Below are 72,089 nucleotides of genomic sequence, written 5' to 3' on the forward strand. Positions count from 1 at the left end.
GGCGCTAGAACGGATGTTAATCTCGTGAACCTACATTTGAACATTTATTACCTGATAGAAGTCTGATGAAGTCTCGCTATTACAGTAAATCAGTCGTCTTCGTGAGGCTTCGAGTAGATTTCAGTGAATTTATTTAAAACGTCTCGAGATCTGGGGGTTTTAAAATCATCTTAAATGTGTCTAACCAATAAACTGGTTGTCTCTTTGCGTAAATTGGCGTCACAATCTAATTCGTTATCGAAATTGGCTTTGGTTCCGTAATGAATTTCCCCATGATCCATATTGGTATAAAATGCTGTCCTGTCGAGATCGGGATACTTTGATAATCGACGCCAGGTGCAGGCGTATATCTCTAACCTACCTTATATGTGTGAAAGAAAATGTCACGGTGCATCGTTCCGGACGATAGGATGTTTGAGGTGTTCTCCAACATTGTGAGAGAAAGATAGTACACACGGGTGGTTCTCGACAAATATGGATAAAAAAGGTACGCAAGGTGAAAAGAAGAATAGAAGAAGAAATAAAAAATTAAGAAACCTACAAGAAGAAACGTAGAAAAATAAGAGAATTCGACCGATTCAACGAAGGCTGCACTTTGGACTGGTATCGCCTATTGGTCAAAGAAAAATATTATCTTAGTGATCTGGTGAACGCGAGTTGTTGATAGAAATTCAAATGTCAGAGGATATAGAATTTCGTACACATAAAAGAAAGTGCAGCGTTGGTTTTTCCCTCGTTTGCTCTGTCCCATTGTCTCATATCTCAGCTTCTGAATTTACCAATAACCTCGTGCTAGTGACGAAAGTCAAACTGGTTCTTGGCTTGAGTTGAGTTACGATATAAGCCTGGATTGTTCAGTGCCTGCGCCTTCTGCGACTCCTTTAATAACGTCGTATCTAAAAACAGTTACGTTTTTCATCGAATTTAAATATGTGCCAAAATACTTGACACATTTATATCCGTTGAAATTTATTCGCTTAAGCTGTTTCGTCGGTGATAAATGTTCTCATCCCTACGAGAAAATCAATTTCAGCTAAAAATCGCTGATTTACGGCCTGTTTAACACTTGCTTGTCACGATATCCTTCCCCACCTGTCATCGTCCTTTAAGCACTTAGATGTACGTCGCCTTTATAATTGTACACAGCATCTCGTTAATAAAAAAAAATAGCACATTTTAAATTCTAATACACTGTCGATAACAATTGTCATAGATTCAAACAATTGTTACCAGTTAAACAAATAATTTCATTGATCACGTATAAAAACTTTTCATGCTAAGTTAACTAATTAATTATTTTTCGAGTTTGTCCGTTTTCGCTGTCAAATAATAATAAAAAAAAACAATTTACGCATTTCTAATTCATCATATTTAAGGTAGGTAGTTAAACTTATGGGTTGATTTGGTGAATCGCAGAGATTTATTCAGTTAAAAGAATACAAGATACCGTCAGCCAATGTCACATTGATTGATTCGTGTATACATATAGAATCAGTATTTATTGCTTAATCATTCATACATAATTATGGAATAGTAGTTCGATTCATGGAGTTACATTTTCGAAGTATCTACACTAATAGTAATAATATTAGTACTAATACTAATCACAATTATAATAATCGTATAAAACAAAGAAAAGGGGATAAAATAAGAAGAAAATTCATTTCAACATATTACTAGTGAAATTGTAATTCTGACAATATATTTATTTATTTATTCATTTTTTTCTATAATAATGTTCAGGCAATTTACTATTTTCCTTGCCACCAAGCATTACTTTGGTAAAGGAGGCGTAATTTATTGCAATCTTTTTCAAGCAATTCTGGAATCAAGGTAGAACCTTGCCTTGTTATATATCTCTCAATCAAGTGACGTGTGAAATAATGAATTCCCAACAGAGCAGTATTTGCAATAGGTTATGTTGTGAAGTTTTTTGACACTGACTTTCAAAATCACTCTCCGAGTGATTCGTGTGTATCTTTCAAACTCTCATTAACGAGAGATTAGTTACAAATCCAAACGAATCTCTCACACGACAATTTTGTCATTACGATTGAATTTAACCTGCAGTCAACGGAGTTCTTATAAAAAAAAGGCATGTTACAGATCGTAAGAAAGAAAAATTTTAAAAATCGTTGATTTTCTTATTTCTTCAAAATTCGTGTACGTTCGACGAAGGAATTGATCGCTGCTGGCAAAGCACGCGTGCACAAGATGACGGCGAAGAGTAGGAGAAAAAGAAGGAAAAAAAAAAAACACCCCCCCCGCTCACCCCCCCCCCCCCCCCGCCGCGCTTAAATAAAATAAAAAAATAAAGCAACACAGGAGAAACGAGAAAGAAAAGAAGAAGCGTAAAAAAGAGGTATAGAGAGAAAAAAAGGATGAGGAGGAAAACCTCTGCACCTCCTCGGTGACTGCTACATGACGTTCTTCGAAAGTCGAAGAGCCAGCGAGCCGCCAAACCGAAGGCACTCAAGATCTTAAATATTCACAGGCGAGTTCTACTCTCCCTCGGTTTTCGGTGCCCTCCACCGCCGTTCGGAGGCACGCAGAGCATCCCAGAGGGTCCAGCTTCTCCCGCCCCCGCCCTCCGACCCGCAGTCGTTTCCTCCCCTCCACCCTTCCTTTTCCCCTCCATCTCTTCCGTTCCTCATTCCGCCACGCGGCCCGCGCCGTCAGCTTCGGTTGCCCTGGCGGGATTCAGTTGGCTCCAGTTTGCCGCGGCGGACGCGCATGCTAACATCGTTCGAGGGGTTGCTCTGCGCTCTAACGCGTTCAAACGTGCCGCACCAAGGGTTGATTGTATTGCAATGAAGAACTCGGTTGGCCGCCAATCGTCGATCGCTACTCGCGTTTATTTATCTTCGAAAAAGACTTGAACTCATCGTCGTGATTTCCGTTTCTTTTACTCGAAGAAATTTACGAATCCGAATTTAGTTTTTTTTTATTTTTCACTGAGGACAAGTTGAGTCTGAATTTATATGGAAGGAAATTCGGGAGGTTCAAAGCGTGCTTTGATTCGGTTTAGCGAATAACGCGAGTGGATGGATATAAATTTGAAGAAGATCGAGGAAGACCGAAGGACTGCAGTCGTCGATTTATGCATTCCCGATGGTGAGGAAAACGACGCGTTGCTTCGGTTATTGAAGTTGAAACGGGAGCTACGGACGAAAAGATCCAAGATGATCCGACAATAAGCGCGTAATTCAAACGACGCGTTGCACTGATGAAATATTGAGGGAACGATAGACAGGAGTAGATGGGAAATCACGTGCTTCAGTGTTCACGCCGAGACGTGAGAAGTGAATATTCTCAGTGAAGTGATACCTATTTGAAACAAGTACGACAAATACACGAGCAAATTAATGGATACTCTATCTGGCGGCTGCTAACAGCTTGTGTAAGTAAATCCCCATTATAAACGCAAATATTCTCACCCCTCTCCGCACGTAATTATGAGGTGAAAGTGAACCGCGCTTATGTATCTCCTTCCCATCCGAAAACTCTCATTCTCTTTCTTTACCGCTGTAAAACAGGACCGGCATCATGTGCACAGCATTAAAATTCAACGAATCTCTCTCTCTAAGGTTTCCTAACAAAATATGTATCTATAATGCCTCGTTTATCGCGGTCGGGGTCACGCAGCTGTCGAAGACGAGAATTACCGGTAAAGTATGCATCTCTGCGTCGGGGTAATTAAACGTACCTATACTTTCTCAACTCCGATAATCATCGCCTGCGTATCAGGAGGTTTTAACTTGGCGTGGAGAATTGAGTTGTTTAAAGACGAGGGATAGAAAAGGCAGAAAGAATAGTAGTCCGTTAGACTTTTAGGTCTCCAGGAAACGTATTATACGCATTAAAGAGGCCCGCTTCAGTCTTTTCCCCTGTCGTTTCAGCAGGGGTTGAAAATAATATAATCGTTACGTGAGCTGCGATTTTCTGCGGGAATATGAAATTAGGCCGGTGTTTGCCGTATGATACAGCGGACGATCCCATATTGGCGTAACAAATGCGTGAAAGCAGTATTGAAAGAGAGAGAGGCGGAGAAAACCGGGTGATAAATCAAAGCCGATAATTCCGCAGGTATGGTCCATCGGCGCGGCTACCGTTTGCAGATTTGGAGGGTGCCTAAGCCTTTGACCGTGTAGCGCTAGTCAAACGCAATAAATCCGGTACAATTTACATAGAATTATACAAATGGGATTTTACACGCGCCACGCCGGAAATCCTCTTTGATTTTTGAACACGGGACGCGCTCGAATTGAACCGAAGTCCGAAGCGAAACCGCACGAAATGTAAATTAGGAAGCTATAGAAGGGGGAATAAGGGAGGGGAGGGAGCGGAAAAAGAAGGATCGAAATATGAAATTGTAATTTTTTCTTTCAATCTTCGATTTTGTTTGTCTCTTTCTTTCGGGACAGAAAGATGAATAGAGAAAAAACAAAAAAAAACAGCACGCCTACGGGGTCCCCTAAGAGCGTGCCAAACAGGAAGTGCTTGGGACGTGATAGGCGTGCAAAGATAGGCGCGGTTAAAAAGACGTAGTTCTTCTCTTAAAGATAGCTCGGAGTAGTTAAAACCCCCCCCAACTCGGGAGACGGTATAGAAAAATAGATAAATAAAGATACACAGATAGATAGATGAAGAGAGAGGGAGAGAGAGAGAGATAGTGAGGGGGGGGGTGGGAGTCGAAAGTACGTTGGATGTGCGTCGCCGAATGAATTTGGAAAAAGGTCACGTATGTAGAATTAGAAAATCGAGTATACGGGGACAGACACGGTTGAAGAGGCAGAAAAGAGTCCTTTTTCACTTTCCTCCTTTTTTCTTCAAGTCCGAAATAACACCCACACGCGGGGTGAAATTTATTGAGCGGCAAACCAGCGCGGGAAAGCCGGCGAGAAGTAGGAGTAGATATACGTACGCTGCGTCGCGGAAGGTTCTCTTTAAATCTCATGGTTGTTACTATTTTATTTCAACTCCCGGTGTTTGATCTTCTTTTATTTGCTTTTCCGTCATGAATCTTGACTGTTGAACCGTTATTCGGTACACATAATACACTTCAAGGGTTCGGTATTTCAAGGCGATGCCGCGGAAGACAAGTTGCGTTGACAATGCATCGGAAATCTGTGAGGTTGAATCACGCAGTATCATCCTTCGGATTTTCACACCCTCGCCTCGGTAGGTTCGAGCCCATGCAAAGTAGCCCTCGTCACTTCCAAAGCGACGATAATTTCAGGCAACGAAATCACATTTTGAAGACTCTAATCCAATTAGAATCTCATTTGGTCCACGCAATCGGGCGACCAGTATAAATGAATGCAAGAATCTTTTAGGATCACCTCAAAGATGAAATGGATTCAATTTAGGGAATTGTAGTATGTTTAAAAATCCCACAGAATCAAATTGGAAATGTGTTACAGAGACGTTAACAGCACCGCTGAAAGAGTTATGTAGTAAAGACCGTTAGGTGACTATTCCATACGAAGATGAAGTTGTTAACGTTACTTTAACGATTCACGTTTCGGGAAAAATCGTTATTTCGCAATTTTAGGAATGTCTGACGATATGGTAAATTATAGTGAGGAAAAATATATTCATATTTAGAAAACTGAACTTCTACAATTACTATAAAATTGCAAAACTGTAGTTTTTTCCCCCTCTCGTTTCATTACGTTAACGTTGCTAACTTCAGTCTCTTCCTTTCATTGCAAAAGAAGATTTCGATCACAGAGATGATTGATTTGCGCTTATCGTGCCTTGATAGAAAACAGAAGAAAGACAGTGCAAGCGAATACCCACACGAGTTCCAGATATCCATTGCGTAGAAGATTGGCATTGGTCAAAACAGTGTTCAATAGATATGAGCTTGTACAAGCTCTGTCTAAAATAAAACGACGTATGTCCACACTTGAAATCGTTCAAGAATCGACCATCGCTTTGAAATACGAGTAATTTCCAAAAATTACTGGGGTTTTCCAGTAAGATTCCTCTTGAGAAGCTTCGATAGGCACTTTTCGATACTCGCGCCCTCCAACACGCGAAGTTCATTGAAATCGAGAACGTCCGTGAGGATGCACCTGGCGCCAGTGACTAGATCGCCACATCTGCTGAGGAGATCAGAATTCGGATATTGGTCGGTGTATTCCGTGAGAACATGGGGCTACCTGCGTACTCGACAAAGGCGAAACGTACGCACCTCGAATGATGGAGGAATTGGCAATTCACACTTGAATGGTTTCCCGTGGTTTTGACAATAAAAGTATCAATGGATAGCAGTCAAGGGCCAGCCCTCTTGTGCAAGTTCCTTTCGCGTTCTTTCCCCTCTTCTTTTTCCGTTTGTCCGACTTGTTTGTCGTCCATGGTGGTTTCTTGCGCTCCCGCTGCTGCCACTGCAGCTCTTCTCCAGCTTCGAGTGGTTCACAAAGAGCGTCGTCTGTCAGAGCATAAAAATTCATACATCGTGAATGATCTCATTGATTGCGTTTCCACAAATTTTTTATTTCCCCCATCTGCAGCGGACATTGGCATGCGCGTCGCCATCTTGGTTTCGTTCATGCGTCTTAAATCGTTGGTCTCATTGATTCGTTCTTCGTTTGTCTTCCTCTCCCCGTTTCGTCGCCGATGTAACGCATATTTCAACAACGTATCACGCGTGCAGGGAAAAAGAATTCTAAGTGGCTTCACACTCTTTTTCAGCTGTCTATTCAAGACTCTACCGAGTCTCTTGATCACGCATGCATACTTGCGACGCCCGGGTAATTTGAGGATCGATTTAAGCCGCGTCTGGGTATGCCGACAATTCGACCTGCGGGGTCAAATCAAATGGAAAGATGAATGGGAAATGAGAATGCGCTTTGTAGATTTTTAGGTTCTTCTCCTAGGTCTGTCCCAGCGGGGTTCCGGCGTGAATGATATATTTTTATTTTCCTCCCCTGAAACCCCGAAACTCCACCCTCAGGATCCGTTTGAATGTTTGTGTGTTTTTCAGACGCATCGCGTCGCGTCGCGACGTCTTGCTGCTTTCAGTTCAGGCTCCGCTGGTTTTGTCGGCGTCGCGGACGAAGAGCCAGAAGCTTTGATCAAACTCACATGCAGCCGTGAAATTATTTATTTGTAGTCTAAACGGTAAAATATGTACATATATACAAATATGTATGTATATACACGTATATAAACGTGAGGAACTATGAGCCCACCGTAAATGCGAGACATATTTACAGCTGGGACAGATAGGAAACCTGTTCGGATGAGTATATTTTTGTTTCTATAAAACCATTTGGACCTAATCAAGCTGGCATTAAAATCTAGGCACAAATCACAAACATCGAGACAACTTTTACGGCTCAATATAGTTTTATACATAAACGTGAACCGAGTTTCTTTTGCAACTACGCGAGGATAACCGATTCGTTCAATTCGGTAGGTTTGAACGATAAACCTTGGACGCACCGTCTCGTCTGACAGTGAAATGTACTGAGAAGTAGAAGAAAAAAGATTCTGCTGACCCGTCGGGCGTTAAATTCGAGATAACTGTATCCTAGGATCTAAGATTTAGACGTAAGTGTGGAAGATTTAAGGACACATCTGGCCACATCTGCTCGTGACAACGTTGAGAAGACGTTATCTGTACGAAATCGGTCGGTGGAGAAGAAACCTCCACGGGACAAATGTATGGTCCATAAAGACGCTGCTAACCCACAGCCCCCATGGTTGACATGTTTATTTCACCCCGTAATCTTCTCGGATTACAAAAATGGAATAAGAAGGAGAAGATGACGAGAAGAAAATATCGACTGTTGAATAGAGTCAGCCGAAAACCGGTAGCCAATTCGTTCCTTTTATCAACCTGATTTTGTATACCTGCAGGTAGGGAGAAAAGGGTTTGATGGTTTGATGGTTTTTATTAAGATCTTTCCCATAGCCATGTTGGGAAACAACTGGGTGTACTGAAAATTCATATACAGAGTAAAGTAACAGTCGGATTTACCTTAACAGTACGGCGATTGTTCTGATACTATAACACAATTCTCTCAACAAGCATGGTACAATATTCTATACAGTATAAGACCGATCCTTGTACTCAGAGAGTAGATCCAACGGTTACAATACAGTATGTGAATTTCAGCACACCCTTTTTTACGCCGGGACTAACAATAAGAGAGACTTTGAAGCACGTGAAATTTGAATTTTGGATCGAGGAACGCCGGAGCGATTCATTCATTGATATAGATTTGGATTTTCTCGAACGAGATTTCGATTCGGCGAACCCTTCGGTGCCTTTATTGTTACGGGGCAAGTGGAAGTACCTATTTGCGTGTTACAATAGCCGAGCAGCGCGGTTTGCATCGGAAGAAAGATATCAGATCCGATCGGTAGATGGAACCAAGCCGCGGCAGCTTTCTGGCCCCGTGGCTGTTGTACCGAGAGTCAGCTGGCCATTCGAGCCAACTGCACTGTGAAATGCCATGTGTCCAATGAAACACAATGGCACTACCGCTGCCGTCGCTGTTCTGGAGTATGTATTTTAAGCTTTTGAGTACGTAATACAACCGCGAACCGTTTATAAATTGAGTTTTAATCCTGGATCAACGGCTTAACCAATGGGGAATCTCTGTTGATGGGATATTTCAGATCTCTCATAGATTACACGTCCTATGAATGCTGTTGCCGTTCATATTCGGGCCCGCCGGACCCAGGGACACACATTATCCACGTATTACGCTCGCCGTTGGAAGTCACAGCTGCATCTAGCCTCGCCTTCTTCTTCTTCTTCTTCACAAACATCAAGATGCTTTGTCGCCACGCGGGCCTTAGCTGCTCCTTGTCCATAAACGGCTATATCTTAGAACCGCTCCAAAATTTTTGGAAGGGCACAGCATGGAACTCGGGGACAATTCGGATTACAGCCAGTTTGAACCTTGCCTCGTAGTTCACGGACTGGTGCAACACCTTTTAGTCATTACTGCCGTAGCTATGTTGAAGAGAAGTTAAGGTAAACTGTTTTCTGTCGCAATATCGAGCTCAGAACAACGTCAGGCTGTGTGACAAAAAAATTTGTCAACTCGCAGCAACGCCCCGGTATCGTGTGAAAGGAACATCAGCTGCTGTTGAACGTCAGCGTGTGTGTAGCCTGCACCCCTTCGTCTCGGTTAATTATTGATCGACAAGAGCCGGTGAGGGTTTTGTCACACGTTCCGATCTTTTGAAACTTCATGAAGGTGAATGCCAACGTCGACGCTCGACGGTTGGCGTTAGATTCATCGCGTCTGGAAATTATCAGCCGAATCAAAGAGCGTATCCACCTGGTCGAATGGCTGAGATGGAGACACTTGATGTTTCGGTTCGACGTATTTTGAGCGTTGACTAGACGACAGCTCATTGATCCGACGCGTGTAAATTGGTATCTCCGGATGCGCAGGTATTGTGACAAGTCGAAGAGACGATGTCGATTGACGATCAGTTTGGTTAGCACGCAGGGATAATCAGTGTCTGGTAGGCATGCGATTAAAGTATCAGTCCTGGCACAACAGTGACGTGACCTGAATTCGATTGGAAAGTCGCGTTTGATTGGGATAGTATAATGAACGAACCCAGGCGATAGATGTAATCTGTACCGTTAATTATCTCGCTCGGTAATTAAAGCTGAGCTTGAGATAAGGCTGAGATAAATTAGTGCCAGTACCTTGTACGTAAAGCTCGCCATCAAACAGGTTTCACTCGCCGCGAACTAAATTGGTACAAGTGCGGGAAATTTTTTGAACTCGTCAAATCCACGCACTGCACCTGGTGGGGACGACTCATATACATAGGCCATTCCGCAGCTCTGGTCTACCACCTGCTCGAGGCTCACACACGCGCTGCGTCAATTAGTTATGTACATAGTCAGCAAATAAGAAAGAAAGAAAAAATGAGAAAACAAGAATTCCAACCGCCTAATTTTAGTTTTCAAGTCAAACGAGGTAATAGTGTGAAGGATCGAGAATTTGTTTGAGATAGGGAAATTCTCTGTAACAACAAGGCAGAAGAAGAACGTTCTAATCAGCTGACTTCAGGTCCCCTTCGAACGCCGGGCCGATTGACACAAGAAATTAACCAGTTTGAAAATAGTTTTTAGACTTAACCGGTTTTATTTTACATGTGTATACAGTAAACGCGTGTCAATTTACCGGCAATAAGTCGCAGGCGTCGAGACGGTGCTCGTGCCACCGTCCCGGCGTACCCACTGGGTCTTATATACCTTTTTACGACGTGAGTATACAATTTCGAAAGTCGTCAAGGCATCGGTGGTGCGATGGAATCGAGGAGGGAATAAGAATCGTGAAATGTCTACTCGAAATAACTTCTACAGGGCAAAACGGTTGTAACACCTATTTTACACGGCAATATCCGGGGAGCTGGAAACTCCAGTTCTCCGCCGAAGCGCCGAACATTAAAGTAATCCCGGTTACCCGGGGCTCCGAATGTGGGGAAGAAGAGCAGAAGTAAAATAATTTAAATAACAGGGGGTGTACCAGCTGCCGTAAGGCATCGCTGCACTGCGCGGACCGCGACTGTATAAATATTCAGACGAGCTAAAATTGTATATGCATGTATACCGTATACACATACAGCGCACTACACTCCGAGACTCGGCGAGCACGGGTAACTCGGGATAACGCGGTTCCTACACATTTCGCATGCATTATCACGGTCAAAGGAGTACTCTTGCTTATAATTCTGTAGAGCGAGACTGTCAAAGCTTCTGCAACTTCAATTTGCGGGGTTTTAACTTACCGTCTAGCAATTTTATCATCAATACGGAATTTTCCGTTCTCTCACCCCTCTCCCCGTTGCCCCTGCTCTGCTGTGCTATCAAAACTTTTATATTAGTTCCAAGCTGAGCGGCCATGGGATGGCTACACAAATAATTCAACCACAGTTCAAGTTTATTTCACATCCGTTAAGCAAATCACTCTGCGTTGTCCGGAAGCTTATACTATCTGCAAAGGGAAAAAATCGTTAAGGATTTTATGGTGATTCGATGAATGCTACATGCATAGTGGTGGCCTTGTTATAGTACGTTTTTAGAATGCGCAACCCAAGATTTTATTGCCAAGACGAGAAAGACAATGTGAAAAAGGGGAATTCAGCAATCAATGAATGGCTTCAGAAGTTACTCCGTGAACGACATGATTTCAATCCCCACCGTCCAAAGCGTGTTCCCTTCCTGCCGAGAAGCTCAATTAACACCCTCAATTAACACGATTCTAATCAATTAACTCTCCCTTGCGGATGAACTTTGACGTAATTGTTAGCCCGTTGGTTATGAAAATAATTACACCACTCACGATGTTTCTTGAAATTTTTTGTTACAGATAGAAATATCCAGGACTGACTTTGCTCTTCCGGTGCAGTTCGACAACGTTGATTCCAAGTCTGTTTCTCGGTGTTGAAGTGAACAAACAAACAACGCGATGTGCAGTGAGCAGTGACACTTGTAGTGGTTGGTAGTGACTGTTCAATCTGCTTCTATAGAATTGAACTGAAAATGAAGAAATGACAACGCTGGCATTCACGATGAAGCCCAGATTGTCCTCTCTCTTCCTGGTGTTCTACCTTCTCCTCGTCCTGCCCGAGGTTCATCCATTCAGCTCAGTCGAAGGTGAGTAGCTACAACAGGGTTTACGGTGACGATTCAATTCACTAGCTCAAGTCTAGTCTCCATTCTTCTTTTTATGCACAAAGCCTCATTCAGCAACCTCACGGACAATCGAGCTTAGGTATAACTCAGTGGCTGTAGGCTTACAATCGGTTGAAGAAATCTGTCACGCCACACTCGTGAGGCGTGAATATTGTGTTCACAATATTTACAGAGTGGCAACGGCGAAGCGAATAACTGTTATAACCGAGCGACAATGTGTGCCAAAATAAAGTCAATGCCGCAATGGTAATCAGAATACTCTCATTTATATGCTTGCCATGGCTTATAAGCCCGTCTTGAAGCCTTGAGTAGAATTTCGCCAGATACAACATCCTGCGCCGCTTTTTCAAGCAGCACGATTTGTCTTCGTTTACTGTCACCCAAACTATACAACCGTCAGACACCTTATCCTTTCATTTCCCAAGTCGATCTATTTTCCAGCCTCTGGAATCATCTCCGGTCCCTCAACTGTGGCTACACTTCAAACGTTTCGACCGAGCCTCAACCTTTTATTTGCGAGCTGTCCATCTCTTTCTAATTTATACCGTCACGGTGATAAATGGGCCCCAGGAGATTTCCCCGCGTTTCACTGTCCGTCAGCTTTTGCACTATGTGTGTATTAACGCACCGCGAGTACGGCGCGCTCATCAGTCGCTCCACTTATCGCATTCACTAGCCACATTCGCACATTCTGATCACTTCTCAACTTAATGCACCCTGCGCAAAGAGAGTTAGTTGAAAGCCTTTCTCCGAACCTCCGAGCGGTTATTATAATACATTCGAAGAAAATTTTTTTTCTCCAATCGCAAGTCGTAGACCTAGACTGATAATGGATCACTCGAGTGAGCTGGTTTGAAAACCGCCTCTGAGAAATGAGAAATAATGAGGGGCCGACTAATTATTGTCGTGAGCGAGTGATGAATGGTTTTACCTTTCTTTGCAAAAGTAAGTCTATCTACAAGGGGATGATTGGTTCGATGAGTACCCACACTGTCATTAAATTTCTTTTTCACTGGGATCCTTGTGGTCCTGGAATTCAGTCTTCACTCTCGTCTCTTATCTCTGCCACTGTTCAAATACGTTAATCTTTAATGCTGTCATGGGCCATACGTAAAGATCAGTGACTGCAACTGTTGAACATGATGCTTGAAATTTTGCAAAATTTTTTTTCTAGCAGAATGAAAATAATTCGTGGATTTTGAAAACTGAGTGCATAAGGTCGAGGCATACGTTTTTCTGTCCATCCTTTCTCTTTCTACGCTTTGCGCCGTCGGTGCTTTAAAATCGAAGAACCAGGGGTGTTTTTTCGGGGTGTAGAAATTCCAACGTCCAAGCAAATTAATGAATACATAACTGCTTGGTGGATAACGCGTGACTGCATGGAAATTGTGAGGCAAGCAATTACGCGGTTGGTTACGGGGCGCAACGATCTCGTCAGGAGACGCAGCGTCTCCTTATCTCCTCCCCGCTTCTCCTCTCGCAGCGTGGTCTCATCAACATTCTGTTGGGAAGAGGAGAAGGTTCTTCGCGAAACGAGACTCTTGCGCTCGCTGCAAAGTCGTGCAGCATCCGATGAAAGGTCGGGTCAGCTTTAATTATCATAAATCAAACGCAAAGCCGGTCGCAAACCGAGGCGAATTATCGCAAAACTTTGTTCGCGTTTGTGGGTGCATATATGCATGCACTAAGCGTGACGTTGAAGGAGGGCAAGAAAAAATAAGGGTTATTCCCTCGTGCTTTGGAAAAAAGAAACCCGTTCAATCTTGATACCTTTCGAAACGCTGCGAAATCTCTACGGATTCATCTTGTCTTATTTATCTTGCTTTCAACGTAATAAGAAAAGAGAAAGAGAAAGACCTTATTTACGGCCACCATACAGTTACAAGCGGTGTGAATGGTATCATCTAAGCTGTATACGTATCTGGGAAAATAGTAAGACAACGGGTAGAGGTGAAAGTGAGTTTGAACGATTTCAAATTGCACGAATAATATTTTATCACACAATAAAGTAAAGCAGCAACTTTATGCATTATTTACGAGTGAATGGCTCAAACGAATTCATAAAAGTCTCGGTAAAAATGAATTAGCGATTTTCAACCGAAGCCGCTGTCGTGACGCAGTAACGCGTTAAGACTCTTGTTCGACGAACGAGACTTAAAACGAAACTTTATACCAGATGCATTAAAGTGGGTGTGTATTATATATATATATATATATATATATATATATATATATATATATATATATATATATATATATATATATAATACACACCCACTTTAATGCATCTGGTATAAAGTTTCGTTATTATATATATATATATATATATATATATATATATAATTCCAATATAAGAAGCGGTGCGATTAGGTATCACAACTCCACAGTAACTACACATGATGTACCTAGTTTATTTCGAGTATGGCTATTTTTTATACTTTGAATTGTGAGAGATGAAATTTTCTATACCATTAAAGCCATCTGTTTTCTTGATATCTGTATAGTTACACTTTATTCTGAATCATACATTTACAAAAAATAATAACGTTCACATACGTATAAATTTCCAGAAAAATATTCTTATGGCTCCTGTCTTCTTTCGGATGCATCCGTAAAGTTTATTTGTCAAGGTAAATTGATAGCAAAGAATATTCATTTTGTCGGATGGTTCAACGAATTGAACCATCGTTCGCACTATATTGTTTGAAAAAGTTTCCGCAACTTTGTGGTACTTCATGACCATCATTTCTACAATCCATTACGGTAAATTCAAACTTGTCGCGCATCAATTGTCACGAGATCTAATGCTATAAAAATGAGGAAATTGCTTGTCTGGAGTTTGGTACATGTTTTCAAATTATACAGTTACTATCATTATCTGCATAAATTTGATTCGACACATTGAATTTCAAGATAGCTCAATCCTCATGCATCTAAACCAAGTTCGTTAATGTTCTGCTAGCAATTAATTGGAAAATGAACAATCTTATGGAAAAAAAAAACTTCCTCGAGTTGTGCAACGGCCAGGATCGATGTTATCGGTCCTTCGATATCAGAGTGAGCCTGGCGCACTCCAGGGGTTAGGCATGACTAGCTTGTATCTGATTCTGTTATTCGGTTAATTACACGGCCTAACGTAGGTACCGTAGCTGTTACGACGCAAACGTTTTGTGCTATCTTCATCGTGTCCTAAGGCTCTCAGCTTACCTTACAAACGTATTATATATCGGGATAATTAATCTCCTGTTCGCAATTGTCCGCAATGTGCCTGATTATCTTGAATGACGATACAACATTGATATGACAATTAAAGAACGCGACTTTTAATTATAGTAATCGGTTCCGTCTCCCCGACTACTAGACCCGCCTGAATTCTCTCAACGGCTCATGAAGAATTAGGCACACCTCTATAGACGATATCCAACACAAGCTCAAGCTTCAACTTCTGCCCTGAACCTAACGTAATATACGCCGACCAAGTTTCAACGGAGTTAAGGTTTATTGCTCTCCTGTTCTCGTGTCGCTCGAAACCTGACCGAGAACAGTCGCATAAATTAAAATTCGAGCTCCGGTGTGCCGGGATACTCAACTGATCTCCCGAGAGAGGCTTGAGTTTCTTTAATTCACTGACTTCAGCGAAGCTGCAATCTGCTCTTTGAGCGCATGAAAAAAATATTTTCATTTACTTCGTCAAGACACTGAAAGACGCTGTAAAAAAATCTTGATGTAGGGAATGCAGTAGTCGGAAAAAATTGACGATTTATTCCACAAAAAATTTATCAATCCCACAAAAGTTGGTGCAAAATACACTTCCAACCCGGTTGGGAGATATTTTTTTCAGTTTTTAGCTGCGATGAATTTTGAAAGGACCGGTACATTCATGCACGTCATCATTAATTTATTGCAGACCGTAAAAGCTTTCCGAATCTGATTCATGCGGTTCAACGCGTCGCATATAAGCCAGATCGACAAAGCGTACCCTACAAATTGGCTCTTATCTACCGCGTCTTCGAGCTCAGCTACTTCGCCTCTGTGTTCCTCGTTTTGTTCGTGTTTTTGTCTCGACCACGCAAGCCAGCTGAGAGAGACGGTGGTAGTTAAAGAGAGGAAGAGACAAAGACTGGAAGGGAATTACTATCAAGTATCAACCATCTGGGACGCCTCTAAGACCCTGGCTGCATCGTTCGAAAGGTTTTTAAAAGAGTATTTCCTGACTTGCTCCGTGATCCTGCTGCCTTAATTAACTCTCCAGGAAATAGCAGTAGGTATCGATATATTTGAATATGCCTTTATTCGCAGTTTGAAGAATATGTATTGAACAAAGTATCGTACGTACCTTTTTATGCTGCGGTTACAGAAATTTTTTTTATATAAAATTGTAGTTTTACAAGATTCACCAAAAGATTTTAACCTCAGAATTAGTTCCGGACCATCTGTTGCAATGTCATATGCGGCATGTATGAAAACTGATTAGCGAAGATTTGACGCAGACACTTGAAGCATCTATTTACTTGAACTTGAATTCAGAACATCCAGTCATATGTATTGATAGTGAATTTGCTAAAATTATAAGGCAATAAAGTAGCAAATAATTCTGTTTTCCCACGGTAAAATGAGTAGACAATTTCTCGACCCCGTTCCTCGGAAAACAGGAGATGTATGTAGGCATTGTACCCCGCTTCAGAAGCTATAACAAAGTTAATCGTCGTTAAATCGCGGAGTTGAAATAAAAAGAAGCCGCAAGTGATCGTTGAGAGGCAAGAAACAATTGCTACCCTTAATAAATGCAAAGTGATTCGGTCATTGAAGTACCATCTAGGACGATCTTCAAACAAACCCCGGTATAGCCGAAAAGAGAACGACGTGAGACTTCAGTGGAAACAAGAAAGGCCTTGTTTCTTGATCTCCCTCTGTCCCCCACAAACCCCCATCCCAAAGGCTCCGTTCCTCCTACAGACTGACTACCTCTTGCGGTAGGACGTACCTTTGTTAATTAAGAGGCGTCGTGTGTGGTCCGCGGTCTACGGCTCTCCGTGCTGTGGCAGAGATACGCTATCCAATGTCAGAATCCCTCCCGCTCCTGGTTTGGTTCTCTCCGAGTACAGCTTTGTCCGCAAGTTCCATCCCATCCACGTGCGCTGTTCGTACCGCAGATCGACTAACTAGACGGATATGTCCATCCAGGCTAACAAGAACTCCGAGCGAACGCGAATGGATCGCATGCAGGGATGGATTTGTAGGAAGCGCGTGATAATGTGCTATTCAATGTCCGTTCTCTCCTGTTCATGGGCTCATGAACGGTGATCGCCACCGTCGACGAGGCGGACAAACAGACGTGCAGGCATGTTATCGAAATTCGATGGAAACCTAATTTCAGTCCAGTTCCGTTTGGACTCCGTTATATATTTTCATGGGCTTTCAACCTAACGTTGCCACTATAAGGCCCCCGGAAATTCTGCCTCTACTCTCTATCCGGGAATATCAAATCACCTACCCGAGTGCCTATCACTGCGGGTAAATTTATATTCCAAAAACCGGTCCATCGTGTGAACCACTGCAGACAGTGCAGATTTCCCTTTGGAGCGCAGTATTCTTTGGAACATATAATTCTAGACTTTGAAAAAACTTGTATGAAAAGTAGCCCGAACCGACAGATCAGACATTTCGGATAGGAACATTTCATTTCAACTACTTCATTCGCGAAAAGTTTTTCAACCAAAGTTTCTTTTTCCTGTTTCAGAAGCAGATCAGGATGGCGTTGAAGACGATGGAGCCTACGGTTTGGAGGAGGATGACATACCCTCGGCAACGATCGCGACCGACACCGAACTGATTTCGGGGGGTAGTGATTCACTACCAGTATTCCTAACTGAGCCCTTGGACTCGTACGTGGTGAAGAGTAAGCCAGCGACGCTGCACTGCAGGGCTGCAAAAGCGTTGGAAATATACTTTCTGTGCAACGGAGAGCGTGCTGTTGGCGCCCGGCCGTCAGACTTTGTAGACCCTCAGACGGGGACAAGGATAGTCGAAGTGGAACTCGACGTGACGAGAAACCAGGTCGAGGAGTACTTCGGTCAGGACAAGTTCAAGTGCGAATGTGTTGCATGGTCGGGATCAGGGCAAATCACGAGTCAACCTGCATCACTGGACGTAGCTTGTAAGTATATTATATTACAGTGAAGTGACCGTTCATAAAATCAGATATCTATAGACAAAAATATAGACAAGAGTGCTTCGATGATATTTGAAGTCACAAAAAGTCAGGTAAGGTCACGTATAGGTCACTTGTGGTCACGTGAAGTTGTGTAGAGTTTCGCATGAAATTTTTTGCAATGTCACGTTAAGTCAATTGAAGTGATGCGGTCGTTTGACGTTGTGAAATCCTGAAGTCTAGTGCCCATCTGACCTCAGGAATGTTCAACCATTTGGTGCACTACGTTATACGACTTATGCAACTTGATGAAATACATGCTGTGTTATCCAGGAGTGGAACAGTCAATCGATTACGAGACTTTGGCTAAAAAACAATATTGTCATTTGACGTGAAAATCTCTTCAAAGAGCATGTGGGTGAGACGAAGAATGGTCAGCAATGGACAAGAGGAGAGAGGTTGATCCCGGCTCCACGCTGCGCTGGGGGCTCCGGTAGCCGTAATTACAATAATTACTTCGTCGAGCCGATTAAATCCAAGCGCTGCTCTTATCTGCGGATGCGACAGAGGAAGAGTAGGAAGAAATATGGCGGGCGTCGCGCTTTGCTCTCGTATCTAATCACAGTCATTATCGTAATATTCGTGATGACGGGTCACCAGTCTGCGCACCGCCGCCTGCACAGTCATTTTGTAATTATTATACGAGAGGTATGCATTAACCTAATGGTTAACGTTCGCCACAGACTGCACAGACTCCCTCGGACCCGAGGTGCGGTCCGCTGAGGAGCCACCGGTCCTCAGATGACGATGCTGAAACGTTAATGCGTCGTTAGACGCTGCAGTAAACGGCCGCCCTTGGTTCCGATAACCATCACGGATTCGAGTTAAGCATCTTAGATTTTTAATGAATGCCAGTTTCGAGCGCTGCTTTACAGACTAAACTGGACCTTAGCAGTCCGTTGAACTGACCTTACTCGATTTCCTTGAAAATGGAATGATTTCCACACGTCAGCTTGACTAATATCTCAGACTGGAACTCCAGCTCTTGATGATTGGAAACCTTTGAACCACTTCTATCGTCTTTACTGAAAATGAACCCCAGATCACACTGTTGACATCTTCATCTTTCTACACCCCGATAATCACCATTGGATAGTGTGAAGTTAATTGGAAAAATCCATTTCCCTCATGTTTCAGACTTGAAAAAGCAATTCGAGTCCCCGCCGTACTCTGTTTCGGTTGAAGTAGGTCAAGGAACGGAGATCCGTTGCGTTCCACCCGCAGGTGTCCCACCGCCAAGAGTGGACTGGCTCCGTAATGGAGTGAAGCTGGATGCGCCGACGGACACCTTGCTTATTTCGAGTGAAGGACACCTTCTTTTGGGTCAGGCAAAGCTCAGTCATCAAGCAAATTACACTTGTGTAGCGGAGAACATCGCTGCGAAGAGACTGAGCGATCCTGCAAGCCTTACTGTCTACGGTAAGCAGTCAAAATTTTCTCATTCCTTTTACTGCGATACGTTAGAGGGCTTCACTTGGCCATTGGAAGCGCTGGCCTCAAATAGCAAATGATTTTTAATTAGATATTTCGTAATTCCTTTCTTACGCTCGTTAGCAATTGCCTTTAATTACGACCGCGTTGTTTTTAGTCACTCTTGTGAGTCATATCGCGGGACTCTGCGCGTGTGAAAGTCACTCGGGTTGAATTCACACCGTTCAGACCACTTAGAAAATCCGAAACTACCTACGGTTTTTACGCCTGTCTATAATGAGCATTTTACGAGAATTTAGCCGTAGAAGAAATCTGACGTACGAGATCCTCGTTTAATTCCAAAAGTCAAATGAACCAAATGAATCGAGAAATTTTTTCTACTCTGTTTCAGTCAACGGCGGATGGTCCTCTTGGTCGGCCTGGTCAGACTGCAACTCGAGATGCGGTAAAGTTGGTCAGAAAAGAACAAGGAAATGCACGAATCCTTCACCGCTAAATGGTGGCGATAACTGTAAGGGTCCAGCGATTCAGACGAACGACTGCAACACTATATGCCCTGGTGAGCGACTATTGTCTGTTTTATTATTAACCACTATCTGCATGTTCTCGACGTCATACGGTTCGCAAAAGAATTTGGGGGTCCAATTTTGAAAGCTTGCAGCGAACGCGTGTGTTCTTGTGAATGCTTATGATCGTCGCATCGGATTTCCATGTCATTAGAGCGACTCATAAGAACTCCGATTCCGGTAAAGGGACCAGAAGTTTGTCAGATGACCGGAGCTTCGGTATAGAACGCGATACAATGTTCATGGTGCATTCAGGTTCCTCTGGCTGATAGCAATTTCCTCTATTCATGTTTTGCAAATGCGGGTGCCGATGGGTCTGAGGGAGATTGCATGAGCGAGGTTTTGTCAAAGACTGCACCACGCGATGATTGCTTTGCGAATACTCGTTGATTTATAGCCAATGCATGTTCACTGAGCCGCTGCAAGAACGGCAGGAATTGCCGTTGGTGCATCTCCTCTGCACTTGTAGTCTGCCGGACCGCAGGACGACTCTCGACTGAACGATGCTTCCTGGAAACCATCCGCACACGAGTGTTTGCGCCAACTAAATTCCTCCAGGCTTGAACCGTCGCCCTCAGACACACCGACCGGCGTTAATAAAATAAGAGGTGCTCTCGCGTACAGGTGTAATTGGACGTTCCAACTTCCAATCGTGTCTGCACATATCATTCCCTCGGCTATCCTCAACCTTCCGCGTCGCACTCTTCGATCGGTCTATCAGGCTGAAAAACGAAGGAAGTTAACCGTTTCGAAAAGGGGGAAACCAATCGAGCTTTTTTCCCTCTTTCATGTGTTTTTCTACTGACCATCAGTAAACAAAGCGTTGTGTGTTAAAGCGAACATGTTCATTCGGTCAGTTGATTTAGCAATTCAGGTTTAGCTACTGCAATCATTTTTGTTTCGTCGTGTTGTAACATGATGTACAGGCCATTGCGGAAATTCTTGATGTATTGGGAATTTCAGAATAGAACTGAAAAATTGAAAATCCAGCGAAGAGATTTTTCATCGGTCGAGAAAGTTCTAATGGCGAAAGGAAAAGCCACCTTTCAACTCGCAAAACATCGAATGGTAGTGATTAAAGTTTGCAGTGGCCAAAATTACAGGAAAAATGACTTTCCCATTATCAGTTTATACACATTATACTCAGTTATAACTTTCAGAATTTTTCGCACTATGGTCGTATAACAACTTCGTCTCTTCTTTTCGAGGAATCGAACTCCTGGTTTGTTACTACTGACATAACTTGATAATTCAATACCCATCCGAATGTTGTCAGAGCAGTACTTTTCTATCTCGGGACTAATTCGACCATAAATAAATAAAGGAAATATGATTCATTTACTTAAAGCAAATAGAATATGTTAGTAAAATTATCCCAATATTTGCTAGACTTGCTTTAAAGAGCATTACTTGATTTAAAAGACTTAGGAATAATTTCAAAGCCTCAATAAATTACGTGATACGTGGTCGAATGAGTCACCAGATTTGCAATATTTTAACCAAGTTCAACAATAATGAATAATATCTACGCGTAACATTGCTTATCTGTCCCACAATGCATTCATTTTACGGAGCAGCCGGAGCGATAGAAGATCAGTTCACTAACACCCTGGGTAAGTGGTTAAGCCAAACGGTAGCCGAGTCCGCGTATTTCGACGAGCAATTGCCAACTGTAACGGTAAGCCGGAGGGCTTGAAACAGCTCCCGGCTTTTTCGGTCGGTTGAACATGAACGAATGAAATCCGAGCTTCGTGACGGAACTGTTCACACGGCAAACGGCCCACCGAGAATCACGTAGCATCATTTCTCAAGGTCTATACCCACACGGGCTTCTGTTCAACTCTGACTGATCGTCGGGTTAGGCAACTCCACTGCTACCGGCGCTGTCGATGATAATGGTTGAGCCAAAGCACGTTGCACGCGGGCCTCGCCCACGCGATACACAATGCCAACGGGAGTCAATTTATTTAAGCCTTTGTACCCCGCGCTCCTTATTACCATCGCGATCCATTCACTCGCGTTAACAATAAACACCTGCAAGTGAGGCTGGATATCCAACCCCGCTCGTTAAGATTTTACCAGTATTTCTCTCCAACGTTTAGGAAAATAAATTTCCGACTCCCTTTGAAGCCGGTTGCCTTGCACCGCTACCGCTACTTGCCGGAAAAATAGAGAACCGGATCGCAAAGGAGTTACATCGGATACATTATACACGAAGACCGCGCACTGAATATACCTTGAACATTTTCCTCGACAGCTGTTGACGGGAGATGGTCCACGTGGTCGAGCTGGTCGGTATGTGGAAGCGACTGCTCATATACCAGAAGGAGATATTGCGACAACCCGCCGCCGAGTCATGGCGGAAGGCCTTGTCAGGGCAGAGACATCAGTGCGGCCAACTGCACGGGCGGAATGTGCAACGGTGAGTTTCTTCTTTGATCTCCGGACTCCCTATTTCAACGGGAGCAGTGAGCGAGGACATTTCGCCCGCGAAATTATACCCCCGTTTTCCATTTAAAACCCCTTTCATCGCTCCTTCGTTCCACGCCCAATGATCTTTGCGCTCGCGTGCAGTGGAACGGAAATTAATGCGAAAATATTTTTCGCTTTTCAGTTGGCAGTGCAAAGATCGGGGGTGCTCAGCTAGCCGAAGAAGGTAAGTACTTCGATCGACGGAAATAATTCCTATCAATAACTCGGATTAATGTTCTTATCGCGCGGCGGTTGGTGGAGACTCCCTGCAAAAGGGGGGCACTGCCGCATGCTCCTCAATGGCATTCAAATTTATGCCACCCTGGCGTCATCCAATCCCCAGAGGTTCGTTTGCGCGGTGAATTAGTCGATAAGATAAAATATAATCTTCGTCATATCACCCCTTGCTAGCTTCAATCCTAAAGGGAACCGCAAGGCCGGGAGGAGAAGGGCCGTCGCTCGTCATTAGCTTGAATTTGTTCGGATAAATTCACCTCGGTATGAAATTTTCGCCGTGACGATTTCCCGCGGATTATTCAACCAAAGGTTTAATATTTGCATTTGATTACTGCCACGGTTGAAGAAAATGGAAGCTTGAATAGGTAATCACTTGACGGTGTAAACTAAGATCGGAGGTTCAAGGACCTCGTATTTACTTTTAATTACAAAGTGTCGTGCAGTGGGGAAAATTCACGACAATCAAATTACGGACCTTGGCTAAAGCGTGTTTCGGGTACCAATATGATTCACGTCTAAACAATGTTACGTTCATTTGTCAAATCCTGCGTCAATATACATATTTTTAGTTATTTAAATATTGAAATTTGAACTTGAATAGTGATTTTTGATATGCACGGGGTTGTGCCTGCAGAATAAATAGTGCAGCCGTGATCAAATACATTGAATAAATAACGAGTGAGAAAAAATACAAAATGAAACCTACCAGAGAAGAAAAAAGAAACCAATTCTTCGACAAACAAATGGAATAATTCACGGTACTTTGCACAGATTGGGGGGTAATTTTCTTTAAGATTCAACGACCCGGGGCTTTATTAATCAGGCCTCGTTAATAACTGAACGAAATTTGCTCGTGAATGCCGTGTGGCTCGCTCCCTCCGCTGGTTGATATTTACTTTTAATTACGGGGCTCGTTAATTATTGAAAATCAGAACGTAAACCGGCCTAATTGTGACGAGCGACCCCTCGCTGTCAATCTGGGAAGCAGTAGCGGTGCATGTGATAAACAATTGAAAACCGTCAGTGCGTCGATTTTTTCCTGCGTGACGTGGTCCGACTTCGACGGACCGTAGGTAGGGTTTATAAATCGTCGAAGCTGGTTACTGGTAGGTACACGTATACGTATTGGTACAGGGTGTTTTTATCGAGCGGTATACATCAAAGTTGCACGCGATACGGTCTGCCCTGCGGGTAACTGGTATTAAAGAAAATTATGTAATTGGAAGACCACCGCCCTCTAACTGAGACGAGGGTACGTTTTTTCTACCCGCCGTTGCGGAAACTAATCACATATGCAAATAATCAACGATTAAGAATTGTAGATGAGTATATATCGAAGGATAAGGGTAATATATTGATGCATAATGACCATTCCGTACTTTCCCCACTTCAGATTACGAAAATTGCACAATTGTGGTGAAATTCTTGGTCGTGAATTATGGATCTACGGGTTAACGGGAGTGGAAAGTTCTCAGATCATTTATTCATAGATTCTAAGAAAAGCTCCTTTTCAAAATGCAAGAATAAGTTTATGTAAAAGGTCTACGGCATTAAGTTTTCTTGGTGAAATCATAAGTTATATTATATTGCGTATCGAGCTCTGCGATGATTCTTTGGCGTACCCATTATTTGTTCTTGTCAGTGTTTCTTTGTCTCAAATCAAAAACCAAACAAAGACAAGTAGGTATGTCATATAAATCAGCTACGGAGAAAAACCACTTAAACACGTATGCGAAGCGTCCGCGTTCACTTCCACGTTTACAATGAGTAGATTTATGTGCATGCTACTCGGCGAAATGCAAGGTATACCGATCTATTTCGCTACAGGAAAAGTCACTTCACCTCGGATAAGATCGATGCGATGAAGTTTACCGAGTTTCGACAGAAACCACGTTTGCAAGACTCGTTTCAGCGAATGGAGGAAAACGCTCCCACCTGATACCAGGGTTGAAAATGGTTTTGGAACCAATGAAGCACGGCGGTGCTCAGTAGTTCGGCGCGAAAGCTTCCCCTCCGTTTTGGTTAAGCGCGACAATCCCTCGTGGATAAGATCTGACCCAGGACTTATAGGAGTCTTGAGACATATGTGGCTCCGTTTCGTACGAAATGGAGCGGAATGAGCTCAGCGATCCTGAGCAACGTGAGTATGGATATCGTATTCTGTTTCAGCTAATCGGCAGATGGACGTAGCGCTTTACGTGGGCCTTACGGTGGCCTGTATCGTGATCGGGGGCCTTGCGTTTTTCTTGGCAAGATTGCTGAGGCGAAAGGGTCGCGATCATTCCTTGTACTCGATGGCACGTAACGGTAAGTAATTCGTTTCCTCCGGCGGGGATGTAGAGGGAAAAAAATGAATGTCGAGTTTGCAGTTCGGATAAAGCGGTAAACCGATCCGACCCTCGTTAAACCATAGTTCAATTTTCAATATTGCAGACTTTCAGCCCGAATTTTTTCCTGATCAGGACAAAAAATTGAGCTTGCAGCCAGACGTCACGGCCACAACGGTTCCGGCCTGCTACGAGTATCCTTTCGATCCGAAACTGTCCATGTCTAGGTCCCTATCCGAGCACCACTACGACGTCCCCCACCTCTCGATCGCCCCTCAACCATCCCCCATGTCCCCGACCCCCAGCACATCCACCCAGGAGTCCTGCAGCGACAAGCAAATCCATTCGGATAGTGAGAACAGCGTGACCAGCTCTTACCCATCCTCGGACTCGACCTATAACGTCGCCTCGGACACGGTGAGGCTACCGAAACTGGAGACCGGAAACGTTGCCAGAGCAATCGTTAACACTCGCGGCGCTTTACTCGTCCTTCCTGACGCCGGGATTTCGATGTCAGTCCCAGAGGGTTCAGTTCCAAAGTCCTTGCGTGAAGAATTGTACCTCGCTGTTTTAAACGAGGATCGATTTAGGCCGAGACTTCCTGGTAAGCACTTTCATCGTGCCCGAGGCTTTATTACGCGAAACCGAGAGAAGTTCAATTTCCAAATTCCAAGACTTGATTATCACCTTATTCTTCACCCTTAGGTTTATTGCTTTGAACGCGTGTTCTTTGGAATTATGACTTCAGACATTCGATACTATCCGAGTGAGCGAGTTCAAAGTTGACTCCATTTTCAATTTATTTTAGAAAATATTCACAGAACAATTTGAGACGGATGAATGAAGAAATCTTTCCCGTCGAATTCTTGATGTAGTACGCAATAATAAACCGAAAGCACTAAATAGATTCAGTTTTTTCAGTTTATAAAATACACCCACCACAGATTGTAATAATTATTGTTGTAAAATCGATCTCAATGTCGATGAAAATGATCGACACAAGTTTTGGAATTTCGTATCGGTACTCCGAAAACTATCTTCTCCAAATATGACGTGATTCTCTTTAGACGGAGTGACTCAGTTGTCAGCCGTAGTGACCTGCGGTCCTTCGTCAGCATCTTTCAACAAGCCTGTCATCCTGCAGTTCGAGCACTGCGCGATGCTGCACCCAAGCACATGGGAGCTGAGCGTATGGGCGTCTAATATAGACCTCGACGAAGTGTCCGGGGAGCAAGTGACCTGGACCCGCGTCTTGACCCTCGGAAATGAGACCATAAATACCCCGCTGTTCACGCAGCTTGACCACGCTGAGGCTTTCATAGTTACCGAGCAGCTGAGGGGCTATGTTCTGGCCGGTGAAAGCAGCCAGAACACGATAGCGACCAAAAGGCTGAGACTGGCGCTTTACGCTAGCCAGGGAAACCAGTGCTGCGTCAGGGTTTACGCCATCGAAGATACGAAGGCTGCCATGAAGACGATCACCGACAGAGAGTCACAGATCCGAGGCTACCTCCTGGACAAGCCCAGGACGCTGCTCTATCAGGACAACGGGGAGTCGCTCTGCATCAGCATGGAGGAAGTGGGCAACGAGTGGCAGAGCAAATCTCCGACCGAGTACCAGGAGATCTCTTTCAAGGAAGTCTGGAACTGTCAAGAGAACGGGCAGCACGTCTCTTTCACCCTGGACGGTGCGTTCGGACCCTCCACATCGAGGAGCTACAAGCTCCTTGTCTGCCAGGGAAATTCCGACACGCGACAGGTCTTCAGAATCGTTTATGACGGCGCGAAGCAGCTCGTCTCTTCCGGTAGCGTGACCAGACCATTGAGAGAGGTTACCGTGGTCAGCAGTGGACACGCCAACAACACGACCACCGACTCCGCTGCTCTGAGACCATTCAGGTTTACCAGGTCCCTTAGGAAACAGCTGTGCCAGTGCTTGGACCCGCCTAATGCCCTCGGGAACGACTGGAGAATGTTAGCGCAGAGACTTCAAGTCGATAGGTGAGTCAATTTGATCTGAAAGAATTTTCTTGCACACCTATGTTATTTTTTTTTATCCTTGTGCGATGTAAAATTGTGATTTTTTCGACACGGCATAATTGTAACGGAAAAACTCCAACAAGTCCCGATTTGTGTTTTTTTAATAGGATGGACATTGAGCTATTAACTCGTGCTATTATTGGTTTTGGATATTATTGACTTGTTTTAAATTAACCATGAAAAATACTTCATCAGGTCTTTTATATTACTGACTTCATTTTAGATCGGAATTGGGTTGTAGCCAGTTATTTGATGGCATAAAGTCACTTCTTTCAATTCATTACTTTCACTTAGAAATACTTGCTTCAGTTCATGGGTTATAAAGAAAAATGATTACTCTAAAGGCAAATAGTGTGCCTAGCAATTGCAGTTTTTATATCAACTTTCAAAATCCTACCATTCGCAATTCAGGGAATATAAATCCGTTGAGTGACAACTATGGTTTTATGATCACCATGCAGCTGCGCAACAACCACGCATTCAGTACTCAATGTTTATGTTCACATGAAACTTTTCATGGGTATGAGATCCGTTAACTTTCAAAAAAAAAAACAAAAAAAAACAACTTCGTATTATTTGTCGAAGAAATAGAGTTCGAATCGTAAAGTTCTGCGAATGTCTGAAAATCAATATACCGTCGAAAGTACATAATTATTCTAGTAACGCGTGATAAATTGTTTGGAGATCAATTATGCTTCCTCGATTTCGCGGAGGTGAAATATTTAGATGTACCCGTATACCCGATTGTTTTTTCACCGGTAGATATTTCCTCTGAATCAACACCGAGATATAAATTTGCCGGAGAGACGTGGTGGTCGGTGTGAGCGAAACTTGAAAATGTATTCCCATCATGAATTCGGTGCGAGCTGGGGCCGCCTCTCGAAACGTTTTCGGTAGAAGTTTTTTCATCAACATGCCTGAGCGAGATTAATTGAGTAGGGTTCAGCTTCGGATTTGACTCGAAGTCTATGATATAAATGGAACGGAATTGTGCGTGGGATGCGCGTCTTGTTTAGATTGGCCAGACCAGATTCCGTGCTAAGGTCAGCTTCCGTCCGTTGTGTTCCAGGTATATAAACTACTTTGCAACCAAGGCAAGCCCCACGGAACACATCCTGGACCTCTGGGAAGCGAGACACCGCGAGCCGACGGCAGTCACCGACTTATTGAATCATCTCAGAGTTATGGGACGGACAGATGCCGCGACGATACTTGAGGCTCAGCTTGGACCATGGCTGTGAGGTGCTCGTGAAACGAGGTGATAAACGCGTTTAGTGACAGAAGTGAAATGTTGTGAAATGACACTCAAGTGCATATGACTATGTTTAACTTCGAGACGCGATCCGGGACGGTGAACCTCGAGTGTTTCAACGCCGTCATTAGAGAGGTATCAAGACGTGCTATCGATTTCTATCAAAATTTACATAAACAGAAAAATAGAAATCTGTGAAAATGACAGCGAGCAGATGGCCTCTGGCTAACGGGTGATACAATGCGACGGAGAGAAAGACTCTTGGAACGGAGTGAATCGTGTACGGACTAAAAATTGGCGGAAAGGAATGAGTGGCCGATGCACTTTTTCGGATTGACAAAACAACGGAGAGGTAACGAATGTACTTTTTCGTTGATGGGAGATGATAATAAAAAATTTTGCTTGCAATTGTAATTTAGAGCAAATTTATTGGTATACAATCTAATAATACACGTTTGTGGTGACGTGTAACGTGTATAAGAACGTGAATCGAGACTGCAGGGGTGACGAGGTCTCGATTTAAAACACTGCCTTAACTGTGCGTGATACAATACACACTGCTTGTACATATAGACGAAAGTAACATGCGATTATTGGATATTATACAATACGATATTATATTATGTATATTAACATATAGTGAAATCAAAACGGTATGAATTTAGGCTATATGAAATGTTACGTAATCGAAAAAACGAATAAATATAGAGACAGAACTATGCGTTTAGATGAAAATATTTACAGGAAACTATTTAAGAAATAAAAAGAGGTAAATAATATTAAAAAAAAAGATGAGAAAAAAGAAATAAAGAAATTGACGATTGGGTATATATGGCGGAAAATTATGGATTTATTATAGAGTATACTATATTATGAGACGAGGAATGTTATTCGTTTTGAAAAAACGTGCCAAAATTATTTGTTGACTTGCACTGATCATGTTTTTTTTTTACTGCCGTTAAGGTATTTTGCATTTCATAATTTTGTATTACTATTACTATTATGATGATAATGATAATGATTATTGCTTTTTTTTTTGTTTTTTTTTTTTTATTCACATTACTACAGTAAACCTGATACTCAGAATTGTATCTATGTTGTCGGGAATTCATTCTGAATGTTTATCGATAAAAGTAACTTAGTTTGTGTACAATATTAATTTAAACTACACTGTTCATCATTGAAAAGATTGTATATTTGTTACTTTCAACGAATAAAATATTCTTGTATACCTGAATTATTTAATAGTTCAATTATAATTCGCCGCACCTCGCATATTCAGACAACTCGTCGAACTGATTTAGGATCAAGGTAAGTAAGACAATGGTCTGAATACGGTTAGTTATACGCGTGTAAAGTTCACCCTATTTCGTATTCATGCGATGAAATTAATCTTCTGCCTCGATATCGCATTCATCACATTTAACATTCATCGGTTGTCAAATCAGGTACTTACCGGATCTTCCTAAACTTTAATAAAGTCCGTCTAGACTTATCGGAAAAACCAACTTGGCAAGTATAATTGAGACGAATGGTCTACGTTAATTGAAATATTAATTCAGCTTCAAGAACAGCTGAAAATGCATGAAGCTAAACGTATTCAACAATTCACTCGTTTCTCAACCGAAATTCTGCGCTAGCACATCTTTATTATACACACACAAATGTCTATTCATGGATTATTGGACTTTTACCAAATTATTTCTTAAACAAATCGACTTAAGAGACCGATTTTCATCACCGAGTTCAATTTTGAAGGTAACATTAAATCTGTGCTACTGGACAGATTTAAAGAAACTGTGTAACAGAAGAAAGAGAGAGAGAGAGAGAGAGAATGGTTAGATAGATGGATGCGTATTTATTTGATTGTGGGGCAATACCCCCTAGCATAAATAATACATACATAGGAGGAGCGAGAGAGGGGGAGAAACCAACAAAAGGATTAGCCGAACACAGTAAAGGCAGCAACGAATAGTCATTCGGCCCAGATCTTCTGAACAGGGAGGACTGTGGCAGAGCCACCAAACTAAACATTCAAAACAATTGTGGCATCCATTGTCCGTAGTTATTGAGTGAAATATCCACGAAGGCTACAGTTTATAATAACATCCTCTGAACCTGATGGAATTTCATGCATTAATCAACTACGGCCGGCAGTCTTACTTGCTGATGAACGACGACAAAATCCGAATCTTCTCTCTCTCTCTCTCTCTCTTTCTCTCACCATCCAGCACGACATCAAACATCATCAGTAAGCCGTATGTTAATTTAAATCTTAGTTCTAAGTGTTGCATGAACGAATTGACGAATTGCACTGCGGGTCATATTATATACGAACACGTCCCGATTTTATCGAATAATCAATCTATGCTCTATGTGTCTTAATAGAAATCAAATCGGATACCTAATCTCGTGTGCGTGAGGTGATAAGTTTCACTTGATTATCGATAACTTCTAACGCTTCGGTTACCTCTTTTCCCGATCAATCACCTCTCGTCATCATGTATTTTAGATAAAAATGTATGTTAAATTAGTGAAGTAGATTCTGTTCCAAAAACAATTCTTACAGAGAGTAATTACCGTTTTTACTTTCGAAAATTTAAACTTAAGAGAAAAAGTCGCGTCTGATAATCGCCATGAAAGTAGAGTATTCGAAAGGAAATGCTCGTCGTTGATTGTGATACAGATGAAATGATGCATAAGGGAATTCAGCTGGAGTAACACAAGCGTCAATTAAGAGGCATTTGAAGTACCGGCGCTTTGATGAACTTTCGCTTTCACACTCAGGCTAGTTCTTCAGATATTTTTGGCGATAAAATTCGTTGACTGTAATCAACGATGCAGTATTTTTGTACCAGCCAAAATAGTCGATTCATTATCGTTAGTTGAGTTTACTGCCCATAAACTTTGCTGAGGGTCCATTATAAATAACGAAAGCTGCTGTAACACGGTTTAACAGTCTTCAAAACTTGTGTGAATTTGATCGTAGAAAAGAACCGAATGTTTTTCACACCAGATATTCAGTTCGCTCACGAGTCATGAAAGTTTTTCCATTAGAATTAGAGGCACGCACCAAGGCGACGGCTCCAGTAGAACGGATCGGTTTGGTGAGAAGCAAGAAAAGAAAAACAGGGAAAAGAAGAAGGAGAATAAGAGAGAGGTAGAGAGAGGCAGGGAGGTGAGAAAAAAAGAGGGAAAGAGTCGTCACGGTTGTTTTTTCGAACGACACGGGAATTGTTATCCAGGCGTTACATCATCGAACGGTGCGACTACGCCTCCGTCAAAGTGGATTTGAACTGCCATCCATACAGCGAGAGAAAGAACAGGCTAAGTTATTTTTAATGGAAACCGAACACGCGACTGGCTATTCTTTATCCCCCATTTATTTCCGTTTATTTTCATGTAGGACAGCGAGGAAGCAAGTCGGGGACACTTAATAAATGTAAATTTCATATTTCGTATTCATATTTCCCGTGTAGCACTTAGCACCATGTTACGTTGAACCATCCCTGGTCATTCTTTACGACGACTGCAGCCAGCGCCGCAGGACCGACAAACCCGAGGTACAAACACGGAGGCGGAGAGGTGGGTCCTTAAACACACGTGCAAAGGGCCGCGGCTTGTCCTCGGAGTCTCTTCGGGACCTTTGCTTCTTGTGTAGGCTTATATCGAGTTATACGAGAGGCTCCAGCGGCGAGTAACACGATACCCACATTTGCGTCGACTGCGACTGGAGATGTTCCGACGACCTCGGTGAGGTGGATAATCTCGTCGAACTCATCCTCAGATCCTTGCACCACGGGACTTTACCTTGCCGTCGAGTCCTCGACTAGCGAACGGAACGAGTCCTCAAATCTTACACTGAGGGATGAAACTCCCTTGAAATACTATCCGTGACGACTGGAGTTGAAATCTCTTCGAATTTCGTGAAATTTAGAAATTTGTAATCTCGAATCACATCTCGTGTGGAAATCCTACGAAAATCAGAGGCTTTTGTTACAATATCTTCAAACCTTTTGATATCATTGATAATTCCACAAAATATTCCGCAATCGAGTAAAATCGTTTGAAATTATTTCAAATCCCCCAGAAATTATTGAAATCCTTGGTGATCCGTAAAGACTGGTGCACTCTTAACATCATTTTTTTCAATTATCGAAATCTATCCTGTCAAATTCTCGTGATTCTGATATAAATTTAAATGTGAAGGTGTTTAAAAACATGTGTGACTGGTTATACCCGCGATTCCTGCATGGTTCTCACCGAGAGAAATTTCTAACTGTACTTACCGTACAGTTCTCAACCATGTTCATTTTTTACCATAATCTAAAAATATATTTTCGGATACGAAATGAAAATGAGTTCTAAAGCAGTAACCAGAAAATCTTGTGTGTGATACTTTTCTTTTTATTTATCTTTATTCATTTAGCTCTCACTGGCGCTTCTTAGTCACCCAACTATCATTTGAGAACCTGGACACATATCGTTAGAAAATTTTTATTGAACGAACGTACGAGAGAGATTTGGTTTTTCATGAGTATCTTTCGGAGAAATAATTGCTCGGCGTTTACAAAATGACAAGAATTGAATTCTCAGTTGTACGTAGATAAATGATTTCTTCATTTAAGAACGCGTATAATAAATTACTTCTTCTACTCTTTTTTCTTAAAGATTTATCTCACAGCTATATTATCGAATTCCAAGATATTTAAAGAATTCTTTTTACTCCGATTAGATCTCTAGTATATCTGAAATGGTTGTCGAAATGAACTTATGGAATTTGATCAACATTTCTGAGAGTTCATCGCTCCATAGTATTTCTGAATTGAATAATATCTTTTCATTAACAGTGAATTATTTACACCGAAACACAATAGCGTTGAGCAAGAGGTTAGGAAAGGTTACTTTATAGCAGCTCAACACGATTTATCCGCCTTGAAACATCAGTCTTAAGACCTAGAACCCTACCCAACGTTCTAGAAGTAATAAATTACATTACAAGCATTAAGGATCTAAAATAACGGCTCGTGAATGAAGTTTTTATTGTAAATTGTACGCGTGGTTGTTTCGGAAAGTGGACGTTTCAAAACGACTATATTCCAAGAATCTATTCATCAAATAATTTGTCACATTGATTTCTTCTTGACAAAATATTCGTTAAGTTTTTGAAACATGTAAAAAATCCATACCGAGTTATGCAAATCAAACTCTACTGACCACGTTGATCATCACTTATTGTGACGGACTATATTATTTTCTCGAAAAGGGTATACACAAGATTAGTGGAGCGAAATGATTTGGTGAATTTCTCGAATATGGTGATAAAATATAGCAAAAAAATGTTTTTTGCAGAAGAATAATAATTTTTGTTATTAAACACAATTATTTGAATTAGCGAAACATATCTTCCGCCAGCTTGACAGTTATACATTATATGTATATTGAGTTTGACAAATTTTGCTTGAAGACGGCTGAAAAAGTGAGTGAATTTCGAGAGTCGATATCTCAACAACCAATTCGATTGGTGTTTGCTTGATTCAAAAGTAAACAGGTCGATTTCTATAATGTGCATATTAAAAAAAAATTAAAACCAAATCACATCGACCATCTAGTTGGGTGACATATTTGCGGTGGTCTCAATGTCTCAAAAATAGTTTAACCGGAACGATTTTCCATCCGGAACGATGGAAATTTTTGTTTTAAATCCATAATTTTTTTTGTATCCAATTAGCAAGTTGCGATATTCAAATTCGAATTGAGTTAAAAAGAAATGGCAATTGAGAAAAAAAATAAGATCGCGGTGAACAGGATGAGCTATCCAAGAACATGAGTGAAATGGTTGGCGTTATTGTAAATAACAATGCTTTCTATTAATTTAAATAGATTCTAGTTAAAAATAATATCAGCGAGACTTGATCTACGTCCTTTGAAATGAAATGAAACCCAATCGGATGAAATCATTGGTCGTCGAAATCCTGCCAGAGCCTAACGACCACGTTTCTGTACCTAATCAAAATTTTGACCGTGACCAGAAAGTTATGAATTACTATTTGAAGAGGGGTGTAGGAGAGTTTATCTGACTTAGGGGTAGTCGATCTTCCACCGCGACGTGTACCTTCGTATTACAGAGACATCTTGCCCCCGGGCAAGAGAGCAAACAAAGCTTCCTGTTGCCGGCGAGTATAACAAGTGGGGGACAAAGTGGAGTCGAGTCGCGTGAGTGCGGTAAAGACGCGGCAGATATGATATCTCTGACCAACGATTACGACACGTGGTGTAGTAGAACAACCAACGGTGAACGTATATCAACGTGCAGGGTCGTTTTGTCAAGAAGAGATTTAAACACAAGACACGGGTGAGCTCTCTTCTTACTCCAACAATATTTACGCGTCACTTGAATTCCCGCATCAATGTTTAGACCGCATTCAAGTCTCTGGTAGCCGCGACGAATGATGCGAGTTTCCCATCTGGATCCATCGTTTGTTCGTTTATTTTTATTCGCTTTTGCAACGTGAGTGGCGGCCGGTACTCGACGACTTGGTATTTTTTCAACACCACTAACCGTCACACGAGCCATGCTTTATCGGTTGAAATGTCGAGGTTTGCAAACAGTCGTTGCAAAGATTAGCTGCCGAAATTTGAATAAGGAAAACAATCAAGCTTCGAGTATCATTTCATTGTCTATCGTGTCGCGTACAACTTGCTAAATTATGCTGATGCAAATCCACATTTAGTCAAAACAAATACCTTATTCGTGAAACAAAGTAGAACTTGATTTTGAAATCAATTTTGATTGCTCAATTGAGAAATCATTAATTCGATTAAACTGATCCATACTTCACGCAAATGACGTTTTTGATTGAATACATTTTGCAGATTCAAAAAATTGTCTGGATTCATTGGATTCTGTGACTTACTGTGACTAGATTCAGAATAAAATTCTAATTCACCATGTTGGAAGATCGCCGAAATTAAGTTTCTTTACTTGAGGAGTCGATTTTCGCAGCCGTGCATAAGAGCAATCAATTGATTTTCAGCACGAATAATGGAATGATTAGATTTAGAGTGTTGAGAAGGATCTGTATGATCGCACTGTAATATTATGGAATATTACAGTAATGGCGAAAAGGTCACGGTATTTTGGAGGGTTGTTGGAAACTAGTAAAAGTTCTAAAATAATTCATGTATAATCCATAAGCTGAACTGCCGACCTGGTTCAACTCCATTAGAACGAGTTTCGGGTGTAATTCAGTTTCAAATGAGTTCCGTGAGTGGTATAAAATTTTCAGAACAGAATCTCATTACCAAACCTAGAGTACATGAATTTTTCGACAAAATTGGTACCGTCTTAGCGTTGAAGGGATACTTTTGACTGTATAAAAACTAATGTGAATAATTTTTGTACAAGGTCCTGATTTTTTCATACCCCGGCAAAGTTGAGGAAAATCTGAAATACTTCACAGTTTTTGTAAAAAATCTCTGAGAGTGAAACAATAACCATAAAAAACAATGTAACAGTACAGACGAATTTATTCCAAAGCATTCTGATAAGTCGTTTTCTTAGCAGTAACAGCTCATATCATACATACCTACGACTATCCGCAGTAGTTTCGCATTTCAGAGGAAGTGGAGTTAAGTGGGAGGAATTTTTTCGTCCTGCGCCAACAAAATCGTTTCTGCGGTTCTGTATTCCACTGTCTAGGCCGACGGATCGTAATAGGAGATAAATACTTCAGGGGGGTTTTTCTCCGGGAAAAGTGGTAAGCGAAGGAGATTCTTGGGGCGAGAGAGAATGCGGGAAGAGAGAAAATAGAAAACGAACGAGCTTGCAGGCTGTAAAAGTTGGTGTTGGAGGGAACAACGCCTAGGCGTCGTCTAAAGCGCTTAAAATCGTTGCGTAAACGACGTGGAATGTGCGCAAGTGTTTTTCAAGTGTTTCAGCATGACGGGAAAGCGGAGGCCAAGTGCCATAAAAATAGATACACGCCATTTCCCCGTAGCTTTTCCTGAAGATATCCACTCGATTTCCGGTGAAATACGCTCGGTTTTCCAGCAAATCGCGAATATCTCTTGGCAGCTTTTTCAGGAAATTGTCATTTGTTACGGTGCCTAGACAACTCTGTTTAAATTGGCGTGGTTCAATTACAGCCGTTTCAATATTGAAATTATAAAAAAAATTATCACATGCACCTATCTAGTAAAAATATGGTTTTCAGTAATACATTTTTTTGGTTACTGCAACAGATTTGATCTGTTTGTATAGTTGACTATTTTTTTCAGTCACATAAGGCAGATTTTCCAGTTATGGTTGCAAAACCGAATCATTTTCATTTTTGGGCTTACGTACCTAAAAAGGAAAAAACGGAAGTCTTATAGAATCATTTCGTTGTCCGTCTGTCTGTCTGTCCGTTTGACAAGACACTTTTTCTCAGGTAGGATAGCGGTATCGTGTTGAAATTTATACCAAATACCAAATTCTACGGCCTCCTAGGTGTCAAAAATTCAAGCTTCTAAGTCAACGCAATCAAAAAATACGGCCATTTATATTACATATGTTGACACTCGCAAACTCACTCATCAAAATCTGTAGGGTACTTTTCATTGATCTATAATCATGAAAGAACTCTGCAATAATGTTATAGGAATTGGGTTTCAGTGAAATCGTCTGGATTTTTTATACTTTGTAGATCTTGGCATTTTGACAAAAACCTCCATAGGCAGGATCTTCCCCTACGGATATTTTGAGCGTTAGAAAAATGTTCATCATATAAAAAGTATTGTTTCATGCAAGAAAAACTAAGAACAAATTATTCATGTGTAATAAATACAACTTAGGAACGTAACCGGACATCGCCACTCCAAGTCTATGGACGCATACCCTCCTCCAACTTCAATGATCTTACCTGTAGATCACGTTACCTTGCGGGACCTGGTGCAAATAGGTGTTATTGGTTCTCCGATAGGAATATGAAGATTAGAGAGTGCTGATAATCGAAAATGCATATCCAGAGCTGAGATAAGCATGCCTAGTGGTAGCATGGTCAGATATTACCTGTAGACGACATTACCTGGTGGGACCTGGTGCAAATGGCTGTTTTTAGTTCTTTGATGGAAAAATGGACATGAGAGAGTATAAAACCTCCGTCAATTTATTGAAACGCAGTGACGTCCTCCATATTGTCTCATGTTCATTTTTTCATCGATGAACTAAAGACATCTATTTGCACCAGGTCGTTGAGATTGATGGAAAGGATGGGTCCATAAATTCAAAGTGGCCATGTCCGGTTACGTACCTGGGTTTAATTTATGAGAAATAATTGTTTTTTTTTCTTTTTTTTAGTTAGTTTTTCTTGCACCAAGGGATACTGGATATAGAATGAACATTTTTCTAGCGCCTAAACTAATCATGGTGGAGGTCGTGCTCGTGGCGGTTTATTTCCCGAATGCCACGATCTACGATATATAAAATATCCAACACGGTTTCACAGCACAAGTTAAGAAGAAAGTCCGAAAATAATTGATTTGTAGTTATATCACCAGAAAATATAATTAAGTTTGTACAGAACCCTCAGGGCGTGAGTTCTACACGCATTTGTCCGTGTTTTTTTTTTTTTCTCAAAACTACCTTTTTGGCTTATGACAGTTAAGAACTGTACAGTGACCAGAACTAGAAATCTCACTCATAGTGTATTCTCGATGTAGGGAACCAGGGATGCTTGGCCCTTCGTTAGGATTGTAATTAATTAATGAGACTGATAGTTCCTCCGAGATTACCTGGACATTGGACCAAAATACACAGTTCGAAAACAGGACGACAATTATTCATCATCATCGCGCAGCTTCGCCAATCCCTTCGCTCGAAATCCCCGAAACTTTCCCCGTTAGCAGGGAACCTGCACATCAGTTCCTTCGGGACCACGATCAGAGTTTTGAGTAGGACTCCGATTATACCCATATCTATAACGATTCATCGGGGGCATATCCGCGAGTCGTACAGCTGACGTTAAGTCGCTAATGGATAATAACGATCGATCCTAGGGCGCGATCCGTCGCAACGTAAAGTATACGCAACACGCATGCGGCCTGACTTCGAGCCGCGCAGAAGTCACACCCTGGCATCTGCAATGGGTACAATAAAATCCTTTTTGTCCTGACGCGTCATTGTTTAACGGTTGATTGACGTTGATCGAGGGGTTGTTCCATGGGAGTCCTGCGCCAAGTATTACCGGCGTTTCTCCTCTCTCCTAGCTCGACTCTTCAGTGAGAGATGCACCCTGGGTTACATGACGCGTGACCGGCCCGCAGGGAGCCACGCTAAATGGAACCCCCATTAGTCCGAATGCCGGTGACACGCAGTTCGTTCGCCGATCGCGATTCGCTGCGGCATCGATGGCTGCACCCCCGTCATATTCGTGGCCCGGGGTGGGCGAATTTTGGGTAAAAACCGACGGCGTCGCGAGGAATTAGGCCCAAGGGTCGACGACCAGATGTCAGCGGGCTCACGGTGGTCGGAATTAATGGTGACTAATTAACACCCGACACCGTTGCAAGGCTTATGGTGTGCGACCCTGTTTCTCCGACCAAGAAGCACGCGCCGGACGATATTCGTAACGTGAAACGACACCATCCGACCACGCACCTGCGTCTTACTCATGTAAAATTGCGCGCGACACGGCCCCTGATATTATCTATCGAATTTCCAAACTCATCAATGTATCGCTCATACATGCGGTCGATGCCAGCCTGATCCCAGATGAGGGGCTGCTCGTTTTATCGCAAACTATACCCAAGAAGCCGAGGGTCTGTTTCTGTCCGTGCGAATTAATTTACATGGCTTATTTTCGCTGTGCGGTAGACAAAAATTGACTTTCTTATGGATTTTAGCATTAAAAATGCTTCGACAATTGGGGTACTGGCTAGGCTGTAGTCCGTGTAGAAGGGTTCTGGCAGAAATGTCACACGACAACGACCGCGCTGTGATTGGTCGAGTGTCTGATCTACCAGCGAACCAATGATTGTGATCATTATGCCGGCATGTGCTGACCTATCAACGCTAGAACGACTTTGTATGAGACTTTATGTTAGTGTCGGATCGTTCTGCTGTTAGTATTTCTGCTGAATGCAGTGAAGTGAGGTGGCATTTGGCAACAATTATGGATTCTGATAACGATATTTCGCAATCTGCGGGTAACAACACTCGAAAATATGAAGTCTATCTAATCCGTGAATCGATCCGTATTATCGTCAGGATGAAATTATCAACACGTCTGCATGCGATGACTAAGCACTTAATTTTCTTGAATAGTTGATTTCACTGTGTTTCATCGGTATAAATGTACTTGTTCCTTGTTTATGGATGAGAGACAAAAATATTCGATGTTATGTGTATCCTTGATGTTTGATTCGTATTTACGTCGATTGTGTTACAAGTATGAAATAAAAACATACATATGTCTGTATCCCAGTTACTGATAAACGGAATGTAATCTATTATGATGTTTATCCGATACCCTTGTAACTATATTTTCAGTACTTCCCATGGCTGCACCCTTTGTGACAGATGTAGATTATTCACTCAAAAAAGTAAGGCTAACAATTTCTGATTTTTAGTGAAAATTTTGATCATTTTGCATGATGCTCGTATCGATTCTTTCAGGCACTGTATGGATGTATTTTTGCAAGAGAAGTTGATTGCGCACCGTCTTGAATCGCTGCGAATACTGGATTAGAAAAAAGGGCTGAAAAACGTAAAATTTGTACCAAGTTGTTGAAACGATGGGAAAGGAATATAATGAATTCATAGCTACAAAGTTTCATTTCAGTTCAGTTTTAGTACATTTATTACGCCTTAATCCTAGTACAAGTGTTCGGGTGTCAATGTATGAAACGTGAACAAGTTGCTTAATAATAGTAAAGTACAGGAAAAAAAAATATGAAAACATCATTGAACATTGTACAACGAAGATGACTATGACATTAGGGTGAAGAAGTACAATATATGTATAATACCTTAACCTTTCATTACTCGCGCCTACTTGCCCAAAAAATATTATCGCGCAGCGAGCACTGCCCGTGCTAAATGAAACGCAGCGGTACCACGTCAATATGTAGTAATGAAAAGTTTCTATTATATAGCTTCATCGTTTATTTTGAAAATATATGTATCAAATATAATTACCACTGAATCGAAGACTACACAAACACATAGCATGTATCGGCCATCTTTACTGGCTGCTAAGAGATTCTAAGTAAATACTGGAAACGTGATGGGAAAAATTGAGCGGACGATTGAACTCCCATAGTGAGCACTGTGCCACTTTTTCGTGGTCTTGTTACATATGAATGCACTTTCCTCATACATTGAATGTATACGTAATAATTGTGAGTATGACCGTTGACTGGAAAATATAAAGACAGTTGCCCTAATGGGCTTTGGTGTGATAACCAAAAATCGTCATGCGCTTGCGCTCCCTGATATGTTCCAATGATAGAGTCGAGAACGTCTTGTAGAACATCAGATAGTTACCGATTTCGACACGATGCTGGCTGCATTCACCTACCGAGTAACACAGTCTTCGCAATGGTGAGGTCAAGCCAGTACTTAGCTTGTGTGTACTTACCGACTTGTCGGCGATACAATATATTGATTATGAGAAAAAGATTCTTCCAAAATTCGTAGCAAAAAAGGTGATTTAATTAAAGTATAGGTACCCGAGAGAAGAATGTGTACACAGATCACGAATAATGATAAATCAGTCGTAATAATGATGCAGAGATCAAAAGTATGTATTATGTGATCTATTTACGATTATTACGTGATGCATACTATGAATTTTATAATTTTCTAGGAGACAAACTAGATTATCTACAATAATTGACTATGATATGAAAATAGAAGAATTATTCAGTTTGAATTGGGATTCTATTCGACACGCGCTCGATGTATTCCATATCATTGTATTGCGCGTCTCTTCCTCGAGATCAACTGGTAGTGCCCCTACTTCATACCGATGTCGCCACATATTTCATAGTTATATATCGAAAAAATCGGCCCTGCACCTTTGTTTCCTAGATCTAGACATTCTTCTTTTTTGTGCCGACAAGCCACAATCAAAAAATAATAAATAAAATAATAAAGTACACAAAAAACATTAAAAATGTTCCGGAACCGGAGCAGAAGTACAGATTCGGGAAAAGAAAACGACGGAGGACTTCTGGAAAAACGAATAAAACGATTGGAACGAAAATTGGCGAAGAAAAAGTCGAAAAAGAAACGGCGTCGCAGGCACGCCTCGTCGTCATCGTCCGACTCGCGCTCGCCGCGAGATTATAACCTCGGAAAGAGAAGACGCGGCTATGAATCCCCGACGAGAAATTGGGAAACTGACAGTTTTTCACGAAATAATATGGAAAATGGCTAGGTCGTCTTACCCGTCAAGCGTGATCATTTCGCTGTAGCGATTTAGGCACTCTGCAAGGGCTGTAGCCCTTAGAGAGGAGTTGTAACTCATGCCCAACAAATTGGAAAATCCAAAACAATGCCACTCGTAAGGTTTCAACCAATCGAGGAAGCTGTAGCGATGGCAAAAATGTATGAATATATATATGTATATATATATTTACACGAACATTATTGAAACGAAGCCGCAACTGTGATGTATCACATAGAAAATATTCCTCATTCATGCATACAGGTCGGGCCTCAGGTTCACAAGCCGACGATACAGCGACCGGGGAAGTACCCGTCGTCGAACCACAGGGAGACGCGAGACGCGCTGAAGACGTCGATCCCACAACTACGAGAGCTGAGACACCACCGAACCCAGGAGTCGATGAGTCAGGGGGCCTGGCAGAAAACGTCCTCAAAGCTATGGGGAAACGGATTGCCCCAGACAGGGTCCTGGGACCGGAACTTCCAAAACCTATCGCAGTGCGATGGGAGGAAATATTCAAACAAGGTCTGCCACCAGAGCTAAAGACGTCAATCATCGAAAAATACCCTCCGCCAAGCAACTGCATGTTCATTGATCCGCCAAAAGTGAATCCCGAGCTAAAAGCGGCCTCAACGGAGGCGGTCGTAAAACGAGATAACCGCATCATCTCAAAACAAGAGAGGATTGCAGCATGCCTTTCCGCTCAAGGAAAAGCTTTGGCAACAATCATAAAAAGGGACAACGATGCCGACCTTGCATTAATAGAATCGATCAGCGACACGGCGAGACTTCTCGCAGATCTTCAACGCGAAGAAACCGCAGTAAGGAAAAGTCTTATCTTAGCGCCGTTAAAAATATCGGTGAAGGACGCACTGCAAAATTCAACAACAGACGAATGGCTATGCGGAAAGGATCTCGAAGATCGGTTGCGGTCAGCCAAAAACTTGGAACGGTCACTTAATGAGCTAAAACCTGCAACAAAAAATCAAACACCAAAGAACTCAAAAAACTTCAAGACCACGCCGCGTTACCAAGCGCAAAAAACACAATCGGGAACGACCGGGGGGCAGAAATACACAGGATTTCAAGCGCAGAAGAAATACCCATCCCAGCGAACACAGCAGAGCCAATCACACCACAAACCGTATCAGCGAAGAGACAACAACTCTCAGAACCGACGTCGGTAAACCTTGTAGGTATCACGGCAGGTAGATTACAATTTTTCTTAAAAAATTGGCGAGCAATAACGTCGGATCAAAAGATCCTTTCATGGGTCGACGGATACAAAATACCGTTTTCAGTAACAGTCGAACAAAACAGGGTACCTATCGAACCCGCGCGGTCCCCCTCAGAAAAACAAGAAACCTTAAAACTAATAGACGATCTGCTCAAAAAAGGAGCCATCGCTAAATGTAATCCGGCAAAAAATCAATTCATCTCAAACATTTTTCTACGACCGAAACCCGACGGTTCGAAGCGGTTGATTATAAATTTGAAGGAACTGAACACTTTCGTCATAACGGAACATTTCAAAATGGAAGACCGGAAAACAGCTCTTAGACTCATAAGCCCTCAGTGCTTTATGGCCACTTTGGACCTTAAAGACGCGTATTACCTGATTCCACTCGCGAAAACACACAGAAAATACATACGGTTCCAGTTAGATCAACAATATTTTGAATTTACATGTTTGCCGTTCGGCCTTAGCGTCGCTCCGTTGGTTTTTACGAAAATAATGAAACCAGTAATTTCGCATCTGAGGAAAAGAGGATATTTATCCGTGATATATCTCGATGACTTTTTACTTTTTGGAGACACGTACACCACGTGCCAAGATAACGTCAGAGAGACTTGCAAACTCCTGAAAAAACTAGGATTCATTATAAACGAAAATAAAAGTCAAATCACACCGTCCCAACGTTGCAAATTTTTAGGGTTTTATTTTGATTCCGTACGATGGACTGTAGAATTAACAAAAGAGAAAAAAGAAAGTATCAAAGAAAAAAGCGCACAGTTGAAAATTCGAGATTCCGTAAAAATTCGGGAATTCGCACAATTCCTCGGTACTTTAGTGTCAGCGTGCTTTGCGGTCAACTACGGCTGGGGCCATACTAAAGCTTTTGAGCGAGCAAAATACTTAGCCCTCAGATCCAACGGGGGAAAATATGAGGGATACATGAAGGTACCGGAAACTCTTTCGCCGGATCTCACCTGGTGGGAATCAAAGATTGAATCCTCAATAAACCCAATTCGAGATTCGAATTTTACTCTTGAGATCTTTTCGGACGCCTCGCTATCGGGATGGGGAGTATTTTGCAAAGGCGAAAGATCTCACGGACACTGGAATGAGAACGAGCGTCTGTCCCATATAAATTAATTTTTGTATGTATCGAATCGAAACGCTGTTTTAGCTAATCGCAAGTGGGGAATCGACGTTGGGTAGAGACGGAGAACTGTTCTTCGAAAAGTGTTCGTATGGAAAAAAAATTCAGAGTAACTGTAATACATCACGGATGCGCTAATTTTGATCGAGATGAAATGGATGCTCCGTATATGAGAGAGTATTTAATGCAGTGTAGTGATTTGAAGACCTATAAAGGTGATAGGGAGAGAAAGAACGGATCTTCTTAAAACTTCGAGTGTATTTTAACAAACATTTAAAAGGTATGAGCAAAATTTTTTATCATTCAACTATCGCAGAACGGCAGCGTTATTAGCTGACCCGTTAACTGAAGGATATATCTTCAGTCAACGGCTAACCATCGAAGGGCCTGGCCGCTTGAGTCTGGAATCGGCAGGAGAGATAAAGTGTGTATTTCTTGTATGAAATGTGAAAACTAAAATCATTATACATCATATCATATCATCGTACATCATACATCATACTTCATACATCATACATCATACATCATACATCATACATCATACATCATACATCATACATCATCATACATAGTATTAAAGGTCGAAACCAAAGTTTGGATGTCGGATTTTCAGAAAGTGACGTCACCAATTCAAAATCAGCTAGCCGAATTCCTCAGTCTGGAAACAACCGCGCAGTAGAGCGGACGGATGAGAGTCGCGCTCCGCAAATTTCGAGTACCGGGTTCTCAACCTCCCGGATCCCGCGCTTCGGGTCCGCTACGCGGTGAAACTCGACTTCCAGGACAAGCGCTCCGTAATTTCTTTACTCCAGGTCCGCTACGCGGTGAAACTCGACTTCCAGAACAAGCGCTCCGCAGTTTTGGAGGTCCAGGTACTTGACCTGATGACTTTTGACCTTCGGGAGTAATTTTCCGTAGTTTCGGCTGTACAGGTTCGCGACCTCGTGACTTTTGACCGAACACTGTGTAGTTTCTGCGCGGGTCCGCTACGCGGTGAAACTCGAATTCCAGGATAAGCGCTCCGTGGTTCCTGGTTCATGTTTACAACAAATTATTTCAATTCGTTTTTCGCGCAAGCCCATATTCAGTAGCTGTCAGTCCGCTAATAAAATTTCTCGAATTCCAGGATAAGCGCTCCGTGGTTCCTGGTTCATGTTTACAACAAATTATTTCAATTCGTTTTTCGCGCAAGCCGAAATTCAGTAGCTGTCAGTCCGCTAATAAAATTTCTCGACTTCCAGGATAAGCGCTCCGTGGTTCCTAGTTCACGTTTACAATAAATTATTTCAATTCGTTTTTCGCGCAAGCCGAAATTCAGTAGCTGTCACTGCGCTAATAAAATTTCTCGACTTCCAGGATAAGCGCTCTGTGGTTCCTAGTTCACGTTTACAATAAATTATTTCAATTCGTTTTTCGCGCAAGCCGAAATTCAGTAGCTGTCACTGCGCTAATAAAATTTCTCGAATTCCAGGATAAGCGCTCCGTGGTTCCTGGTTCATGTTTACAACAAATTATTTCAATTCGTTTTTCGCGCAAGCCGAAATTCAGTAGCTGTCACTGCGCTAATAAAATTTCTCGACTTCCAGGATAAGCGCTCTGTGGTTCCTAGTTCACGTTTACAATAAATTATTTCAATTCGTTTTTCGCGCAAGCCGAAATTCAGTAGCTGTCACTGCGCTAATAAAATTTCTCGAATTCCAGGATAAGCGCTCCGTGGTTCCTGGTTCATGTTTACAACAAATTATTTCAATTCGTTTTTCGCGCAAGCCGAAATTCAGTAGCTGTCAGTCCGCTAATAAAATTTCTCGACTTCCAGGATAAGCGCTCCGTGGTTCCTGGTTCATGTTTACAATAAATTATTTCAATTCGTTTTTCGCGCAAGCCGAAATTCAGTAGCTGTCAGTCCGCTAATAAAATTTCTCGACTTCCAGGATAAGCGCTCCGTGGTTCCTGGTTCACGTTTACAACAAATTATTTCAATTCGTTTTTCGCGCAAGCCGAAATTCAGTAGCTGTCACTGCGCTAATAAAATTTCTATTACTTTATAATCTTCTCATAATCTTTTTGGTAAAATATGTCGATAAATAAATTATATTAAACCTTGCACATTATTTTTGATTTGTTCTCGTGCTGAAAATATTTATTAGTATTCGAGGTATAACTCGAGGTGGTTGGCGGTGGTCGTTGGGGGTGGTTGCGGGTAATCAAGGTGATTCCGGAGGAGGGGGACGAGGATTTGTGCTCGGTGAGTTTAACGTTTTTATAATATTCGATGGCAATTGTAATTATATTTCATCTAATCTTTTTCAAACTTGTCATCTTTACAATAAATTATTTCAATTCATTCTTCGCGCAAGCACAAATTCAGTAGCTACAAATGCGCTAGTGAAATTTCTTCTACTATTAATTAATCAATTAATTATATTAATTCTTACACAATATTTTTGATGTGTTCTTATACTGAAAATCTTTATTATTATGCCAGGTATACCCGGGGTGGTTATCGGTGGTTGTTGGAGGTGGTTGGCGGTGGTTGGAGGTGGACGAGGAGGAGGACGAGGAAGACGAGGAGAACACGGTGGACGAGGATTTGTGCTCGGTGAGTAAAACACTTTTATCATATTTGATGGCAATTGTAATTATATTTTATCTAAAATATTTCAAAATAGTCATGTTTACATTAAATTATTTCAATTCATTTTTCGCGCAAGCACAAATTCAGTAGCTATGAATAAGCTTATGCAATTTATTACATTATTAAATAATTAATTAATTATATTAATCCTCATACAATATTTTTGATGTGTTCCTATACTGAAAATATTTACATTAAATTATTTCAATTCATTTTTCACGCAAGCACATATTCAGTAGCTATCAATAAGCTTATACAATTTATTATATCATTAAATAATTAATTAATTACATTAATCCCTACACAATATTTTTGATGTGTTCTCATACTGAAAATATTTATTACTATTCCAGGTATAACCTGAGGTGGTTATCGGTGGTTGTTCGAGGTGGTTGAAGGTGGTCGGAGGTGGACGAGGAGGAGGACAAGGATTTGTGCTCGGTGAGTAAGCACTTTTATAATATTTGATGACAATTGTGATTATATTTTATCCAAAATATTTCAAACTAGTCATGTTTACATTAAATTATTTCAATTCATTTTTCGCGCAAGCACATATTCAGTAGCTATCAATAAGCTTATACAATTTATTATATCATTAAATAATTAATTAATTACATTAATCCCTACACAATATTTTTGATGTGTTCTCATACTGAAAATATTTATTACTATTCCAGGTATAACCCGAGGTGGTTGGCGGTGGTTGGAGGTGTCCGGAGGTGGACGCGGTGGACCAGGAGGAGGACGAGGACCAGGAGGAGGACGAGGTGGACGAGGTGGACGAGGAGGAGGCGGGGTGGGTCGTGGGAGAGGAGAGGCGGGGAGGGGGAGGGGCAGGGGGAGGAAAGGGATGGGAAGGAAAGGGAGGGGCGGGGGAAGGGAAGGGAAGGGAAGGGAAGGGAAGGGAAGGGAAGGGAAGGGATGGGGAGGGGGAAGGGAAGGGAAGGGAAGGGCAGGGAGAGGGGAGGGGAGGGGAGGGGAGGGGAGGGGTGGGGAGGGCGGGAGGGCGCGAGGGAGGGACGGGGGCGGGAGCGGGCGGGCGTGTGGGGGGTGTGTATTGCTCTATTAACTCTAACGGGCTCGTACCGACATCCATCCTCCACTCCCCACCCTCCCGCCCTCCCTCCCGCCCACCCTCCCGCCCCTCCCGCCCCTCCCCTCCCCTTCCCTTCCCTTCCCTTCCCTTCCCTTCCCTTCCCTTCCCTTCCCTTCCCTTCCCTTCCCTTCCCTTCCCGTCCCTTCCCTTTCCTGCCCCTCCCCCTGCCCCTCCCCCTCCCCTCCTCTCCTCTCCCACGACCCACCCCGCCTCCTCCTCGTCCACCTCGTCCACCTCGTCCTCCTCCTGGTCCTCGTCCTCCTCCTGGTCCACCTCGTCCACCTCCGACCACCTCCAACCACCGCCAACCACCTCGGGTTATACCTGGAATAGTAATAAATATTTTCAGTATGAGAACACATCAAAAATATTGTGTAGGGATTAATGTAATTAATTAATTATTTAATGATATAATAAATTGTATAAGCTTATTGATAGCTACTGAATATGTGCTTGCGCGAAAAATGAATTGAAATAATTTAATGTAAACATGACTAGTTTGAAATATTTTGGATAAAATATAATCACAATTGTCATCAAATATTATAAAAGTGCTTACTCACCGAGCACAAATCCTTGTCCTCCTCCTCGTCCACCTCCGACCACCTTCAACCACCTCGAACAACCACCGATAACCACCTCAGGTTATACCTGGAATAGTAATAAATATTTTCAGTATGAGAACACATCAAAAATATTGTGTAGGGATTAATGTAATTAATTAATTATTTAATGATATAATAAATTGTATAAGCTTATTGATAGCTACTGAATATGTGCTTGCGTGAAAAATGAATTGAAATAATTTAATGTAAATATTTTCAGTATAGGAACACATCAAAAATATTGTATGAGGATTAATATAATTAATTAATTATTTAATAATGTAATAAATTGCATAAGCTTATTCATAGCTACTGAATTTGTGCTTGCGCGAAAAATGAATTGAAATAATTTAATGTAAACATGACTATTTTGAAATATTTTAGATAAAATATAATTACAATTGCCATCAAATATGATAAAAGTGTTTTACTCACCGAGCACAAATCCTCGTCCACCGTGTTCTCCTCGTCTTCCTCGTCCTCCTCCTCGTCCACCTCCAACCACCGCCAACCACCTCCAACAACCACCGATAACCACCCCGGGTATACCTGGCATAATAATAAAGATTTTCAGTATAAGAACACATCAAAAATATTGTGTAAGAATTAATATAATTAATTGATTAATTAATAGTAGAAGAAATTTCACTAGCGCATTTGTAGCTACTGAATTTGTGCTTGCGCGAAGAATGAATTGAAATAATTTATTGTAAAGATGACAAGTTTGAAAAAGATTAGATGAAATATAATTACAATTGCCATCGAATATTATAAAAACGTTAAACTCACCGAGCACAAATCCTCGTCCCCCTCCTCCGGAATCACCTTGATTACCCGCAACCACCCCCAACGACCACCGCCAACCACCTCGAGTTATACCTCGAATACTAATAAATATTTTCAGCACGAGAACAAATCAAAAATAATGTGCAAGGTTTAATATAATTTATTTATCGACATATTTTACCAAAAAGATTATGAGAAGATTATAAAGTAATAGAAATTTTATTAGCGCAGTGACAGCTACTGAATTTCGGCTTGCGCGAAAAACGAATTGAAATAATTTGTTGTAAACGTGAACCAGGAACCACGGAGCGCTTATCCTGGAAGTCGAGAAATTTTATTAGCGGACTGACAGCTACTGAATTTCGGCTTGCGCGAAAAACGAATTGAAATAATTTATTGTAAACATGAACCAGGAACCACGGAGCGCTTATCCTGGAAGTCGAGAAATTTTATTAGCGGACTGACAGCTACTGAATTTCGGCTTGCGCGAAAAACGAATTGAAATAATTTGTTGTAAACATGAACCAGGAACCACGGAGCGCTTATCCTGGAATTCGAGAAATTTTATTAGCGCAGTGACAGCTACTGAATTTCGGCTTGCGCGAAAAACGAATTGAAATAATTTATTGTAAACGTGAACTAGGAACCACAGAGCGCTTATCCTGGAAGTCGAGAAATTTTATTAGCGCAGTGACAGCTACTGAATTTCGGCTTGCGCGAAAAACGAATTGAAATAATTTGTTGTAAACGTGAACCAGGAACCACGGAGCGCTTATCCTGGAAGTCGAGAAATTTTATTAGCGGACTGACAGCTACTGAATTTCGGCTTGCGCGAAAAACGAATTGAAATAATTTATTGTAAACATGAACCAGGAACCACGGAGCGCTTATCCTGGAAGTCGAGAAATTTTATTAGCGGACTGACAGCTACTGAATTTCGGCTTGCGCGAAAAACGAATTGAAATAATTTGTTGTAAACATGAACCAGGAACCACGGAGCGCTTATCCTGGAATTCGAGAAATTTTATTAGCGGACTGACAGCTACTGAATATGGGCTTGCGCGAAAAACGAATTGAAATAATTTGTTGTAAACATGAACCAGGAACCACGGAGCGCTTATCCTGGAAGTCGAGTTTCACCGCGTAGCGGACCCGCGCAGAAACTACACAGTGTTCGGTCAAAAGTCACGAGGTCGCGAACCTGTACAGCCGAAACTACGGAAAATTACTCCCGAAGGTCAAAAGTCATCAGGTCAAGTACCTGGACAGCCAAAACTGCGGAGCGCTTGTTCTGGAAGTCGAGTTTCACCGCGTAGCGGACCTGGAGTAAAGAAATTACGGAGCGCTTGTCCTGGAAGTCGAGTTTCACCGCGTAGCGGACCCGAAGCGCGGGATCCGGGAGGTTGAGAACCCGGTACTCGAAATTTGCGGAGCGCGACTCTCATCCGTCCGCTCTACTGCGCGGTTGTTTCCAGACTGAGGAATTCGGCTAGCTGATTTTGAATTGGTGACGTCACTTTCTGAAAATCCGACATCCAAACTTTGGTTTCGACCTTTAATACTATGTATGATGATGTATGATGTATGATGTATGATGTATGATGTATGATGTATGATGTATGATGTATGAAGTATGATGTATGATGTACGATGATATGATATGATGTATAATGATTTTAGTTTTCACATTTCATACAAGAAATACACACTTTATCTCTCCTGCCGATTCCAGACTCAAGCGGCCAGGCCCTTCGATGGTTAGCCGTTGACTGAAGATATATCCTTCAGTTAACGGGTCAGCTAATAACGCTGCCGTTCTGCGATAGTTGAATGATAAAAAATTTTGCTCATACCTTTTAAATGTTTGTTAAAATACACTCGAAGTTTTAAGAAGATCCGTTCTTTCTCTCCCTATCACCTTTATAGGTCTTCAAATCACTACACTGCATTAAATACTCTCTCATATACAGAGCATCCATTTCATCTCGATCAAAATTAGCGCATCCGAGATGTATTACAGTTACTCTGAATTTTTTTTCCATACGAACACTTTTCGAAGAACAGTTCTCCGTCTCTACCCAACGTCGATTCCCCACTTGCGATTAGCTAAAACAGCGTTTCGATTCGATACATACAAAAATTCAAGATCGAGAGAGCAAATGAAAAGTTGGAATATTTGTGAATAATAATGATATGGAATACATCGAGCGCGTGTCGAATAGAATCCCAATTCAAACTGAATAATTCTTCTATTTTCATATCATAGTCAATTATTGTAGATAATCTAGTTTGTCTCCTAGAAAATTATAAAATTCATAGTATGCATCACGTAATAATCGTAAATAGATCACATAATACATACTTTTGATCTCTGCATCATTATTACGACTGATTTATCATTATTCGTGATCTGTGTACACATTCTTCTCTCGGGTACCTATACTTTAATTAAATCACCTTTTTTGCTACGAATTTTGGAAGAATCTTTTTCTCATAATCAATATATTGTATCGCCGACAAGTCGGTAAGTACACACAAGCTAAGTACTGGCTTGACCTCACCATTGCGAAGACTGTGTTACTCGGTAGGTGAATGCAGCCAGCATCGTGTCGAAATCGGTAACTATCTGATGTTCTACAATACGTTCCTAACTAACGCAAGCACATGACGATATTTGATTGTCACACCAAAGCCCATTAGTTCAACCGTCTTTTGTATTCTTCAGTGAACGTAGGAGGTGTTCGGAGGTGGTTGGTGGTGATTGGAGAAGGTCGAGGAAGACGACGTCGACCTGGATGACGAGGAGGGGCGGAGGAGGAGGAGTGGGATGAGGTGTACGAGGAGGATGACGGTGGTCGGAGGTGGTCGGAGGTGGTTGGAAGTGTTAGGGAATAGTAGGAGGTTTTTGGAGCTGGTAGGGGGTGGTAGGAGGTGGCAGGGGGCGGTAAGGGGTGGTAGAATGTGTTTGGCGGTGGTAGGCGATTGTAGGAGGTGTTTGAAGGTGCTAGGAGGTTGTAGCCTGGTAGGAGGTGTTTGGAGGTGGTTCGAGGTGATCAGAGGTGGTCGAGGAGGACGAGGAAGTCGAGGACGACGAGGGGGTGAACGAGGAGGAGAAGAAGGAGAAGGAGGAGGAGGGGGCCGAGATGTTCGGAGGTGGTTGACAGTGATTGGAGGTGTTCGAAGGTAGTCGGGGGTGGTTGGCGGTGGACGCGGTCACGCTTTTTCTTACGGGGATGACCGAGCTGATTAACATTTTCAAGTCGCAGTCGACAAGTAGTCTTGCGTACTCACTTTGTACCGACTCAATCTCAAGCTTTCATACCGATACTACTTAGACTGCTACGAATGTCGGTGCCAGCTTGTTAGACAGAGTCAATGGCCCACTTACTCGCCGAAAACTGGTCACAAAAATTAACCCATGGGTATCCGTCTTTATGTTCTTCAGTCAACAGTGTCACTAACAATTGTAAATGTTTTAAAGTGATAATTAGTGAAGTATCAATTCACGATTATCGATATTTTTAAGTATATTGCAATTTTTGTATAAAGTGTCACCTTCATACCGCAAGTAACGAAAGATTGAGCAGCATGTTAGAATTTGTGTACAAGATAGTAAGTAATGCAAATTGTGTGTATATATAAGGTTTCGCTATGCGCACTGGTGCACTAAGCGTCTGTAGGATATGATACGTATGACATTGTAATGTTTCATAAAACCTGAATATCAATGAATAGATACATGAATTTTTATTCAGCGATATACACACTTTTATTATTATAATAGTTTTTTAGTGGAGTTTAAGCTCTGGCCTGCGTGTAGGTGCAATTGCTCTGTGTAGAAAAGGATATTATACATTATATTGTATTGTTAATACATAATGTAACCTGTAGTGATACAAATCAATGAATCAATTGATCACTTCGTATATTCTCCGTATTCTATGAGCTGCTGGTGCTATGATCTCTGAGATCTCTCTTTTGCTACGCTCGGGGTTCAGTTGTTCTGAGAAGGGTTATTTGATGCCGATGTCGTGGCAAACAGTTTTCCGCCTCAAGCTGAAAGAAAAAGCAACGAAAAAGCTTTAGATTTTCTCTGAAAACTTTGACGAATTTGATTAATGTTCAAATGAATATTTTGATGCAATAAAATTGACGTAATACTGTGAAAGGAATATATTGCACACACTCAAAATATGCTGCGAGCAACGGATCAAGTAATCCGCCGAAAATCGAGGAAATCCTTAGTATTTGTTGGGTTTTTGGTCTTCCATTGTTTGAGATTTCTCCGCATTCCTCAGGATTCAATTGGTTAGGATTTAAACGCCTCTTTTGGAATCCCTGAGGTCCAATCAATCTAATTGTAAGAGTCGTACGAATAGATTCTTGGACGGAAAATTTTTATTTCCGCAAATAGTGAAACATGTAAGGTTAACACCTGTCAATATTGCTAAAAATTTTGACGATTTTGAAAAATGCTGGACTAAATTCTTCAACGCACCGTATGGGGATAATTCTGCGACAAGAATCGAGTAAACGTAGTCCGAATACCCTGCAAGAAACGCATCAAGAGTTACAGCCAAAAAACGAAAGATTTACTTCGTAATTTCTTTGCTGTTGGTCTCATGCTCTTTTTGATGTCTTTTCTGCGTTTCTGGGGGTCCAATGAGTCTGGATAGGGTTGTAAGACTTTACTTTCTTTCTTTTTATCTATTAACAATAAATACCAATTTGTAGAATGTTACTTTCTTTCTTTTTCATTTATTAACAATAACTGCCACACATACGCACACACATTCATCCATTCGTATCATATAAAAAGTGATTATACCAATTTGTAGAATTTTACTTTCGGAAATTTCTCATTGATTAACAATAAATACCACACATACACACATACACACACATTCCATCCATTCGTATCATCTCAAAACAGATTGTAAAGAATTGGCGGTCGATTTTTCTCAACTTTGACGAGACGTCACCTATGCGTTAACAATTCAAGCTATTTTTGAAGTGGATTTGACTTATCGTATTAATGGTCGGTCCCTCGGTGGCTCTCTCCCCGGGACCGGAGGTTTCTAGCGATGACGGGAGTCCGCCGAGTCGATGATCGTCTCGTTTTGGGTTGTCAGTCCTCCAGGGCCTCGCTGGAGTATTTTCCTTCAACCGGTTGAGTTGACGTCCCGGGGTTAAGAGAGCGAGATCGGGTTAACTTCTCCACCACTGGATCTCGATTTTGAGTTTGGAGTGGGGCGCCGGCTTCCCCACTCCATTTCCAAAATGGGTGTCAACCGTGATCCCTCCCAAAATGAGGGGATCACTGATACTTGTGTTTACAGCGGTTCGAAATAGGAGATCTTACAGGGTCAACCAAATCGATTCCACAACTGTAAGTTTTAACATTGAAAATGGTTCTACAATGGGGGTACCGATAAGGCTGGAGACCATCTACGGGTTCTGGAATAGACAACAACAATTCTAGCAGAGATTTTACACGAAATTGTCCGCGCTGTGATCGGTCGAGCGCCTGCCCCATCAGTGAGCCAATGGTTCTGATCATTATGAAATCAACTAAATATTTTGCTAGACCAACAGATCTTGAATTGGCACAAATAAATATTTACTTCGTCGCCCGTAATCACACATTCAGTTGATTCAATGATTATTTTCTCTCAGTGTAAGGTCAAATTTTGCAACAAATATGAATTTTGAGAACGATATTCCGCATCCTTGGGTACAATCAACAATCGAAAACATGAAGTCTATCTCATCCGTGAATCGATCCGTCTCATCATCAGGGTAAAATTATCGCCACGTCGGTATGTTATGAATAAGCACTTTATTTTTTTGAATAGTTGATTTCACTGTGTTTCATCGGCAAAGAAATACATATATGTTCTTTTTTCATCAATAAAAGACGAAAATATTCGATGTTATGTTTATCCTTAATGTTTGATTTATGTTCTTGTCGATTGAGTTACTAGTACAAAATACACACATGTCTGTATCATGGTTCTTAATAAATGCAACGTAATCTGGTATAATGTCTATTCTACACCCTGTAACTACATTTTCAATGCCTCCAATAGTCACACTCTGTGTAAGATCTGTAGATTTGTTTCATCAGCTTTACGGGAATAAAAACAGAAAACATATTCTGTATATTTACTTGTATAAAAGCTCGTATAAAAAGGTGATAAATTAATCTCAATGACTGCAGCAGAAAAAAATTAAAAGCAAAATGTGAAAGGCGAGCATTAATATGTATTATAAGTATCACGTTTCAGATAGATTAAGCGAAAATGAGTAAAATTTTTCGATACTTTAATTCCGGTAGATTCTTGTTTAACAGAAGATATATTTCAGAAAATTACCTACATGCACGGTATTTTTTGCTTCTATACATATACATATATACATAAACAGAAACAGATATAGATAAACAGAATTATTTGTTTTTTATCGAACGCGATCCGAGCATAGATATATTTCGTGGGCATGGTCGTTTTATTCTCACAAACATTTCAACGAGATCATTGTTCTACATATTCTCTTGAGAGTTTTTCAGCCCAATCCCGATCTAAAATTGTTCTAACATTTGTAATGCAAATATCTTTATCATTCTGCATGGTCCACGTATATTCAACCAGCTTAAAGTGAAGAGTATTAGGTTCTTGGGGTTAAAAAAAAAACCACACTCACCAAGTTATGACGTGGTCTCTGCAGCTGTGGTTTCACCGGCACGGAGGTCCAGGCATCACGGTGAAATATGCCCCTCCTCATCGTATCAAAATTCTACACCAGAGTTGACACTCTCTCGATTTCAGCAACGTTATAGGTATAATGTTTACACACGCGCGTCTGCTCTACGGCTTGAGTCTCAAGCGTGCGCGAAATCTTGAAATTGCACTTGGAATATTAAAATTCCGTGACAATATAGTGTGTCCACTTTTTCTCTTTCTTTTCTTGGAAAGAATTATTTTTCGACGATATTGGCGAACAACTATTTTCCACTTGGTTAATTCATTCTAGAAATTGCTTCACGCATTTTTTTTCATCTTGTGTAGTGAAATATGTCCATGACTGAAGGCCCTCGTGTATGAAAATCACAGGGTGAGAATGATTTCAATCAGAGCATGGTGAGATTTTGGTCCGAAATCAAAGATGATAAATCAGCGTAACTCGCATCCATGTGGTGGATTAGAAGATACCTTTGCATAAAAATTGAGAGACCATGCCCGCAGAGACAAATGGGTTCGGCAGTGTGACAAATTGAAAGGCAGAACCAGACCACATTTCGGGTGGCGTTAATTTTAGCCCTGAGATAGCTGTTGCAGTGTCCGAGTCCTGTGATTAACGAAATTTGTCATTGGGACAAAAAAAAGGCTTTGCGGGCTCGGAATGACTGTTGATTGCTATCGTAATTGGCCTAATTGTACGGTGGCCCAATTTATTTAATTACAGATAATTGCATATTGAATTTCTCTTGCCCGATTCTTACCACTTTTTACGACCGTTTTTTCCCGCCCTTGATCCAAAGCTTGCCTGCCGTCGCATCGCCCACGCCAACTCACCGGACTCAGGAGACTCGGTAAACGTTTTTGCGAAGGCGTGGCTGCGAAGACTATCATGGGAACGGATTCTCGTGTAGCAGCCTCGGATCTCGCGCGAGACACGGGCTCTGGACCAAAAAATCTAGGATCCTGTTCTGCGGAGGAAGAAAAAAATTATCTGGCAAAGGATCCTGCAGTGCAATGCGCGTGGAGCAGGGAAGTAATAGACTTCGAACCGTTTGTTACACCGGCTGTTATACATAAGTTTACGGCTTAATCACTTTTCTCTACACTGTGGCGGGCTCCGCTTTATGTAAATTGCTCGAGGCTTTAAAGCTCCTTAAAATACTGTGGCAATATTGCTCGCGGGCTCGTGCGCACCTTGGCTGTGTAACGGTCATGCAAATCTCGACTATAGTTTCAAAAGTTTGTTATTATAACGCGTAGGGGTTTGTATATATCATCCGGAATGAAAAAAGGGAAGGGGGATCTAGAATCAAGCTCAGTTATTCAGGGAATTTGCATTTGTTGGGCTCAGGAATTGATGGCATTACGTGTGAATACAAATATCTCCATGCCTGATTAAAAATTAAGCTAAGACGATCTCGTACCTTATATTCTTAGCTACACAGAATTTTCGTTTACTAGTTGGAACAAAATATGACTCATTTCGTTTGAAAAAAAATCACAAATATGAGCATTCGGCTCTACATTTTCCATTTCATTCACGAAGTTATTCAGATTAATAAAAAGCATTCAAGAACTTATCGTAAGCGGTACGCTATGACGTAAATTGGTTCAGAGAAAATTGAACAAGCCCAAGTCCCACAAAACGGTAAATATTATACTCATAATGATATTCTTAGTTGAACATTAAACTCAATTATGAAGTGCAAAGAAAATGTAGAAAAGGTTTCGTTCCAAAAAAATTTTGTCTGAAACGCGAAGAAACATTAACTTTAACATTCAGTGTAATTCCTACAATGTATCTCGTGGCAGATTATCGTTGGTAATTTTGCAAATTTTTTACAACTGTATTTACAATACACGTTTAAAAAGTCAGATTTTCGAAGCCTGTGGAGCGTGTGGAAGTGTCTCAATTCTTACCAGTGCAGTAAAACGATGCTTGCGCATGTGCTCAGCTGATATTCTCCATTTTACACACTACGATTTTATTGGAGCATGCGTACTTTCTGATACCTTCAATTTACACATGGACGTTAGGTAACACCAATGACGTAATTCGACTGAGTTCAGGCTGAAGTCTTAAGCTACTTTTTTGAATTATTATATTGCATTCGCTTGCTCTTCGAATAAAACTTTCCTTCACGGGTGTTGAAAAACATGCGGTCGAGCGATATCTGACTAGTGTGTTTACACTGTTCGCCTTGGCTCATGCTGCGAACTTCACACTCGTCGGAAATCATTCATTTTCCACATCTGCAACACAACATAATATTTTTCATAATATTTTCCGAGATTGAACTACATCAGGAGATATCGATGATAATGATGAAAACATTTGTGGTCAATGGTTTACTTCGTTAGCACGGAATGTCCCAATTATGTTTCCGTAAAACTCCGAAATTACGAGTGCTTCGTGTCACATGGACCAACGACAAACGGCAGTTGCTGCTCTAAACCAACACCGAGGTACTTGAATCAAACTAATTTGTTTACCCACTCAATAGAAGCGTCCCCGCGTTAATTGTATGTAGTGAGAGAGGTGGACACTTGAGCTTTTCGGCGAGAAACGCGGGGCTGCGCCAGCATTCTTTCATGCGAAGCGTCATTTCCGGGCGGGTTGACACGTGGGGAATTTTTATTTCAAGATTAATTTGTTACCCTTTTCATTTCGAGTGTCTTAACTGCAGGGCGAGGCGCGTGTGTCCTTCACTGGGCCCTTCGGCAGACTATCGCGTCGTGGGGCGCCCGGCTAGCCCGCACCCTTCCAATTTTACTCAACACCAGGGTACCCAAGAGCCAGTGAAAGAGAGAGAGGGAGAGAGGGAGATAACGAGTGAGAGGGAGAGAAAAGAGGGGGAGGGGAAGACAGATAGTAATGCCGAGAGGGAGGGAGGGCCGACTTCGAAATGGATATTAATAGTTCTGGCTGGTGCACCCCATGATCATCGCTGATTACTCCGTTACAGCTGTTATCCTTGATTAAAGCTTAAGTCCTCTCCCGGCGAAAACGGTCTTCCATTTATATAAATTCACCCAAAAGTAGCATCGTACCCGTGTGCAATTGCCGTCGCTGATGTCAGGGAGATTACCTCGTTCGTTCGCAAATGCGCGTCGGATGGAATCCCTGACCCTCCGCATGATTCCCCGCGACACCGATGCAGGGACGCTCCTGGAGGAAAAGTCATTGTCGATGGCTGGAACTCAGCCCATGGGTCCCTGCTCAAGAAATTATAATTCCGCCTTTTGTCTCCGGAACAAGCGACGCTGAATATTATCATTGTCATATCTTCCTTTCCGGATTAACTTAAAAGCCTCCGTGCCGATCCAGCGGGCGAAACTCTGAAATGAAACAGTATTAGGGCCAATAAAAGTATCGTTAATCCTAACATACAAACGATCCTGACAATTAGGGCATCTTCTACAAGTAGGAAATATCAAGTCTAAACTGCGGTGAATAGCCTTGATCTCTGGTTTGAAGAAGACAACTGATCATGCATTGAGGAGATGAAGACTAGTGTAGCTACTGTTGTTACACACCCATCTGTTTTTGATGATCAAAAGCGATGAAAGAAAAATTCAATTTCAAAACACGGTTCCAATGGCTGTGCACACGTTGAGAGTTTTACGAAAATTATATAATCGTAAATAGATAGCGACAGCGAATTAGAACTGTATGTATGATTAGTAATTACTATTCATGAAAAAATGCTGCCGTGCAATTTCGGCGTCAAAATTTTCCTGTTCACGCAACTGTGATGAACCTGAAGTTACACTTCGATATGCCTATGTGGGTTCTTCCAATCTTCAAATGAGCGAAGTTCACAATAATAATAGCTATGAGCTTTAGTTCAACTTGAGCATATAAAACGATACTAGCTAATTACGTAATTCCAAGAACTTGACAAACCTTCCGCGACATGAACTGCTTCCCAGGCGGATAGTTACAAAAAACTGAAATGCAAGTGCATGTGGTAGTTGATCTTCTTAGATGCTTCCTGGGTTCGTAAGCAGTGGTGTTGAAAAAGTTCTCTGCCGCTGATCCTGTGTCAAGTGAAAGTCACGATGGTCGTGTAACAATGTGCAATTAAGAAGCCAATCTTCCTTGTAGGGTAAGGACGCTGGGCTTAGGAGCGTGAGGTGCAAGCTGGAGGACGCCCTCGCACCATTAATTTTTTTCTGTTCTCCTCATTTCTTTCCTCAGCAAAAAGTAAAAGAATTGAATGATAGAAAAGCTTTTAGCTGTATTGCGTCTCGTCTCAGACCCATAATCCCGAGGTAGCATCAATCACTTACTTCATTAGCATGCATTAACAGATATTGATAAAAATCCAGTTGCATACCTGAAGAAGTGTTGGTCGCGGTGGTGGTCAACTATATTTCACGAGCCAGCGCTGCAGCACCTGCACTGATAATATCGCGAGCTGCCAGCTACCAAGAAACAAACAAGTTTAAACGGTTTGCCATTGGTTAACGTTTAACTGATCCTCGATGCTAGCGTCTCTCTTAGACCCACGTGTTTTCGATATTCATCTGCATCTCTTCACGACGACTTCGTATAAGTTTTAGCTCCCGTTTGTTATTTACTCGGCGTTATAACGCGTGGGAAGAAATTGGACCTGTTAAAATACGAGTCGTTGAAACGCCAACCCATACGTAAGGTGTATTGATTCTGCCTACAGGATCATAAAAATAATTCACTTGACAGCTCTCGGAGAGGGGACTTCTTCCAAGAACCCACCTTATGAATCGAAGAGAAGATCTTCACCTCTATTTTTCTCCTTTCTTCTTCTTATTCTTCTCCTTCTTCGAGTAAATTAAATTTGTCCCCCATTCGGTTGTTTCCATTCCCTGTTACGGCGCCGCTTCGGGACTCTTTGAGTGCCAATTTAGCAACATCTGGTCGCGGCCTGTTTTTCTTTAGGAGGAGTCCGTGTGGGTATGGAAGTGTGGCCTGCCGCTGCGTCTTCCTCTCTTGTTCTTCTCACGATATAAAAGAAAAGAAACCCGCTTTTGGCTGACCTTGGACGATTACTTTTATCAAGAAGCATTCGGGGATTGCCAAAGCCCGTGCAGCCTCCAGGCATATCCGGTAATCTCTCATCTTCGTCTTCTGCTCTGATGGCTCCAAGAATGTTTTCCGAGAATTATGTTATCCAGCACCGTCCCGTCTCATCTGTTTACATCACTTATCAATATGAACCTGACATTCCGTGTTCCATGATTGCGGTCACGTCATCCCCCGATTCCTGGCACAATTATTGGTCCGATTTTGAGATAAACTGCGTTACACGCCCTGGTGTATAAATGGCGACATCAATTATGTGAACTATGAGGAAGTTAATTACACCGCGGTATGTCGCCCGTTGTAACGAGGTCCCCCGTGGAACAAGGAGCGATCAATTTCTTTGGGCGCATCGTCCTTCCCGCTGACAAGACAAGCATAAATCTTAGTTCAATCTGAGTCATCTTCAGCCCTCCTAGCTTTCAACGCATCTTTCCCTCGCGCCATAACTCTTGTACCATTAAACTACAATTCCTCGACATCGCCGTTGGGTGGGTGTAACTGAAGTGCGTTTGGAGATCCCTCTACTCGAAGGGTAATGGCACGTGCGTTCTCCGAGTTAGAGACAGGACAATGACGATGGACAATATATCGTTGGACCTAAAACGCCGGCGGGCACGTTTTATTTGACGAGAATTTCCACCACCGTGACGAGTTTGAGCATTCGCCAGTCGAAGCGTGTGGCATTCACTCGATCCGCCGCTTTTTGATCTCCTGACGGAGCTGATACCCGCTGGTGTATGAAAGCCTGTGCTAGACGGGGGGAAATATAGAAATGTACGCTTTTCAACGATCTCTGAAGTCCGTGTTCAGAGTGAAAATATCGCGAAGCACCGCGCGAACGATGCCGTAGGCTGTGTAGCCATTTACATTATTGAAAATTTATGACTGCACCGGCTCTCCTTGCCCGCTGGAAATGTATTATGCATTATCTTTCCGCCACATAGATCACATTAGCCCAAGTTCTGAACTTGTGTGTTCTTGAGTGCCCGCGATTTCTGAAACCAGGCGACAAACCTTACGAGCTTAAATATCGGGAACTATTTCCATTGCGCCATTTCACGATAAACTGCTACGACTTCCACCGCTGCAGCAGTTTCCTTTAAACATAGCTTTTACTAAATTGTTCGTAAGTCTTTAGACGATTCTGCCCACAGATCAGTTTATCATACGTCACTTTGCGGGAAAATGATGAAGAACGGTTTCACGATATCCACATCAATTTGCATTTGAAGGAACGGATATTCCTCGTTTTGGTATGCGATGATTATTGTGCTATAATACACTCCACGCACGCACTATAAGTTGGATTTAATCTGACGAACAATCTGCTTTGACGGATTACTTTCCTTGAAATCCATTGATTGGTGTAATACTTGTAAGTGTCGTTTTATGAGTTGTCACTTATATTTAAAACGAATTCCCATGCCTCTTAAAGCTATCGGTGAATAATATACATATTTCGTCACGAGCTTCCACCTCTTCGTTGTACGGTCTGTGCAGCGTCCGAGTGTCATCACTCATCGCAGATCCAGGCGAAGTGGCCTCAATGCCGGATAAGTGTCATTATAGCCGCTCGTTAACATATATCTATTATAATATACTCTTAATTCACGCATTACAAGTGTGCCTCTCATCTCGCACGAAAGAGATAAGTTAATCATATGCTGCATAACTTGCGCATTTCGAAGTTTTCTGAACGCCTATTTTTCTCTATATTATCACAATTAACGTCTTATTCGATTCACCCGCTTCTCTTCTGTATGACTGGAATGCTTTATCTGGGCTCCGATGCACCACAAGGAATTTCCGTGTTATGCAATTATTGAACATGCTTGGATCACCGATCGATCATACGGTCACATGAATTTTCATCTTTAATTATACAGTAATTTCGCTTATTTCTGTATCTGTAATTCTTGTTTCGTATGTGCACAATTTTGTCTTTATACACATTTGGGTTCGTGTTTTTACACAATTTGTCCCCTTTACACCGAGCTCTCCTTGTATAATTAATTATCGTTTTACAAATTTGGCTTTATACAAGTCACTGTTTTTGTACTAATGCGTCGTTATCTGATTTCTCTTTTTTGATATAGATTTCCAAATATACAAACGCCTGTTATGCTGTTGGCTGTAAGCGATAGCATTTGCTCATCTCTTATATGTACGCTAGAAATCTTATTCATTACGTCGTTTCTCTTTTGGTTACTCCGTTCCTCACGTGTCGATTCTAATAAATGTAATTTCGTGCGATAATTTTTACTTTTCTCACCTTTATCGCAAATCACCTTATCTCTTCCCAATTGATTAAATAAATAAAACATTAAATACTCATGTTCAGTATGGATCTCTGATTCAACTATTTTAAGTACTGAAATAATTTTCAAGTGAATAGAAACGGGACCGTATGATTTTTCGAAGAATGTTGAATTTCTCAAAGGATCATCTTTGATAGTTAAACTACGGAGCAAATTCTATCCACATGCCTATAAAAACAAAAGCTTTACTTTGCACAAAGCAGAGGAATAAGAACTATGGCGAGATACTTAGCTGCTCTTATCCAACTACAGTTCTGCAAATTCCAAGTAACGGTTTGTGTAATGTATTTTGTGAAATAAATCAATGGAATAAATTGCAAGGCGGTGCAGGACGGGTAATGCGGTCGCTTCCAGGAATGCGGTGACTAAACCGAGAGGCATTCGGACTGAAAAGGCAGCGGCGTTGGCAGTTTGACAAGCCAATTCTCTCCGCCTGCCAAGGCGCTGTGTTTCTATCTATATCAAAACGAAACGGTGGGTGTACGGATTGCATTCGCGAAATTAATAGTTTCACGCTGATAAGAGTGTGATACCGACTCACGGTGGATTTATCCCCGATGATTTTAACACAAAACCAACTTAAGTTCTGTTATACTTCTTACTTCATCAGCGGAATAAACATGCGCCTGTAAGTGCATCATTCTTACATCCTTGGTAACAGTGATAAAAGTATTCAAATGATGCTTGAACCGACGTGTACTCATATTTGCTTCAACTAACTGTAAGATACTTAAAAGTATTCAAGTAAATTGATCTGAATACACTTTGAATATTTTAGAATCCCAGACTTCTTGAATCACTTCAGATCAGCCGTAATAGATATATTTTCCGTCGCATGACGATTAGTTTTAGTGTGTAACCGTGTTGAAACCATACGTTGAGATGGTTTAAAAAGGTGCTTTTACAAAAGTCATCTATGCTTGACTCAAATAGTTTCCATTCAGACGGATGGCTGTAACGAGTGTGGACAGCAATTTTGCCAATCTGTTAAGGAGATTTTTTACTCCTCTACTAGACGCTTCACAAATTGGTTACCACTTATAAAACGATCAGTGTTACTTTAAAACCTATTATAGAAGTTGCAGGTACACCGTCCTAGTGCATTAACCGACAAAAATGTTGAAAAAATGATGCACAAGTATTACCATTAAATATAATGAATACATCAAAGGTTGGATGTGGATTGATTAAGGGGTTTAAGCATGAAATTATCACGTCAGTATAAGATCACTGTTAAACACCAGTCTCGACTTGGCACGTAATGCGATGATAATTAGGGTGGGAAACGAAGAGCATGATCTGACGCCTCGAAGGTTCTCCGGATCCCATTCGGCGCAAAGGAGTCAAAGGGATCGCCGGAACGGCGAGAGATCCTCCGTAATGATATAATTGGTTAAAGACTGGTACGTGAGCCACCTTAAAAGGTGAAAACATCAGTTCAGTGCGGTATTCATTTCGCGAGCACGAGGTGGTCGGACACCACCAACGTCGTGGCCGAGCATTATAGGCAGGCGCAGGTAGATCGCGCGAAACGCAGCAATTGCACCGAGTAATTTGAACCTCAATAACGTGGGCAGCCGCGTGGATTCGCACCGGGTCGCTTGGCCTTGCATGATTACGACTGCAGTCGACGCGCGTGCCCCCGCAATTATTCTCCCCTGGTACGCTAAGTGACCCTCATCCCCGAATGAGGGACCCGAGTATCGCTCGCATTTCAGGATTGGTTCGTCCACGGTGGAGTCCAGAAGATTCCCGTCAAATCGGACGCTTTATATCCTGAATTGCAGTGTGTCAACCGCGCTCGTACAGCTCAATGCGGAAGTTTGTGCAGTTTGCACTGCACTAAATTGCACGAATCCGTTTTACGCTCACCACTGATTCCAGACTATTCACCAGTAGAACGCAAGTCTAAAGGTATTTGTACGTCATCAGCCACTTTACCGTGACTGTGATTCAGGAGGGAAAACAATCAGTTGGGAAGTAATTTAACTTTTTGATCGTCTTCCACGGAATGAGCGAGTGGTGAACAGTACGTTTCAAGTCAACCATGAAAGTTAATCATTTCTTCTGCTAAGACCACAATTTCAATTCCTCTATTATGTGCTGTGTATCTACTATACTGATGTACTTCTTTAATTGACTATTTGAGCCAAGTGTTCACTACAGACTTGAGTATTCATTTGTAACCGATCGCTTTGGCAATACGTTAGATTTTGAAATGAACATTAACAAGCCTGTTCGATTGAAAAATTGAAAATAATCACGTCAAGGTTTCTCAACCAGTCATATAATCTGGTAAATCTAATTGGAAAAAGAAAAAAAAGGCAAGTAATGCATAATTACATCCCATACCAATTCACGAAATGGGTCGAAATGGCGAAAAGCTCCTGTTTCTTGCAGAATGCAAAATGAACATAACAGAGGCTTGTTCCTCTCTTTCAGTGGGCGAGCGAAGCGGCTGTCATCAGCTCAGCGTACTTATCGCATTCTTAGGCCGGCGAAGGGAAGGCGAGCTGAAACGAGTAGGAGCAGTACTCGCAGGGAGGAGTAGATTTTGGTAAATATAGCCTAGATGCCGTTGGTCCTCTACGAGTCCGTCCGCTCCCGTTAAGCCAGATGTAACGTTTCACTTCCGTTTTGCTGCCACTTCGCCGCCACTTCTCTAGAGTCACTTTTTTGCCGGCCTTTTCCGACATGCTAGGCTTGCGTGTGGCAGGACGCGTTGAGTGTTTCCAAAATAATGATTTTAATTAGAAAAGTATGGCGGTTTGGAAATTGCACCCTAAGGAGCGGATCTCGCCGCCCGCGTATTTCTGGAGCGATATACTGGAGATGCGTGCTCACGCCTTGGGGTGCGGCCCTCTTCTCGAGAATGTTATTTCTTAATCACCCGCTTCACGTTCGAAGGGAAAGGTATGCGCAGATATTAGATCTCACGCTTAATTTTTCCACCTGAATATCTTCTGCCATCCAGAATCGCAAAATCAGTCCCAACAACACCTGCTTTAAGAAACGAGACGAGGGAGAACTGTGTGAATATAATCTCATTTACATGAGAGTCTAGGCTGGTTTTTACTGTGTGGTGAGAAATTTTTTTATGCACGTCAACTCCGTGACCAGTAAAACCAGTTCTTCCTACAGCAGCACGGTTAAACGTTACGTTACACAGCTGATGGGATTCAATTAAGGATGGACGCGATGGAGTCTGTACACTGACCTGTACACTCATTATGAGAGAAAATCATGGTATGGCCAACAGTTCGCATGGTTTCACATGTCATCAACTTCTGGTTATCTTAGGTAAAATACTGTACATTTGATTACTAGCTCTACTCATGATGTTACTTTTGGACGTTTATCAATATAACGTAACCGTAGGTGAACGTTCATAATAATTTCAACAATGTTTTAGAGTTACTCGGTGAAAAATAGTAAGAAACTTGATTTTGGGTAACTTATTCTAGTAATTGATATCCTGAACTCGTGAGATCTCAGTAACTGATTGATCCCAACGAGCCTACTACTTTTTTCCTTTCACTATCAGAATATGTCTTTAGTTAAAATACTATATACCACAGCATTTATCGTTACAGCAATGGCTTGCCCAGGAGCTGTGGGATTCGTAATAGAAAGAAGAACGAGAGAGTTAAAATAAAAGAAAAGCGCTGATGACATGATTTGTATTATCAGATCATACCTTATGTCCCGAAATCAAAACCAAAGGCTTAAAAGTCACTAGAGAATAAAATGTCATCTAAATCAATGAAGATTTTAATTCAATTCCACTGTTACATCGAGACTCGGCTCAAGGCTCGACAAAATGGACAAAACTCGAGGTAACCTTCGCATACGCGAACACGTGACACGCGAACCCGAATTGCCCGAGGCGTCGGAGGTGTTTGCTTATTTTGTCGCAGGGGATGGCGGGGGTGCGGGTGCACGGTTAAGGGAGGTGCGAGTCGTTTGTCAACGCAGTGGCTATTTATATCGGTCCCACGGTGACTCAGGGTGACAAATGGGGCCACCTCGACACAGTAGCCCAACCTGGTACTGCCTGTTTACATCCCAGAGTCCGTAAAAACAGCGATGCAAGTTTCATGCTCCGCCCCATCGGGCTCTCCTATCCAGCGATCAAGGACTCGCGTTATCAAGTCACTTTGATATCGGAATCGAATGGAGCTTGAAGCAAGGAAAATGGTTCACCAGGATGACGACGTGTGCCCCGAAATACGGGCAGGTCTTAGGACGAGAAAGTCTAGCTAGAAGCTGTGCGTGGGTGTAATTTCGTATAAATTTGTCTCCCTCGGTGTAAGTAACCCACTTAGTTCCCGATGCCGTCACCCCTCGTGTATTCGAATGCCTGTGTACGTATATTCACCCGGCGCATCAGACGTCACGGACGTCCCGTAGTCAAGGTTCCCGTTTGAAGGCGTATTCAAAATACATTAACAGCTACCCGAAAATCTGAAAGCGCCGAAATACGCTCATTAAAATTCCGTCTGTCCTGTACGCCGTCGCACTACGCCGTCTTTATTGAACCCGCGTGTGTCGTCTCGCGCTCAACGTGCCGTACAGGAACCTTGTGTAACGTACGTATGGACCCAGGATGGATAAATCTAACCAGCTCCACTCCTCGGCCTGCAGCCAGAACCAGCAGACACGAATGTATGCTGCAGTTTGTATCGACGTTATTCGGATGCTATTGAAGTACCACATATCACCACGTTGGATAGCCGTTTAGAATTCCCCATGACAAGTCTAGAGAACAGATTTTTTACCTTTCTGTAATGGTTTTCACCGTTTAAGGTTTCAAAGTTCAATCCACGTGAAATTTTGCCCGTGATATGGGAAACTCCAAGTCGTTGTACATCGATATTGAATTCATTGGCAGCGCTGCTGCGAAACGGTTTGAATATGAACTTTACTTGCCCAACTGAAACAAGGCATGAGCAAAAAAATTCAGGCATTGTAAGGTAAAAATCTTTATAAATACTGAATATTTATATACATACATTATCATGGAACGGTACAATATTTGAACCGAAATTTTTTTTGTATACACCGATGGCTTTACGTTTTCTGTTGTATAAGTATGAACGAAGTTTTGCTACGTATCAGGCCTGAAGGCGTTGATTTGATTTACTGTATATACCATAAATAATTATGCGCTGTTGACGATGATTAAGAATGATGAAAGTTGGAACTGCTGAGGTAGGCTCACCCATTAAGACCTCCAGCTTGAGTTTCTACCTAGGTATTTGCAATGAAGGAGAATCCCCTGGGGTGAATTTCTCGACGAGTCGTGACTACGAAACGTCTCTGAGTGATTGATTGATTCTATCTTTCGTTTAAGTTCACTGCCTGAACGACTCATGACAATTTTAAGTCTGGACCTGGGCTTCCTTGTGTCCTGACAGGACTGTTAATCACTGTGCGACCTTAGTCGGCATCAAACTTCGAAGGAGTTTCGGATAGAAAGAGACTTCTTCAAAGCCGTCTAAAGTGCTGACCCCTCCCGTTTAATTTCACTACAGTTCGGCTATTAAGAAAGGTCTTATACGTAGCAAGGTGGCATATTTCTGGTATACGCCCCAGAATATTGCCGGCTTAAGCCGTGGCGAGGGGCCCGCGCTCGCGTCTTTCATGGCATATCAAGTAGTCCCCTTTTCACTATACCTCTACCTTCACTCGCCCTCCTCCCGCCTCACTCCCTCTCCCACTCTCCTGCTTCAAGAGGAGGATTACCCGACATTACGCGGGTTTGACGCACCGCGTCGAGTGGAAGGTCGTAAAATGAACGTCAAAAGCTTGGGGTTGGCCCTAACTACAGCCAACCGCCTATACCCACCGGAAAGCTGTTAAGTCAGCCTGACGAAGGCATACTTGCAGTTTGGATCTCTGATGTTTGAAACAAGTACCACTTGCCGAGGGTCCTATACGAATATTCTCGTTCATCAGCAATGTGGTCACTGGACACTAGCGTCCTGCTGGTAAAAACGTCCGTGTTACTGCGAAACTTGTTTGACTCACGCAAGCAAAAACTAACACGAGGAAAATGTTATATTATACTGAACTATTCATCATGGCAGATGACACATCCTTTTTTCTTCTTTAAATTAAAGATAAGATACAAGACTCTTAGGAATGTCTGGACAGGTTTCAGATATGGTTGTCAGATTTGAGAGGGTAGATCGATTACCATTCAAAATTGAAACTATTCCCGTAAATCATTTCGGGAAACAAAGTGATTGATCCAGAAGTTTTATGGCACCTTTTTAAATATTATATTCCCGCGTAAATTGGCCGCTGAATATCTGATGTTAAAAAATCGAAAAAAATCATAATTTGATTAATTTGAATGTGTCTTCCTTGGATACAAGAGCGATGTTTCCCAGATGGCGTATGTCACTCAAAACCATTCAGTATTTAAAATCCCGTGTAGTATTCACTGCCTGGTACGACAAATTTGAAATTTCAAAATTATGTGTGTAACGTGCGTTTTTTTCACAAGTTATATCTATTCAGATACTATTTAATGACGACAAAACATTCTTTTCAAATTTACGTTATTAGCCCACTAAACAGTTCGTCGATTGCTACGGTTCTGAGGGGCAATGACTTTTGGTAGAGTCTAATTACGGTCTTTCATCAGCATGTCTGCTGCAACCTCGAATAGGTTTTAATCGGAAGATGGAAGAAGTATATTTGAGATTCTTTTTCTTACAAATATGCGCTAAACACGTAAACTAGAAATAAACAGAGGTTATGGGGGATACGAATGGAATTATAATTATGAAAAAGCTATTCCTACAAAAATGGATCATTGATTCAGTGTCGTGAATGATGCCTGCACCGTTTTAAGCCACAAATTATGTGAATTTTGAAAACAAGAAATACCATCGAACGATCTTCCTTAAGATAGCTAGAATAGCTAAAATCGATGACACGTACAAGGAAAAACGTCTCAATTCGTATTATTATTCATAGGTTGAAGTCGTCGTGGTCGGAGGACAGGGCCAGTCTTGTCGCAGCGGATGCTGCATGCGGCGCGAGGCACCAGCTGTGTAAAAAATGAATACATGGGCAGGTAGGGACCGCAAAAAAGGCAAATCGATGCGTAAATACGTTGTTGACTTTACAGAGAGGCTGAAAGCCAAATGGAATTCGGTCCCGTGATTTAGTGGCCGGTTCGTTCACTTTAGTCGTGCTACCGTGCGAGGCGGTGATCCTTGGGATCCGTCTTCGCAGCCCATATCCTTGCTCTACAGAAGTGAAACTGAATTTGTACATGGGTGGTCGAAACTTGCACGAATCTTTGATAATTGTTTCAAATCACGCTTCTTAAATCAGGAACGTTGTCAGAAAAAGAAATGAAACACTTTGAAACTAAAGAAGCACCTGCAGTGGATTGCGTGATTAATGTCTTGTTCCGAAATATCTACAGTCCGAATGACGAATTGGCAACTTTTAGATAATCCAACAGTGGCACTGACACTCGGTATACTGTAGATAAACTGTTTCCATTTATCCACAAGGTTTTTCGACCATATATTTTGGACTCGCTGTTTTGCTTGTAGTCATTTACCACCGCCACAAATGGGCGGCCATAAATGGCCTCTATGTAAAAATTATCCGCGGTTTCAATTTTTCTCAGAATTATTTGGTGCCTGATCAAGTGCCTATGCGCGTGAAGGCTTTGCGCACACAAAGCACTCTTACTCCAACGTAATATTTTTAAAAATTATGGAATAAAGTAAATCCCCACAACCATATGTAACTGCGTACTTAAAGCTCATTACTCAACGGATTAACGCTGGGTGAAAAATCTCTTTAGCTTCCTAAAAATCTACAAGATGTAACGTGATATTTCAATTTTTATACTTTGAATAGGCAGCTGTTTTTAGTAATTTTACCACAACATCCGAGCATAATCGAAGATATGGAATCCACCATATTCTGGCCATGCATAATTTTATATATACTTTCCAATCTTGTTTGCTATAAAGTACCGGTGATGGGGTAAAATTTTGCTTTTTGTTCATGTATATTTCTTCTTGATTCTTGAATGAAAAATTTCAGCTCCTTAAATTCCTACGTGTCAACTAATTCCAAAAGTCCAATTATAGTCTTGTCAAGCTATTTCTGATCATTCGTCACATTAAGGAACTCAAACTCCGGTATCAGAGGGTTGAATTCTATAATGTGATGCTCTTGAAGAAGATATATTGATCTTTGACGAAACTGTGGTTCAAAATTAGTAAAGAATTAGGAAGGAGGAGGGTTTAATTAAGGGGTTGATAAACGGCCTTGTCGTGACTACTTCCTTGCAATCACTTCGACGATTGGGGACGCGGATAGGAGAGTTGAGTAATCGGACAGTCAAAGCCACACGCTTGTAGCAGATGTTAGTTTAAATAATTACAGTTGGACGACGCGGGGGAAACGTTTGGACGGCAGAAGTTCCAGCGTTAATCACCGTAGGCGAGAAGAGCTGAGAGTCGAGGACGTATCGTTCCGCTAATTACACTGTCTCGGAAAAGCTGGCCGCACATTCATCACGGCCTGCAGCGAGCCTTCCCCGCTCAAAGAGCCAACGAGTTTTATTAAATCTTCCGTATAACGAAAGGTCCTCTCGCCAGGGTCCAGTCGCTGATGTGGTTCAAGTTCTCGTCGAGGCTGCGGTACTCACCTCGCAGGACGTCACGGATGGACGACTCGTTGCCGAGGCCGACGAGGGCTTCATCAACGACAGGTGATTCTTCGCTTGAGTGACCTTCGGGCGGATGGTAGTTTCGAGCTAATCGC

General features: G+C 41.9%; 1 protein-coding gene across 2 annotated transcripts; it reads left to right on the forward strand.

Moving 5' to 3' along the window:
* Positions 1-2,722: 2,722 nt before the first annotated feature.
* LOC124300945 (netrin receptor UNC5B-like) lies at positions 2,723-29,097 on the forward strand. 2 transcript variants are annotated; one of them, XM_046755460.1, is made up of 12 exons: positions 2,723-3,400; positions 11,358-11,644; positions 17,424-17,840; positions 19,032-19,313; positions 19,717-19,884; positions 21,469-21,504; positions 22,149-22,313; positions 22,506-22,547; positions 24,770-24,907; positions 25,034-25,531; positions 25,995-26,928; positions 28,037-29,097. In XM_046755460.1, the coding sequence occupies exons 2-12, from the start codon at positions 11,539-11,541 to the stop codon at positions 28,206-28,208; spliced, it is 2,958 nt and encodes a 985-aa protein (XP_046611416.1). In that variant the 5' UTR covers positions 2,723-3,400; positions 11,358-11,538; the 3' UTR covers positions 28,209-29,097. The 2 variants fall into 2 exon arrangements, with proteins under 2 accessions (XP_046611416.1, XP_046611425.1); XM_046755469.1 differs by lacking the exon at positions 21,469-21,504.
* The last annotated feature ends 42,992 nt before the right edge of the window (positions 29,098-72,089 follow it).

The sequence above is a fragment of the Neodiprion virginianus genome, chromosome 1 (assembly GCF_021901495.1).
Source record: "Neodiprion virginianus isolate iyNeoVirg1 chromosome 1, iyNeoVirg1.1, whole genome shotgun sequence".
Classification (NCBI taxonomy): Eukaryota; Metazoa; Arthropoda; class Insecta; order Hymenoptera; family Diprionidae; genus Neodiprion; species Neodiprion virginianus.

What these genes read in the sequence shown, in the direction of transcription:
- LOC124300945 (XM_046755460.1), top strand. Translation starts at nt 11,539, where the DNA reads ATGACAACGCTGGCATTCACGATGAAGCCCAGATTGTCCTCTCTCTTC. An exon ending in TCCATTCAGCTCAGTCGAAG is followed by an intron (nt 11,645 to 17,423) that starts GTGAGTAGCTAC and finishes TTCCTGTTTCAG; the next exon opens with AAGCAGATCAGGATGGCGTT. An exon ending in TGCTCAGCTAGCCGAAGAAG is followed by an intron (nt 22,548 to 24,769) that starts GTAAGTACTTCG and finishes ATTCTGTTTCAG; the next exon opens with CTAATCGGCAGATGGACGTA.